The 72,089-nt window shown below is 36.7% G+C and overlaps 1 protein-coding gene and 1 pseudogene across 1 annotated transcript; one reads left to right on the plus strand and one right to left on the minus strand.

Moving 5' to 3' along the window:
- Nucleotides 1-11,767: 11,767 nt before the first annotated feature.
- Nucleotides 11,768-12,232, minus strand: LOC143671133 (ubiquitin-conjugating enzyme E2 L3 pseudogene; annotated as a pseudogene).
- Nucleotides 12,233-26,690: 14,458 nt separating this feature from the next.
- Nucleotides 26,691-59,684, plus strand: FUNDC1 (FUN14 domain containing 1). Its single transcript, XM_077144827.1, has 5 exons — nt 26,691-26,857; nt 27,530-27,686; nt 39,094-39,169; nt 57,351-57,479; nt 58,936-59,684. The coding sequence occupies exons 1-5, from the start codon at nt 26,830-26,832 to the stop codon at nt 59,011-59,013; spliced, it is 468 nt and encodes a 155-aa protein (XP_077000942.1). The 5' UTR covers nt 26,691-26,829; the 3' UTR covers nt 59,014-59,684.
- The last annotated feature ends 12,405 nt before the right edge of the window (nt 59,685-72,089 follow it).

Below are 72,089 nucleotides of genomic sequence, written 5' to 3' on the forward strand. Positions count from 1 at the left end.
CAGATTCAATGCAATACCAATCAAAATCCCAACAACTTACTTTCCAGAAACAGAAAAACCAATAAGCAAATTTATCTGGAAGGGCAGGGGGCCCTGAATAGCTAAAAGTATCTTGAGGAAAAAAAACGAAGCTGGAGGTCACACACTGCCTGACTCTAAGGCATATTACGAAGCTACAGTGGTCAAAACAGCATGTTACTGGCATAAAGATAGATATATTGACCAATGGAATCAAACAGAGTGTTCAGATATAGACCCTCACATCTATGGACATTTGACCTTTGGTAAGGCAGTCAAGCCTACTCACCTGGGACAGAACAGTCTCTTCAATAAATGGTGCCTAGAGAACTGGATATCCATATGCAAAAGAATGAAAGAGGACCCGTACCTCACACCCTATATGAAAGTTAACTCAAAATGGATCAAAGATCTAAACATTAGGTCTAAGATCATAAAACAGTTAGAGGAAAATGTAGGGAGATATCTTATGAATCTTACAATTGGAGGTGGTTTTATAGACTTTACACCCAAAGCAAGAGTACTGAAGAAAGAAAGAAAGAAATGGGAACTCCTCAAAATTAAATACTTTTGTGCATCAAAGAACTTCATCAAAAAAGTAAAAAGACAGCCTACACAATGGGAGACAATATTTGGAAATGACATATCAGATAAAGGTCTAGTATCCAGAATTTATAAAGAGATTGTTCAACTCAAAACAAAAAGACAGCCAATCCAATTACAAAATGGGAAAAAGACTTGAACAGACACTTCTCAGAAGAGGAAATACAAATGGCCAAAAGGCACATGAAGAGATGCTCAACATCCCTGGCCATTAGAGAAATGCAAATCAAAACCACAATGAGATATCATCTCACACCCACCAGAATGGCCATTATCAACAAAACAGTAAATGACAAGTGCTGGAGAGGATGTGGAGAGAGAGGCACACTTATTCACTGTTGGTGGGAATGTCAAATGGTGCAACCGCTGTGGAAGGCAGTTTGGTGGTTCCTCAAAAAGCTGAATATAGAATTGCCATATGACCTGGCAATACCATTGCTAGGTATCTACTCGGAGGACATAAGGGCAAAGACACAAACGGATATTTGCACACCAATGTTTATAGCAGCATTATTTACAAATCCAAAGAGATGGGAACAGCCAAAATGTCCATCAACAGACGAGTGGCTAAACAAACTGTGGTATATACATATGATAGAATATTATGCAGCTTTAAGACAGAATAAAGTTATGAAGTATGTAACAACATGGATGGACCTTGAGAACATTATGCTGAGTAAGACTAGCCAAAAACAAAAGGACAAATACTGTGTGGTCTCACTGATATGAACTGACATTAGTGAATAAACTTGGAATATTTTTTTGTTAAGAGAGATCATCAGGAGATAGAAATAGGGTAAGATAATGGGTAATTGGAGCTGAAGGGATACAGATTGTGCAACAGGACTGAATGTAAAAACTCAGAAATGAAAAGCACAATGCTACCTAACTGTAATACAATTATGTTAAGACACTGAATGAAGCTGTATGTGAGAATGATAGAGGGAGGAGGGCTGGGGCATAAATGAAATCAGAAAGAAAGATAGATGTTAAAGATTGAGATGGTATATTCTATGAGTGCCTAGAGTGTATAATAATAGTGACTAAATGTACAAATTTTAAAAATGTTTTTGCATGAAGAAGAACAAAGGAATGTCATTACTGCAGGGTGCTGAAAATAGATGGTAATTAATATTTTAAAATGTCACCTTATGTGTGAGACTAAAGCAAAAAATGTTTATTTGGTACAAAACTTATATTTTGAATAGTGCATTTCCTAATATAAATATGTAGATAGTTTGATTGAACACCATAAGTACTTGGAATCTCAGGTAGGACATGAGATTTTGTTGGTTTGTCTAGAGTGATGCCCCGATGAATCCCAGAGTGATTCGATTAGTGAGTGGAAAAGTATTTGCAAAGCTCCCTTCAGGGAATGGTGAGAATGGGGAGAAATTCAACTTCCACAAGTTGAATTCTTGATATTCTCACAAGCAGTGTGGACAACCAAAGCTATACGCTGAGTCCCCAATCTTGGGGTTTGTTCATATGAAACTTAACCCCACAAAGGATAGGTCAAGTCTACTTAAAATTTAGGCCTAAGAGTCACCCCCAAGAGAGCCTCTTTTGTTGCTCAGATTTGGCCTCTCTCTCCAGCCAACACAGCAAGCAATCTCACCACCCTCCTTCTCTCTACGTGGGACATGACTCCCAGGGGTGTTGGCCTTCCTGGCAACGTGGGACAGAAATCGTAGAATGAGCTAAAACTCAGCATCAAGGGATTGAGAAAATGTTCTCAACCAAAAGGGGGAAGAGTGAAATGAGACAAAGTGTCAATGGCTGAGAGATTCCAAACAGAGTTGAGAGGTTATCCTGGGGTTTATTCTTACACATTAAGTAGATATCACCTTGTTATTCAAGATGTAATGGAGAGGCTGGAGGGAACTGCCTGAATATGTAGAGCTGTGTTCCAGTAGCCATGTTTCTTGAGGATGATTGAATAATGACATAGCTTTCACAATGTGACTGTGTGATTGTGAAAACCTTGTTTCTGATGCTCCTTTTATCTACCTTGTCAACAAACGAGTAGAACATATGGAATAAAAATAAATAATAGGGGGAACAAATGCTAAAATAAATTTAGTTTGAAATGCTAGTGATCAATGAAAGTGAGGGGTAAGGGGTATGGTAGGCATAATCTGTTTTTTTTTCTGTTTTTGTTTTATTTTTTTTTCTGAATTTTTGCAAATGTTCTAAGAAATGATGAATATGCAACTAAGTAATGATATTGTAAATTACTCAATATATATGTAAATGTTTTATTTGGTTTGTTAAATTTTTTTTTAATTAATAAATAAATTTTTAAAAAGACATTGGTTTTTTGGAGTACATAATACTTTCAAAGTGGCACAACTATAGTTGCCATTGTGAAGGTATTACTGGAAAAAAGTAATATTAACAAAGAATCTATTCTGTAGCATTTTTTAATGCTTACCATTTTTCATCTCTAGGCCCATAAAAAAAGTAATTCTAAACCACACACCCCCATCTTTTGGAGCTAGCTATCTCCCTATAACTACTTTAGGTGGTTAAGCCTTGGGGCAGAGTGAAGTCTGGCTTGTTGAAAGTTTTAGTTGAGGGCCACGGAATTTTGAGAGTTCCTATACCCTTTAACTATTTCCATTTAGTAGATTTATTTTATTTTGCTTTTTGTTTATTTATTTTACTAAAAGCTGTGACCAGAACCATTGGAAAAGTCTTTTGCTTTTTCCAAAGGCAGAGAAATTCCAGGGGTGGTTTCTTTCTAATGTCCAGATTGGTTTACAATAATTATAAAAGTAAGGTTTTGAATCTTGCCATTCAGATTTATTTTTTCTTTTCATTTTAAATCATTTTGAGACCACATTATGTTATAGAAATAAACCCTTTTTTAAGACTCATAACTAAAATGCTTTCAATACAACCCAAAGATTCCCTTTTTAAAGAATTTTCATCATCAGTGTCCAATTAGGAACATTTGACCAATACAAATACAGGAACACACCAACTAACAAATTTAAACAGATACTTAACACTTACTATATTTAAGTAACACACCAATTAATAACTAGACTGAACACATCAACTAACAATTAAATAGGCATTAAACGCTTAACACACTTATTAACAATTAAAGAAGCATTAAACTCTTACTATACCTAGGTAGCACACTGGCTAGTACTTAAACAGGATTACCTAATTTCATTAAATACCAACTAATTGTTGGATTACTCATTTTTTAGGAGTGTGGTAAACAGACAAATTTAGGTCCTGGTTTCAAACCCTGTACACCATGGCACCCAGAAAACAGAAAGGTGTAGAGGTCAGAGTAAGGGGATTTTTCTGGAAGCATGACCCATGTCTCGGTCAAAGGGACTTAAACTACCATATTTAATCCCCAATCCACTGATTGGGGATTACCCTGATGACCCACTCACCCCATCAGATGTCCAGACAAGGAAGTGCAAACGTTTTCCCTCCTTGAAGCTTTTTAAGACCCCAAAAGTAAGTGCTGGCAGAACAGAGAAACCCTGGTTGCCAAGCCTCTTGACTAAATTCAGTCCACTGACCTCAAAAGACCCAGTTGCTCTGCTGGAGCTCCAAAGCCTTGGGCATCCATTCCATCAGAAGGTTGTCAAATTATTACTGGACAGAGGTGGTGGATTCTTTTGCCTGATGCACTCAATAACCAATTCCTAAAAACTGGGGTTTCAAAGAGACAAAAAGTTTATTACTAGGTGGGTAGCAAGAGATCAGATGGCTTATTGGCCCAAAATCTGTCTTCTTGAGTTTAGGGGGTTCAAGGTTTTTGTGGATTTCAGCAAGGGGAAGTGAGGTCATACAATTTCAAATAGCAAGTTCTAAGCAGAAAAGGAGACACTGTTATCATTTCAATAGGAAAACACAAGCAGAAAGGAGGAGAGGCAGAGTTACCATTTCAGTACTAAAGTTGTAAACCAAAAAGAAGGGAGATAGTTATCTTTTCAACAGCAGAGTCTAGCTGATACAATTTACAAATGTAAGGCACTGAAACCAGTTAATGGCTGGTTTCAAATTCTTCATTAGCATTAGGGCCTTTGCCCTACAAGTTACTTTAAGAAAATGACCAGATAAAGGGAATAACAGCTCTTACAATCTCAAAGGTACAAGATAAGGGCTTTTACAATCATTTCAGATATCAGAGCAGCTGAATTATAGTTTAAGGATTTCAAGTGTTTCCCTCTGTCTACTCCAATATACCAGAAAGAAAAAGGAATATCTATATAATGATTCAGTAATCAAAATCATCCCTTAAATTCTAATTTCTTGGTTACATTTTTCCATCCTGTACTTTTCTTTAACTACCTTATAAACCTTTTAGTTAAGTCTAATGTGGGGATAAATGTCTAAGGCCCAGAATCAAGTTTGCAATGTAATCCATAATAGTTTATCAAGCTTAAATGCATTTTTTGGAGAAAGTAAATAATATGATAAAACTGTATATACAATTTTGCATGTAATTTTTTCATTTAACCATTTTCCTGTGTTATTACAATCTTTTTAAGCATAATAGTAAATGATTTCCTTAACTAGTCACCTATTGTTGGACACTTTCATTTTTTCCTATTTTTATTTTTTATTTTTCATTTTGGAAAAAAACTTCAATGAATACCTTTGAATACAAAAGCTCTTTATGCAAATCTTTAGCACAGATCTTTTTTTTTAACATCTTAAATTTTTATCCTTTCTTTACAGATACCTGGAACACTTTTGCTTAAGAAAACTGTAGAACTAAATTGATTTATAGATTCAATGCAATACCAATTAAAATCTCAAAAACTTACTTTGTAGAAATAGAAAAACCAATAACCAAATTTATCTGGAAGGGCAGGGTGCCCCAAATAGTTAAAAATATATTGAGAAAGGAAAATTATGCCGGAGGGCTCACACTAACTGACTTTAAGGCATATTACAAAGCTACGGTAGTCAAAACAGCATGGTACTAATGAATGAAGCTGAATGTGAAAATGAAAGAGGGAGGAGGCCTGTGGACACAAATGAAATCAGGAAGAAAGATAGACGATAAAGACTGAGATGGTATAATCTAGGAATGCCTAGAGTATATAATGATAGTGACTAGATGTGCAAATTAAAAAATGTTTTTGCATGAAGAAGAACAAAGGAATGTCAATATTGCAGGGTATTGAAACTAGATGGTAATTCATATTTTAAAACTTGAACTTATGTGTGAGACTAATGCAAAAAACATTTATTTGATACAAAATTTATATTTTGACAAGCACATCTCCTAATATGACTTCTATGGACAGTTTAATTGAACACCATAAATACTTGGAACCTTGAGTAGAGCATGAGATTTTGTAGGTTTTTCCAAAGTGATGATCTGATAAGTCCCAGAGTGATTTGAATAGTGAATAAAAAAGTATTTGCAAAGTTCCCTTGAGGGAATGGTGAAAAAGGTGAAAACTCAATATCCTTATTTAGAGAATTCCTGATATCCTCGCAAGCAGTGAGGACAACAAAATCAGTAGGCTGGGCCTCAATCTTGGGGTTTGTTCATATGAAACTTATCCCTGCAAAGGATAGGCTAAGCCTACTTAAAATTAGGCCTTAGAGTCACCCTCAGAGACCCTCTTTTGTTGCTCAGATGTGACCTACCTCTCAGCCAACATGGCAAGCAAACTCACTGCCCTCCCCTTCTTTAGTGGGACATGACTCCCCGGGGTGTAGACCTACCTGGCAATGTGGGACAGAAATCCTAGAATGAGCTGAGACTCAGCATCAAGGGATTGAGAAAACCTTCTCAACTGAAAAGGGGAAGAGAGAAATGAGACAAAATAAAGTGTCAGTGGCTGAGAGATTTCAAACAGAGTCAAGAGGTTATTCTGGAGGTTATTTTTACACATTACATAGATATTCCTTTTTAGTTTAAGATGTATTAGAGAGGCTAGAGGGAAGTGACTGAAACTGTAGATCTGTGTTCCAGTAGCCAGGTTTCCTGAAGATGATTGTATAATGATATTGCTTTCGCAAAATGACTGTGTGATTGTGAAAACCTTGTTCTGATGCTTCTTTTATCTACAGTATGGAAAGAAGAGTAAAAAGTATGGATTAAAATAAATAAATAATGGGGGAACAAATGTTAAAATAAATTGGATAGAGGGAAATATTAGTGGTCAATGAGAGGGAGGGGTAAAGGGTACAGTATGTATGAGATTTTTCTTTTTATTTCTTTTTCTGGAGTGATGTAAATGTTCTGAGAAATGATCATGGTGATGAATATACAACTATGTGATGATATTGTGAGCCATTTGATTGCACACCAAGTATGGAATATTCATATGGTAAGAATGTTCGTGTTTGTACATTGATTGGTTTTACTACTAAAAATTAAAAAAAAAACAGCATGGTACTGGCATAAAGATAGATATACTGACCAAGGGAACTGAATAGAGTGTTCAGCTATAGACCCCCTCATCTATGGACAATTGGTCTTTGATAAGGCAGTCAAGCCAACTCACTGGGACAGAATAGTTTCTTCAATAAATGGTGCTTGGAGAACTGGATATCCATATGCAAAAGAATGAAAGAGGATCCATATCTCACACCTTATAAAAAAATTAACTCAAAATGGACCAAAGACCTAAACATTAGAGCTAAGACCATAAAACTTTTAGAAGAAAATGTAGGGAAATATCTTATAAAACTTGCAATAGGAGGTGGTTTCCTAGATCTTACACCCAAAGTACGAGCATTGAAGAAAGAAATAGATAAATGGGAACTCTTCAAAACTTACTACTTCTGTGCATCAAAGAACTTTGTCAAGAATTAAAAAGGCAGCCTACACAATGGGAGACAATATTTGGAAATGACATGTCAGATAAGGGTCTAGTTTCCAGAATATATAAATAGATTGTTCAACTCAACAACAAAAAGACAGACAACCCAATTATAAAATGGGCAAAGACTTGAACAGACACTTCTCAGAAGAGGAAATACAAGTGGCTGAAAGGCACATGAAAACATGCTCAACTTCCCTGGCTATCAGGGAAATGCAAATCAAAACCACAATGAAATATCATCTCACACCCACCAGAATGGCCATTATCAATAAAACAGAAATCAACAAGTGCTGGAGAGGATATGGAGAGGCACACTTATCTACTGTTGGTGGGAATGTCAAATGGTACAACTGTTGTGGAAGGCAGTTTGGCAGTTCCTCAGGAAGCTAAGTATAGAATTGCCATATGATCTGACCATTACTAGGTATCTACTCAGAAGACACAAGGGCAAAGAAACAAGTGGACATTTGTACACCAATGTTTATAGCAGCATTATTTACAATTGCCAAGAGATGGAAATAACCCAAATGTCCATCAACAGATATGTGGCTAAACAAGCTATGATATATATATATATATAATGGAATAATATGCAGCTGTAAGGTAGAATAAACTCATGAAGCATGTAACAATATTGATGGACTTTGAGGACTTATGCTGAATGAGATTAGCCAGAAACAAAACGACAAATACTGTATGGTCTCACTGATATGAACAAACATTAATGAATGAACTTGGAGAATTGCAGTTAAGAACAGAGGTCAACAGGAGATAGAAATAGGTATTGGGTAACTGGAACTGAAGGGATACAGATTGTACAATGGGACTGATTGTAAAAATTCAGAAATGGATAGCATAATACTACCTAACTGTAATACAATAATGTTAGTACACTGAATGAAGCTGAATGTGAGAATGATAGAGGGAGGAGGCCTGGGGGCACAAATAAAATCAGAAGGAAAGATAGACAATAAAGACTTAGATGGTATAACCTAGGAATGCCTAGAGTGTATAACGATAGTGACTAAATGTATAAATTTAAAAATGCTTTTGCATGAGGAAGAACAAAGCAATCTCTATAATGCAGGGTGTTGAAAATAGATGGTAATTAGTATTTTAAAACTTTAATTTACGTGTGAGACTAAAGCAAAAAATGTTTATTTGGTACAAAATTTATATTTTGACTAGAGCAGTTTCTAATATAACTTACGTGGACAGCTTAATTGAACAACATTAGTGCATGGGACCTTGAGTAGGGCATGAGATTTTGTTGGTTTGTCCAGAGTGATGCCTCAATAAATCCCAGAGTGATTTGAACAGTGAATAAAAAAGTATTGGCAAAGTCCCCTTGGGGGAATAGTGAGAAAGGGGGAAAATTCAACTTTCACAAGTGGGGAATTCTTGATATTCTCACAAGCAGTGGGGACACCCAAAGCAATAGATTGAGCCCCCAATCTTGGGGTTTGTTCATATGAAACTTAACCCCACAAAGGATAGTTTAAGCCTACTTAAAATTAAGCCTAAGAGTCACCCCCAAGAGAACCTCTTCTGTTGCTCAGATGTGGTCTCTTTCTCAGCCAACAGGACAAGCAAACTCACTGCCCTCCTCTTCTCTACATGCAACATGACTCCTAGGGGTGTGGAACTTCCCAGCAATGTGGGACAGAATTCCAAGAATGAGCTGGGACTTAACACCAAGGGATTGAGAAAACCTTCTCAACCAAAATGGGGAAGAGCAAAATGAGACAAAATAAAGTGTCAGAGGCTGAGAGATTCCAAACAGAGTCGAGAGGTTATCCTAGAGGTTATTCTTATGCATTAAATAGATATCACCTTGTTATTCAAGATGTAATGGAGATGCTGGAGGGTACTGCCTAAAAATGTGGAGCTGTATTCCAGGAGCCATGTTTCTTGAAGATGATTGTATAATGATATAGCTTTTGCAGTGTGACTGTGTGATTGTGAAAACCTTGTGTCTGATGCTCCTTTTATCTACCTTTTCGTCAGATGAGTAAAATACTACAGATTAAAAATAAATAATCGGGGGAACAAATGTTAAAATAACTTTAGTAGATTGAAATGCTAGTGATGAATGAAAGGGAGGGGTAAGGGGTATGGTATATATGAATTTTTTTCTGTTTTCTTTTTATTTTTTTTCTTAATTGATACAAATGTTCTAAGAAATGATCATGATGATGAACATACAACTATGTGATAAAAAAGAATGTTCATTTATATGTTGATTGGTTTTATTAATAAAATCTTTTTTAAAGTTTGTGTTTGTTGGTATGTTTAAAAAAATTAAAAGTTAAAAAAAATAAACAGAAGTTATTAAGAGATAGAAATAGGGTAAAGATTGGGTAATTGGAGCTGAAAGGACACAGATTGTGCAACAGGACTGATCGTAAAATTTCAGAAATGGATAGCACAATACTACCTGATTGTAGCATAATAATGTAATTACACTGAATGAAGCTGAATGTGAGAATGATAGAGGGAGGAGGGGTGGGGGCACATATGAAACCAGAAGGAAAGGTAGACAAAGTATGAGATGGTAGAATTTAGGAGTGCCTAGAGTGTACAATGATAGTGACTAAATGTACAAATCAAAAAATATTTTGCATGAGGAAGAACAAAGAAATGTCAATATTGCAAGGTGTTGAAAATAGATGGTCAATCATATTTTAAAACTTCAAATTCTGTGTGAGACTAAAGAAATAAATGTTTATTTGGTACAAAATTTATATTTTGACTCATGCATTTCCTAATATATCTTATATGGACAGTTTAATTGAACAACATAAGTACATGGAACCTTGAATAGGACATGAGATTTTTTAGGTTAGTCCAGGTTAGTGTGATGCCCTGATAAATCCCAGAGTGATTTGTACAGTGAATAAAGAAGTTTTACAAAGTCCCCTTGGGAGAATGGAGAGAAATGGGAAAATTTAACTACCCCATTTAGAGAATTCCTGATATTCTCTTAAGCAGTGGGGACAACCAAATCAATAGGCCAAGCCCTCAATCCTGGGGATTTCTCCTATAAAACTTATTCCTGTGAAGGACTGGCTCAGCCTAGTAAAAACGAGGCCTAAGAGTCAACCCCAGAGAACCTCTTCTGTTGCTCAGATGTGGCCTCTCTCTCTAAGCCAACTCAGCATGTGAACTCACTGCCTTCACCCCTACATGAGATATGACTCCCAGGTGTGTAAATCTCCCTGGCAACATGGGACAGAAAGCCTGGAGTAAGCCAGCACCTGGCATCAAGGGATCGAGAAAGTCTTCTTGACCAAAATGGGGAAGAGAGAAATAGGACAAAATAAAGTTTCACTGGCTGAGAGATTTCAAACAGAATCAAGAGGTTATTGATTCTGGAAGTTACTCTTATGCACTACATAGATATCCCATTTTAGTTTATGGTGTATTGGAGTGCCTAGAGGGAAGTACCTGAAACTGTTGAGCTGTGTTCCAGTAGCCTTGATTCTTGAAGACAATAATATAAAGATAAAATGTTTACAATGTGACTGATGTGATTGTGAGAACCTTGTGTCTGATGACCCTTATATCCAGGGTATGGATAGATGAGTAAAAAATATGGATAAGACTAAATAAACAAATAATAGGGGGGACAAAGGATAAAATAAATTGGGTAGATGGAAATACTAGTGGTCAATGAGAGGGAGGGGTGAGGGCTGTGGTATGTATGAGGTTTTTCTTTTTATTTCTTTTGTTGGAATGATGCAAATGTTCAAAAAAGGATCATGGTGATGAATATAAAACTATGTAATGATATTGTGAGCTAGTGATTGTACAGCATGTATAGAATGTTTTTTTTAAATTTTTATTAATAAAATCGATCAACATACAATGCAAACATTTTTAATGTATGAACATTCCATACTTGGTGTGCAATCAATGGCTCACAATATCATCACATAGTTGTATATTCATCACCAGGATCATTTCTCAGAACATTTACATCACTCCAGAAAAAGAAATAAAAAGAAAAAAGAAAAAACTCATGCATACCATACCTCTTTCCCCTTCCTCTCATTGACCGCTAATATTTCCCTCAACCCAATTTATGTTAACATTTGCTCCCCCTTGTATAGAATGTTTTTATGTCAAGAATATATGTTTGTATGTTAAGTTTTTACAATAAAAACAAGCAAACAAACAAAAAAAATGTAGAAGGTTAGAACTACCACAAGTGGACGCCAGGCAGTAGCACGCGTCAATTTTCAACAGAGCCCTGTTTTGTGAGGTATCTGAATTCACTGATTGGGGTCTCTGTTCACACTCGCTGGAATCATTTGTGGCAGATTTTAGTCCACAGGTCATTTTTCCCCGTATTTCTTTGTAAACTCTTCAGAATTCTTACAGAATTTTTCATGGTCTTTAGAGTATTCTTCAAGTAGGTCAGTTTGAAGTGGGTGCTCGGGCTGGGGGTCGTTCACCTGTGCGATGAGACACTGGATTACTTGGTCAGTTTTGGTGGCTGGCTTCCAGTTTTCAGCACTAATTACTGGGAGACAGACCTGCCCCTCTTCATCGATGTTCGGGTGGTAGATCTTTGTTTTAAATGTGCTCTTCAGCGGTTTGGATGGGTACTCTGTTGGAAAGTTGATTTAGATTCTGAAGGCCCCCTTACCATATGGAGGGTGGTCAGGAACACTGAACCTTTGCCAAGTCAATAAATTAGCTTCATCAGCCTGGATGTTACAGAACTTTTTCATTCCCCATTTGTGGATTTCTTCAAGGTCCTTCATCAGCCTCCTGCTGGCCGTCATCTTGGGTCTGGGGCTGCTTTAGCATAGATTTATTATTGTGGTAACATATAAACAAAGTAACATTTGTCATTCAACACAATTGCCAAGAAATAGAAAAGCAAACCAAGTATCTATCAACCAATGAATGGATTAAAAATATGGTATATACACACAACAGAATATTATTCAGTTGTAAAATGGAATGAAGTTCTGACACATGAATACATCATGCTGAGTGAAATAAGCCAGACACTAACAGACAAATATTGTCTGATCTCACTGATATGAAATAACTATGATAAGCAGGCTCATAGAGTCAAAATCTTAGGTTGCCAGGGTATGGGGTATATGGTAGGGAATAGGAAGTTAAGACTTAAAATGTACAGTTTCTATTGAGATGATGGACAATTTTTGGTAATGGATGGTAGTGATGGTGGTACAACATTGTGAACATAATTAATGGCACTGAATTATATATTTGGATATGATTAAAAAGAAATTTTAGGTTATATATGTTACTAGAATGAAAATTAAAAAAAAAATCCATGGAATTTCACAACACAGTGAACCCAAAGTTAAACCATGGACTATAGTTAATGGCACAATTATAAAAATGTGCTTTCATCAGTTTTAGCAAATGTATAACAGTAATGCAAGGTGTTGATAACAAGGTGGTATATGGGGATCCTGTATTTTATGCATGATTATTCTGTAAACCCATACCTTCTCTAATAAGAAAAATTGTAGTATACAATTCAGCAGTATTGATCACATTCAGGACATTGTGCTACCATCATCACTATCCACTATCAAACTTTTCTATCACCCCAAACAGAAACTCTGTACCCATTAAACCTTAACTTTCCATTTGAGGGCATTTTAAATCATGCAAATATGGGTCCCAATGTGCTGGGATTAAGGTGGAACAAAACCATTTAAAAGTTTTTGCCTCTTGTGATGCTGATCCATTCTGGGGAGCAGATTCATTTGCATAAGGCCCCAGGTATTTCTGGGAGCAAATAATGCTACTGATTACAAGACCCTCCTCTCATCTCTTTCCTCCTTCCCCTCTGTGCTCTTTTCCCTCCAAAAAACACTTCTGGAGATTCACTATGACTATATAGAGTGGTGGATTAGGGTGGCACTGACCAAGATCCAGTGGCTTAACCATTCAATAAGAGTCTTGCAATAAAATTATCAGGAAGGCAAAGAGAAGTAGAACTAATGGGTTAGCTTAAGCACTGGATAGGAAGGAAAAGAGGAAAAGGCCCTGAGTTCTAGAGTTGAGAAGCTTGGGGCAGAATGACAAAGCCCTTTCAATTTAGTTCAGCACAGGAACAGCGCTTCACCTATAAGTATCTAATTTCCATGGCTGTTCTACAGGCTGAAGTTCTTGCTTCTGCATTGGTGACTCTCACCGCACCCCCTCCCCCATCTCCTGTTCCTTATTGACAGCCAAGTTCTCAACATTTGGATCTAGATTCCAAGGCCAGACCAAAATGAAAGGGACTTACATCAGTTAAATTTCTGGTAAAGTCTTGGGGATCCTACTCTAGACACAGGAAGTGGGAAGAGGCTGAAGAGGCCTAGGAAGGTAGCTTGGATCTCTAGAGTTCTTGCTAATATTGGTAGTTTGGGCAAGGGAGGTAGGGAATAGCAAAATTGACTTAGAAATATTACACATTGAATAGGGAATTGGAAGGGAATTTTAGAAACTTAACCCTTATTTTAGTCAAGGGAAGCCTAAAGGGCTTAAATGACTTGCCTAAGTTAAATTTGGCACTTAAACCACCTTACTCTGGTGGATTAATAATTACATAGGTCAGTTCTTATGCCCTTTACATTTCTTTCTTGGCACAAATGTGTTTATCTGTTTTACCTTCTTGCTATAAGGTCCATGAGGACTAAAAGCTTGTCATCTTATTATTAGTTTATTACTCACAGTGACTGGCACTTTGCCTAGCCCTTTGTAAATGCTCAATAAATATTTGGTAAGTAAATATATGAGTGAATAATAAAATCTAACCTTTAATGACTACTCATTATCGGCTAGGCTCTAAGCTCCTTATATACTTGATTTTATTATCTTATTTTCAATTAACCTTTCCGATTTTTTAGAGAAAGAACCTGAAGCCCAGGAAAGCTAAAACATTTTCCAAAGACAGCTAGAAAATTCAGAGTTGAAATTTCAACTCAGGTCTGGCTGACCCCAAAGTTCACCTAAATATTTAATCAAAATGCTAAACTGCCTGCTTCAAATTCAACACAACTACCATAAGGAAGAGAGGGAGGTCTTTGGGAGAAGTAGAGAAAAACTGTGCAGATGTTACTTTTTGTTTTTTTTAATTCTTAATTGTGAAATACTTTCAAACTTGAAGGGCAGCTCCATAAATAATCCAAACACCATTCAGGGGATTTGAACATGCCCCTATACCCCCAGATACCTAGATCCATTGATTTTAACATTTTGCCACATTTGTCGTATCATTCTATCTATCATTCTATTCAATCCAACACTCTATCTGTCTGTGTATTTATTTATCTATCATTAATCCATTTTCTGAACACTTGAGTGTAGGTTCAGATGCTCCTTGAATCTGTAATCCTGCCATGTACATTTCCTAAAAACAAGGGTATTCACTTTTGTATCCACCTTAAGTGTAGTCATCGAGTTCAAGAAATTTAACATTCATATAAAGCCTACAGCCGATACTCCATTTTTTCCATATGCCCCAATTATGTCCTTTTGAATTCTCTGTCCAGGATCATGAATTGCCATTAATTGTCATGCTCTTTAGTTTCTTTTTCTTTCTTTTTATTGTTGGAAAATATATACAACAGAAACTTTCCCCTCTCAACATTCCCAAGAATACCATTCAGTGGGATTAATCACATTCTCTGCCTTGTGGTACCTTCAGCACCTCACATTATAAAAATTTTCCCACTGTCCCAAACAGAAACCCTACACACATTTTGCATTAACTCTCCATTCCCCCTGCTCCTTGCCATTGGCAACCTGGATGCTAAGTTCTGTTTCTATGAAATTGCATATTCTCTGATATTTTCTTTGTCACTACCACAGGGCTTAAATTTAACATTTTAAATCTGTAATACTCTCATTTGCTTAGATGCCAAATTAACTTCAATAGTATACACAAAATATGTTCCTATACTTCTCTGTTTCCCCACCTTTATGTAGTTCTTGTTACAAATTGCACATTTATACATTATGAGTCCCAAACTACTGATTTCTCATTACAGTTTTTAGATGTTCTTAAAATTAATTTATTTATTAATTAAAAAATTTAACAAACGAACTAAAACATTAACACGTGATCATTCCATTCTACATATATAATCAGTAATTCACAATATCATCACTTAGTTGCATATTCATCATTCTTAGAATATTTGCATCAATTCAGAAAAAGAAATAAAAAGACAACAGAAAAAGAAATAAAATGAAAACAGAAAAAAAAAAGATTATACATACCATACCCCTTACCCCTCCCTTTCATTGATCACTAGCATTTCAAACTAAAGCTATTTTAACATTTGTTCCTTCAATTACTTATTTTTATTCCATATGTTCTATTCATCTGTTGACAAGGTAGATAAAAGGAGTATCAGGCGCAAGGTTTTCACAATCACACAGTCACATTGTGAAAGCTATGTCATTATTCAATCATCATCAAGAAACATAGCTACTGGAACACAGCTCTACATTTTCAGGCAGTTCCCTCCAGCCTCTCCATTACATCTTGAATAACAAGGTGATATCTACTTAATGCGTAAGAATAACCTCCAGGATAACCTCTCGACTCTGTTTGGAATCTGTCAGCTATTGACACTTTGTCTCATTTCACTCTTCCCCCTTTTGGTGGAGAAGATTTTCTCAATCCCTTGATGCTGAGTCTCAGCTCATTCTAGGGTTTTTCTCAATTCCTTGATGCTGAGTCTCATCTCATTCTAGGATTTCTGATTTCTCATTACATTTTATACATTTTTTTTTTTTAGATCCTGAGAGAAGTAAAAAGTGGAGTTACCAACAAAAAAATACAATAGTACTGGCATTTATATTTACCTATGTCATTAGTCCTACTGGAGATGTTTATTTCTCCATGCAGCTTTGATCCATTTTCTAGTTTCCTTTCCTTTCAGCCTTAAGAACTCTCTTTAACATCTCTTGTAGGACTGGTCTAGTGGTGGCCAAACTCACTCAGCTTTTGTTTATCTAGGAATGACTTCATCTTTGCCTCATTTAAAAAAAATTTATTAATAAAACCAATCAACATACAACACGAACATTCTTAATGTACTTGTGCATTCAGTGGTTCACAATATCATCACATGGTTGTATATTCATCACCATCAGAACATTTACATCACTCCAGAAAAAGAAATAAAAAGAAAAACTCATACATACCATACCTTACCCCTCCGTCTCATTGACCACTAGTATTTTCCTCTACTTAATTTATTTTAACATTTGTTCCCCCATTATTTATTTATTTTTAATCCATATTTTTTACTCATCTGTCCATATCCTGGATATAAGAAGCATCAGACACAAGGTTCTTACAATCACATCAGTCACATTGTAAACATTTTATCTTTATACAATCGTTTTCAAGAATCTAGGCTACTGGAACACAGCTCAACAGTTTCAGGTACTTCCCTCTAGCCTCTCTAATACACCTTAAACTAAAAAGGGTTATCTATATAATGCATAAGAATAACCTCCAGGATAACCTCCTGACTCTATTTGAAATCTCCCAGCCACTTACACTTTATGTTGTCTCATTTCTCCCTTCCCCCTTTCAGTCAAGAAGTTTTTCTCAATCCCTTGATGCTGAGTCCCAGCTCATTCTAGGATTTCTGTTCCATATTGCCAGGGAGGTTTACACCGCTGGGAGTCGTAGAGAGGGGGAAGCAGTGAGTTTGCTTGCTGCGTTGGCCACATCTGAGCAACAAAACAGGTTCTCTGGGGGTGACTCTTAGGCCTAATTTTAAGTAGGCTTAGCCTATCCTTTGTGGGGATAAGTTTCATATGAACAAACCCCAAGAATGAAGGTTTGGTCTATTGGTTCTGTTGTCCTCACTGCTTGCGAGACTATCAGCGCTTCTCCAAATGGGGAAGTTGAATTTTCCTGCTTTCTCACCATTCTCTCCCTCATTTTTGAAAGACAGTTTTACCAGATATAGAATTTCTGGTTGGCAGTTTTGTGCTTTCAGTACTTTAAATTTGTCATCCCACTACTGAGGTAACTCCATGGTTTCCAAAGAAAAATTGGCATTTAATCTTATTGAGACTCCCTTTCACGTGCCATGTTGCTTCTTTCTTCTGGCTTTCAGAAACCTCTCTTTATCTTGGGCATTTAGCAATTTGATGATTACATGTCTCACATGGGTCAATCTGGGCTTATCCTGGTTGAAGTTCATTGAGCAACTTGAATGTGTATATTCATGTCTTTTGTTAAGTTTGGGAAGTCATCAGTCATTCTTTCTTTGAGTATTCACTCTGCCCCTTTCTTTTCCTTCTGGGACTCCTTCAAAGCATATATTGGCATGCCCAAGTGTCCTGCAGGTTCCTCAGGCTCAGTTTACTTTTCTTGTTTCTTCTTCCTGTAGCCAAGAAATCAGGATTTAAGGGATTATTTTGATTACTGAATCATTATACAGATATTCCTTTTTGCTTTCTGGTATATTGAGTAGACAGAGGGAAATTCCTGAAACCTCTAAATTGTAACCGAGTTGCCTTGATTTCTGATAATGATTGTATAGCCCTTATCTTCTGCCCTTGTAATTGTAAAAACCTTGTGATTAACCTTCATCTGTGCCCAGTTATCTAGTTTTTCAACTTTAGAGTCTTGTAATCACTAAAAACAGCCCCTAATGTTTATTAATGAAGGGTCTTGGGTCCACCCAGAACTAACCCACCCAAAGACGAATGTAATCTTAATAACTGGGACTGAATCTAACCAAAATGGCCCCACCTGACATGCGTGGTAGCTTAGACTTTAAGCTACAAGTCACCCATACCTCATTCTGCCATTTTCTTACATATGTTCTATAACAGCATGTAATCAATGTGTGCATGCTCAAAAATTAGATAACCTCTGATTACATCATCTGGGGCCACTGTGCTCATTATTCTAAACCCTGCCCATCTTTCTGTAATAAAACTATCAGAATTACTAGAGTTCAGAGAGACAGATTTTGGCCTACTAGGCCATATGCTCTCCTAGTACATACCTAGTACGCATAGACAGATTTTGGGCTGCTAGGCCATCTGCTCTCCTCCTATGTGCCTAGTAATAAAATCTTTCTCTCTTTGAAACACTAGTGTCTCGGGAATTGGTTATTGAACGCGTTGGACAAAATAATCCATGGTCTTTGCCCGATAACATTCCTGCTCCTTAGACTTGATGATTTCAATTGACTTATGTTCAAGTTCACTGAATCTTTCTTCTGCTACTGAATTTTCCCAGGGAATTTTTCATTTCTGTTACTGTGGTCTTCAGTTCTATTTGTTCCTTTTCATAATTTCTCTCTATTTTGATATTTTCTTTGTGTTCATCTATTGCTTTTTCAAATTTCCTTTAGTTCTTTGTCCATGTTTTCCTTTAGCTTTTTTTAACATATTTAGAACCATTTTTTAAAAGTCCATGTCTGCTATGTCCAGGTCTGGTCCTCCTCACTGATTTTTTTTTTTGCACACTCATATTCATAGCGGAATTATTCACAATTGCCAAAAGATGGAAGCAACCAAAGTGTCCATAAACAGATGAATGGATAACCCAAAATATGGAACATACATACAATGCAGCCATAAAAAAGAATGATGTTCTGATACATGTGACAAGATGGGTAAAGCTTGATGACATCTTGTTGAGTGAAATAAGCCAGACACCACAGGACAAATGTTGTTTGAGCCCACGCATATAAAATAATTAGAATAAGTAAACATATTAAACATATAGGGTTAAACCTAGAATATAGTATACCAGGGGTTGGGGTAGGTACAGGAAATGGGAAGTTAGGTTTAAAACGTACAGGGTGTCTATTTAGAGCAATGGAAATACTTTGGCAATGGATGGTGGTGATGGTAATGTGAATGTAATTAATGGCACTGAAATATTTATCTGAATGTGATTAATAGGAGAAATGTTAGGTGGTGGATATGGTAATAGAACAATTTTTTAAAAATCCATGGGACTAACTTGTGGTAGCTAGATTCAGGTGTCAACTTGGCTAGGTGAAGGTACCTAGTTCTATTGCTGTGGACATGAGCCAATGGCATGTGAACCTCATCTGTTGTTGATTACATCTGCAGTCAGCTAAGAGGCCTGCCTGCTGCAATGAATGATGTTTGATTTAAATGACTGGTGCTTACATGAGAGAGCTCAATGTAGCACAGCCCAAGCAGCTCAGCATACCCCATCTCAGCACTCGCAGCTCAGCTCAGGCCTTTGGCGATGCAGAAAGAAATCACCTCAGGGAAAGTTGCTGGAACCTAGAGGCCTGGAGAGAAGGCCAGCAGAGATCACCCTGTGCCTTCCCACCAAACTCAGTTGAAAGTTAGATGCCTTTCCTCTGAAGAACTAACAAAACAAACCCCCTTTTATTAAAAGCCAATCCATCTCTGGTGTGTTGCATTCCAGCAGCTAGCAAACTAGAACAGGACTTCACAACACAAACATTGAACCCTAAATTAAACCACAGATTATAGTTTATAGTACAATTATAAAAATATACTGTCATCTATTGTAGGTAACATTCCATACCAATGCAAAGTGTACATAATACATTGTTATGTGGTAATCCTGTACTTTATGCAAGATTGCTCTGTAAACCCACAACTTCTGTAATAAAGAAAATATATAAAAATAAAATCATGCATGCCCTCAAAAACCTGGAATATGACTTAGAATGAGAAGGCTTGTTCAGATTATGCTTCCATGCATTATATGGCAAAATTAAAATAAGCAATTGAAAATTACAGACATATAATAAAGATAGTCTATAATTTGGCTAAAAAAAGATTACAGTTACCATATGACTCAGCAATTCCACTTTTATCTATATGCCCAAGAGAAATGGAAACATATGCTCAAATAAAATCTTGTACACAAATGTTTTTAGGAGTATTATTCCTAAAAGCCAAAAACCTGAAGGAACCCAAATGTTTATAACTGAAGAAAAGAGAAATAAAATGCAGTATATCCTTAAAAAGGAATATTATTCAACAATAAAAATAAGTGACATACTGACAAATTTTTGCACACCATGTGTAAACATTTAAAACATTTTCCAAAGTGAAAGAACAAAGGACCATGTATTTTATGATTCCCTTCATGTGAAATGTCCAGAATAGGAAAACCTACAGAAACAAAGTAGATTTGTGGTTGCCTAGTGCTATAAGGGATGAAGGGATTGGATGGTGATGGCTAAACACTATGGGGTCTTCTTTTGGAGCAATTGAAAATACTCTATAATTGATAGTAGTGATGGATGCAAAAACTCAAGGCCATTGAATCACATACTTTAAATACGTTAATTGTATGGTATATGAACAAAAATCTCAAAATATCTCTTAAAATTAAAAATGTAAAGCAAAACGTCAAGGACAAAAGACAGAGGTTGGATTGGATTTAGCTCAAAGGCTTTAATTTTCTGGTCTGTGTCCTAGCATATGGCTTATTTTCCTATATATTCTACATCTGCTTGAAAAGAATGTTTCTTCACCAGTGTTGTGTATATATGATCACGGAAATTAAATTTGCTTAACTCTGCTGTTCAAATCTTCCATATCCTAGATAATTGGTTTTTGCTCTGCTTAATCTATCAATTTTTGAGTGAGATGTGCTAAAATCTCTCTATACTATTGAGATTGTTCATTTTTTCACGTAACTTCAATTTTGCTTTATATATTTCAAACTTTGTTATGAAATGTATACAAATTTAAATGTTTTTATCTTCCTGGTAAACTGGACTTTTTTAATAATTCTAAACTTTTGATGATGAAGTCTATTTTGTCTGCTATAAATATAAATCACAAGCTTTCTTTGTTTCCTATTTCCCTAGTATATATATTTCATCCTTTGACCTTCAATCTTTCTTCTTATGTTAGGTATTTTAATGTAGAAATTAATAATGTCCAAAGTTACTAGGCATCTTTATCTCCTTCCTCAAAAACTGAAGTACATTAGAACTCTTCATCTGTAATGATCATTTACCAATGTGTAAACTATGTCCAGTTTTTAAATTCTACCTTTTCATTGTTTCCTACAATAGTATTACATTTACATATATCAATGTTTACTTAGATTACCAAACGTGTTCACCAGTATCCCTGCTCACTATTACCCCTTGCATCCAAGATCATTTTCCTTCTGCATGGAATCCATCTTTAAGAATTTCCTATGGTGAAATTTGTTTAAAAGTGTCTTTATTATAACTTTCTTGAAAGATAGTTTTTCATTGATGATTTTTAATGTTTTAACTTTCTTCTTTCTCTGGGCCATTATTTACTGTTTGGATGTTCTGCAATGTTTTGTTGAAACTTGGACATGTTGATATTTTAATGTCTTATCACTGGAATTTAAACACTGAGGCATCTGTTCCTTAAGCTTGCATCGAGCTACTGTTATGACAGAGCTCTCTTTGAATACCAGGAGCTGACCAAAAAAAAAAGAAGAAGAAGAAGAAAGAGGAGGAGGATGAGAAAAAAGAAAACACCTTTCCTTGTCTTTGCAGATTGCTCTGTGCAGAAAAGCTCTGTTTCAGAATTTATGAATACAGTGAGTTTAGACAACAGCTCCAGGCTAAAGCCTAAGGGTCTCCCTAAACCTTTCTATGTATGCATCTTGTCTTAGGCATGTGCTTGTGGACCTAGGAATTTCCCATTTACACAGACAAAATTGTCCCTTTTTCCTAGGACACAGTTTCTTCATAGTCCTGGACACCACACTACATGTCTTAGAGACAGAAATCCCTTTCCCTAGGCAGCATGACTTGACTGCTCTCTCACAGCATTTCGTAGCAGCATTCCATGAGCTGCCTTCTACACACTGGACAAGTTCTGGAACCCTTAGGCACTATCAGACAGGTTGGGTGAGACATATATGTTCCCAGTATGTAAATGAGGGTTGCTCTGCTTCCACTGGAACTGGGACTAGGGATTTGCACTGGGGAGCACCAGCTGGCTCCACACCTCTGGTGAGGGGTGGGGAAGGGGTCAGTTGGGGTATCAGGAAATCCTCCTGCTTTTAAGTTGCCTTTTCTTGATTCCATACTCACCCTGTTACTGCAGCCCTCTAACTGTTTTTTCTGGACCTTTGAAAAGATGTTTCTGCCAGTTCTTGCTGGTTGTTCAAATCTTCTGTTGGGGAGGAAGCCCTGAAGCACCTCACTCAGCATCTTGATTGGGTGTGGGGCCAGAAATTTAAGATGTGTTTTAAAGCATGCCTGGGTGTTTCCCTGGCAGAGAAGGAAGCCACTGGTTTCGGTACAGGAAAGAGCATGTACCAAGTCACAGCGGTTAGAAAAAGCAATGTGCATTCAGAAAACTTAGGAATTGCAGTCAGCTTAGAAGAGGAGGAACCTTGGGGCAATCTGCAGCAGGAGACCAGAGAGGTAACTTGGGTCCAAAATGTGAAGGGACCTAAATGCCAAGGGCCAGCAAATTATAACCTATAAGCCAAGTTCATCCCATGGTCTGCTTCTGTAAAGTACATGAACACTGAACGGTTTGTACATTTTAAAAGGATTATTTTTTCTTTATGTTTTGTTTTGTTTTGTTTTTCTAAGACAAAGAAGAATATGCCACTAAGACCCATATGTGGCCCAGAATGCCTAAATTATTTACCATCTGCTATTGCACAGAAAAAAGTTTGCCAACCCCTGTGGTAGGCCATAAGAAGTTTAGACTTGATCTTTTAACTGATGGGCAGTTTGTTACATGTACTCAAGTAGATAAAGCAATGATCAGATTCAAGTTTTAGAAGGAAAAATCTGGTGGCAGATTAGATTGATTTTAGTTGGAGTGGAGTGGGGAGTGGCAAGAAAATGGATGAAGAAGTCAGTTGAGAGGCACTGCAATGGTCTAAAGGGTGATGTGATCTAAATACTTGAAGAGCATCAAGGAGAGATTGGAGAACACAACTTAGGTAGTGCAAGCACAGAAGAAATCACTGCTTTACTGTAAAAGAAAAGGGAAGGGAAAAATAAAAAGTGACTGTGACATTTTTTTTTTTCATTTGGGTTGCTTCAAAGATAGTGTGGAATTGTTTGGGATTTGCAGATCATCCAAATGCAGACATTCAGCAGGGAGTGACAGTTGAGATTGTCCAGGGAGCGTGATGTGTTCTGTAGTTTGTTATTTACTTTTGCATTTTGTTTTTCTCAATTCTGATTAAAGTGTTTTTAACAAATGAAGTCTCCAAGGACATTATGGAAAGGTGGAAATCAAAAACGAATAGGGGTCAATTGTTTCATTACAGCTTCATTATGGATTAAATGGGAAATGGTCTCAATTTCAAATAAATTACTCATAAGTTTTTGGAACACTAGATAGTGAAAAGTTGGGGACTACCCTAATTATGATGTATAATTGTAGATAAGAGGATATTGAGGCAGTTAGATAGGAAAGGAGAGTAGGGGAAGCGACCCTAAGACCTTATAGTAAGACGTTCTTTTTGGCCTGTGCATACCTAGCCCTCATTTAGGAGGGCACTGAAAAGAACCAATGAAAAGTACAGCTCATCCTGAGACTCAGCATCAAAGGACTGAGAAAAACCCTAGAATGAGCTGAGAATTAACATCAAGAGACTGAGAGAACCTCTTGACCAAAAGGGGGAAGAGTAAAATGAGACAAAGTGTCAATGGCTGAGAGATTCCCAACAGAGTTGAGAGGTTATCCTGGAGGTTATTCTTACGCATTAAGTAGACATCAATTGTTATCCAAGATGTAATGGAAAGGCTGGAGGGAACTGCCTGAAAATGTAGAGCTGTGTTCCAGTAGCCATGTTTCTTGATGATGATTGAACAATGATATAGCTTTCACAATGGGATTCTGTGAATGTGAAAACCTTATGTCTGATGCTCCTTTTAGCAACTATATCAACAGAAGAGTAGAACATATGGAATAAAAATAAATAATAGGAGGAACAAATGTTAAAATAAATTCAGTTTCAAATAGTGGTAAATGAAAGCGAGGGGTAAGGGGTATGGTATTTATAGTTTTTTTTTCTCTATTATCATTTTATTTCTTTTTCTGTTGTCTTTTTATTTCTTTTTCTAAATCGATGCAAATGTACTAAGAAATGATGAATATGCAACTATGTGATGATATTAAGAATTACTGATTATATATGTAGAATGGAATGATTTCAAAATGTTTTGTTTGTTAATTTTTTTTTAATTAATAAAAAAAGTTAAAAAAAAAAAAAGTACAGCTCATCAATCCCTTATTAGCACAATCAGAAAGGGAAGGGCTTCTCCAAGTCTTTATAATGCAGGAATCCCAAGCTCAGAGCCCTTCTCCTTTGGAGAACACCCACGTTCACTCCCCCCCACCCCACCCCGTTCACCCCCTGTGACCACGGACTTACACCATGTGTTAAACTTCTTGGCTTTACACACTGACTAGTCCTCGGATTCTTTGGCTGTATACACTGACTGGTCCTTGAATAATTTCCTGTGACTAAGTAAAAAACCCTCATGGTACCAGCTCCTGGTTGAGGTCTTTACCTCTCTGAGAACTCCTGGGGGCTCTCCAGCACCAATATCAGTTCTGACTGAAAAGAAAATTTACTTCCACTTCTTAAATTGGAAATGAAAAAAAAAAAAATCAACCCCTTGAGACCCATCATGTGGATCACAGCTCTTCAGAAAGTCTGTATATACAATTTACACATTAAACCACTTGTCATTCAGCCAACAAAATGACAGCTCTTTTGCTACTGGAAAAGAAAAAATAAAATCCACATTAGAACAATACATTATACAACTAACTTCCTTAAGGTGAGGCAAGGTGTATCATTGCAAGATAAAATGGTAAAGCATTAAAAACTTCCTTCTAGGCCTTAAGTTCTTTAGAGAAATGATTGATTTTTAAGCCATTTTTTGGGTCATTTTTTAATACATATAAATACATATAATACATATAAAGTCTATTCATTGGCATCTTAAGAATAGTGTTTTGTTTTCATTCTGTCCCTCATTTCTTCATAGCCAGTTGATTCTAAATGCCATTTCCTTGACAGAAAAGTGACTTCTTTCTGTAGTTGGCTGACATTGCTAGAAGTATTTAAACACGTTATTCGGATTTCATTGGCCAGTCAACCCTCCCTTTTGGTCTTTCACTTTATATTTTCCTTTTTTCTTGTTTTCTCCTTTCCTTTCAGTGGTTATTTCTGTTTGTCAGCACCTCAGTAGGAGAGGGTGGGCAATGGGGAGGAAGGACTGTATGAACTAAAAAATAAATAACTTTAATTTCAGTGAGATCTCAAGTCATTTCCCCTAAAGTCTTTTTGCTTCTGAAAAGTGGAGTCTTAGACAAAGTAACTGTCTTTTGCAGTTCTAAAAGAACACTAACATCTCCAGACAGTCTTAGAATTATATTTTGGGAGCTGCAAGCTGAGGAATTTGAGAGAACCAACTCTTCCATTTAAAGCTCCGGGATTTGAAAAGCCAAGTGTAATCATGCAAGTTAATATTTTAAGTAATTTGGTCTATACCAGAATACCTTGTTTTTCCATTAAAACTAACTCGGGAGCTGGTTGCTGTTTAGTTTAACTGTACAGCGAATGCGCTTGAACTTCATGTTTGGGCGCTGGTTTATCTCTGAACTTTGTTTATCTGCTTGGTGATCAAGAGTTCCTCATCCTACAGAATGCCATGGGACTTCGGGATGAAGAACTTGACCTCATTATTTTGTCAGGTTTAAATAATAGTAATGATGATGATGATTTTTAAAATGGTTCTCAGGCTGCCTCACTAGGGCTCCTAGCAAAGAATGTGTGGAGCAGACGCTGAAAAAAAGTTTCCAATTTCCTGCAGCAGCGCATTAGACAAATTTTCTGCCAGTTCGTGTGAGCCCTTGCTTCCTTAAAGCAGTGTGGTTTGAAACAAGGCTTCTCTTACCACTTTTTAAAAGCCTTTTTCCTCAGGGGCTTGAATTCTGATACAGCGTTCAAAATGCAAAGATGGTTTTCCCTTTTCACCACTATGTGACAGCCCCCAAATCTTGAGGAGACTTGAAACACAATTCAAGAGTAAAAAAAAAAAGATGTTCAATCCAGGGTGGGGGGTCGATTGGGCCTGGGGTGTGGAGGGCAACGGACTACAACTCCCACAAGCACTCGCAGGACTGCGCTTCGACCTACCTTTCTTCCCCACTCTACCCACACACCTACCCCTGAGTCTCGTCTTGCGCTTGCGCAGAAGTCCCCGCGCTGGCGAGGAGGGGGCGGGGACAAGACAACGTGCCTGAAGGAGGCGGAGAAGGAAAAAAAGAGACCATAGACTTCTTCCTCGGCCTAGAGCGGCCGTTACAGTACAGGGGAGAGGAGGGCAGGTGGGGACCACCCTCAGAACCGGCCGCCGGCGGAATAATGGCGACCCGGAACCCCCCTTCCCAAGGTGAGCAGCCCGGGTCCGAAGTAGTTTCTGGGACGCGGCTCACACCTCCCGACCTTGTTCTCAGGGCGGCTCTTTCATCCCCTCCCGCAGGATCCTTGGGGCTCTTTTTTTGAGGCCGCCCCTTTGAACACCCCCTCCTATGTGGACATCTCCCTCCGGTCGGCGGAAGGCAGGCGGAAAGCAACCCCCTCCTCCAACACTGCTCCACCCCTTGCCTTTCTTTCAACTCTGTCTGCAAACGTTTTATTTTAGTCTGACCCTAAAGTGATTTCTTCTCGCCCGACTGCTAACTTTGACCCTCCCTCAACCCATACACTCCCTGCCACCCCCCACCCCCCCATGATGAAAATGGAGTCTGCTCTGGCTCTAACTCTTCTGAAATTTAGGAGGTGACCCCTTACTCCTGTGTTAACTCTGACCTGGCCCGGTCCCTTGGCTCCAGACCGGCCCCTGGGGTTTCGGGAAGAAGATGGGAATGATATTACTAGGCCTTTTACTCTTGAGGCCCGAGGCTCAGGGTTTGAGTTTAACAAACTAAGCATTTTCCACCTGGGCGTTTTTAACTATAGGCCTAACGTAACAGTGAATGGTTAACAGGTTTTTTAAAAAAAATGCGTAGGACATTTCTGACATGATTTACTCAAAATATTTTTTCCATTTTGTATTTTGAAGAATATGAAAGTGATGACGACTCTTACGAAGTGTTGGATTTAACTGAGTATGCAAGAAGACATCACTGGTGGAATCGAGTGTTTGGCCACAGTTCCGGACCTATGGTAGAAAAATACTCAGTGGCCACTCAGATTGTAATGGGTGGAGTGACTGGCTGGTGAGAAGAACATCTTTTTCATTAATTTTCATTAGGAACTTAGCTTGACTGCTGCCTTTTTGTACATGGGCCAGACTCACTAAGCATACAGTGGGTTTACACTGTTAATCTTCGAAAAGCACTGTGTTGACCTTTTCTCTGTGAAGAAATAATCCTCTTTCTTCACAGGATAATGTGAAGAAATTTGATAATCCTCCTCCTGAAACCCACCACTGTTCCACTGTTCCTCCTCACTCTTCTTTTGATGATATATTTTCCCCTTTTTCAATTTCAGCAAACTTAGTGCATCTAATAAAGTGATAGTGGTTAGATAGGAAGAACTATATGAGAAGAGTTTATATGTAAATAATTTTTATCACCCAGTGCTACTACCTGGAAAAACGGAGAAACATGCGCAGTAGAATGGATCTCTAGAATTGTCAACCCTGTAGACAGCAGTGTGAAATCTTCAGTGAAAATCATTGATGATCCTAGATGCTACTGCTGTTTTTTGTGGACTTGTCCTGACTATGCCAGTGCTTTGAAGAACTATTGTAGAACGTTGGTTTTGTGTTGGCGTTAAAGGGCTGACTGCTTATTCTGTAATAATTTTGTGTAGTGCATTAAGGAGGAGCCACTATTCGGCATAAACCTAACCAGTTAACACTTCAGACTACATGACTACATAATTGCTACTATGGATCTAATTCTGATATTCTGTGAATAAAAGATTAGCCAAATAGCAGAGGTCAGAAACAAGGGTTTGACCCTTTACTTTGAAAATATTTATGACCAGAGAGAACTTTTGAAGTGAGGGTTCTTAACTTGTGAATAATCTTTCTTTCTTAGGTTCTAGGTTAAATTCATCTTACATTGACTTAATTTACATATTTACATTTGATAGATATAAAATTAAAATTTTTGATTTGTGTTTTACATGTGCCTTGGAACAATGGCTTATTGCTCCAGGCATTCTTGTAAATGTCATTTTATGGGTTGAAATATTCATTGTGAAGATTCTGTGATGGAGAGATGCAGTTTTTGTGTTCATATGTGTACTTATTAATGCTGCTGTGTGATAAAATCTGCAATTAGGATATTCCTGGTCAGGACCCTGATCATTCAGATGATTCTCCACAGGTTGGTTGTACCTTGATCCCCTTAATTTTCAGGGTCTGGCCTTCTGCTTATATAAGCTCACAATTTGGTCCCATAGGTGGTTGGTTAATGTGAGTCAGGGCCTGAAGCCCAATCTTAAAAAATACAAAAAGATAAAATTGAGAAATAGCATGATCAAACTTTATGTAAGCTTGATGAGAATCTCTGTAAGTGGCAGAAATTTGCTTGGAGAGCCTAGGAACAGCAGGGGGATTAGTGGGTCCATTTTAGTGGCTAATACCTTTAAGCAGTGGATACACGTTTGTGGAGCATGCTGCCCAGGGTATTCTTAAAACTTGGCATGTTTGCCCCCCCCCCCCCCCCCCCTTGTGGCCTTCCTTGCTGACTCCTTTGCTTAGGGGTTTGTTCTCTGTAGTAATGCATGTATTTGGGTTTTAGCCAGGTGTTTGCCCAGGAGCTCTTACATTTTACAGGTGATTTGTTGCAATGACTATAGATTCTGTCTAGTACATTTTTGCAATTTTCTTAGGGTATAAAGCTGATGCAATATCGTGGCATACATTAAGGAGGAACAGTTAATAGATGTTAGCCAGTTAACAGTTCAGGCTAATTCAGGACATGAATGGAAGACTGAGGACATATTTAGCTGTAGGGAACTATAGATTTTTTTAGCATAATAAGCTAAATATATATATATATATATATATATCTTTGTGAGTGGTTGCTAGGAGAGACTGAAAGTGGAAAAACCAGTTAGAGGGCCCTTAGCGTAGTCCAGAAGCAGGTAATGGAAGTCTGAACCATTAGCAGGGTAATGATTTTCTGGAGAATGGGAAAGGAGAAGACATTGTCAAATAATGTCCTGAAGCTTGAATGTATAGAATGTGGCAATCAATTGGACCAAGGAGAGAATGAGGAAGGCAGTCTGAGATGAATATGAGGTGTCCAGGCTGGAGAGCAGAGCTATCACTTATAAGTTGGGACCTTAGGCAACAGTTGATTTCATTGAAAAGGTGATGTTTGCTTTGGGATATTTTGAATATGTGGTTCTGTCTTAAAGATGCCCAGCATATAATTGGAAATGTAAGAGGTAGAAATCTGGGATTCTTTTGCACAGAAGGGATCTGGAATTCTGAAGGGAATATGTGACCTTACTGAAGAGAAAGTCAACCACAAAAGTAATATGGGAGCTGATACTCTTAGGATAGATGAGACAAAACAGGTTTACTATAAGGAGAGAGAGATATAGGTAAGGAAAATGAGAAATATGTACTGCAGTAGTCATAAAACTAGACCTTAAAGGAAAGCTTTAGATAAGTAGAGCTAGGCAGAACCCCCTAGAAACAGGGCAATATATAGCACGAGCAAACGTGATGACTCATTTGGAAATTAGGTTGGAACAGAAGGTTTGGGTAGAGTACAGGTTGGCTAGGTATATGGAGCATCTTGTATTAAAAAAACAAAATGAAACACTTTTATTATGGGAAATTTCAACTTAAACAAAAGTAGAGGGAAGGGTATAGCGAACTCTTTAGTACCTCATCATCCAGTTTCAGTAGCCAATCTTCTTTCCTCCAAGTTGCACCTCTTCTTTTTACCATCCCTTATTTTGAAGCAAATATCAGACATTTTCAATTGTGCTTTTTTTTTTTTTCACCGTCCTTTGCTGTTTATTATGCACACATACAGTGGGATTTTTACCAAGGAAAAATAAAAGTCTTTATGGGTAAAATACTAGTAAAGAAGAATGTTGGATGGAACCCATTTAAAAGCAGAATTTCTTTACTCTGGGAAACCAACTTCCTAGAGAGTCTACAATATCAACTCAGGGACACTCCAAAAGCTTTCCTGGAAAGGAGAAACAGACTTCTTTTTACTTTTGCTGTTGGGCTGGAGAAACTATCTCCTTTGTTTCTTATTTATTCTAAATCAAAATATATCCCCCTCCACAGAGAAGTTCTGAAATGTTAACTCCCAATGAATCAGACACAGAGCCAAATCCCCAACGGGCACTCTACAAATATGAATTTCTTAAAGTGGCTGTCAGGCGGTAAGATGGATAAGAGATACTTGATCCCTAGTCATAAGAAAAGCATATAGTGTATTGGGCCAAGTCAAATACATTTTGTGCTTTTTGGCAAGTCAGTCAATAGCTAAAAAAGGCCCCCATTACAGATTCTGATAAAGTTTTCAAGGACAAAACCGAGAGAATATGTATACAGAACTTTGATGAGCCTTTACAAATGCCTATGTAGTAACACACTGCTCACACACATGATTCCTGAGAAGGGCTTCTTTGTTTCTAGCTCTAATTTAAAAAAAAAAAATTTTTTTTTTATTAACTTTTGAATTTAAAAAAAAAATACTACAACAAAGAAAATCAAACATTCTTAACATATGATCATTCCATTCTATATATAATCAGTGATTCACAGTATCATCACGTAGTTGCATATTCATCATCATGATCATTTCTTAGAACATTTGCATCAATTCAGAAAAAATAAATAAAAAGACAACAAAAAAATTCATGCGTACCATACCCCTTACCTCTCCATTTCATTGATCACTAGCATTTCAATCTAAGTTTATTTAACATTTGTTCCCCCATTATTTATTTTTATTCGATATGTTTTACTCCTCTGTTGATAAGGTAGATAAAAGGAGTATCAGACACAAGGTTTTCAAAATGACACAGTCACATTGTGAAAGCTATATCATTTTACAATCATCTTCAAGAAACATGGCTACTGGAACATAGCTCTACATTTTCAGGCAGTTCCCTCCAGCCTCTCCATTGCATCTTGGATGACAAGGTGATATCTGCTTAATGTGTAGGAATAACCTCCAGGATAACCTCTCTACTCTGTTTGGAATCTCTCAGCTGTTGACACTTTGTCTCATTTCACTCTTCCCCCTTTTGGTCAAGAAGGTTTTCTCAATCCCTTGATGCTGAGTCTCGGCTCATTCTAGGATTTCTGTCCCACGTTGCCAGGAAGGTCCACACCCCTGGGAATCATGTCCCACGTAGACAGGGGGAGGGTGGTGAGATTGCTTGTTGTGTTGGCTGTAGAGAGAGGCCACATCTGAGTAACAAAAGAGGCTCTCTTGGGGGTGACTTTTAGGCCTAAATTTTAAGTAGACTTGACCTATCCTTTGTGGGGTTAAGTTTCATATGAACAAACCCCAAGACTGGGGGCTCAGCCTGTAGCTTTGGCTGTCCACACTGCTTGTGAGAATATCAAGAATTCAACTTGGGGAAGTTGAATTTCTCCCCATTCTCACCATTGCCCGAAGGAGACTTTGAAAATACCTTTTTATTCACTGTTCAAATCACTCTGGCATTTATCGGGACATCACTCTGGACAAACCAACAAAATCTCATGCCCTACTCAAGGTTCCATGTACTTATGGTGTTCAATTAACTGTCTACATAAGTTATATTAGGAAATATACTAGTCAAAATATAAATTTTGTACCAAATAAGCATTTTTTGCTTTAGTCTCACCCGAAAGTTAAAATTTAAAAATATTAATTACTATCAGTTTTCAACACCCTGCAGAAATGACATTCCTATGTTCTTCCTCATGCAAAAATATTTTTTAAATTTGTACATTTAGTCACTGTCATTATACACTCTAGGTATTCCTAGATTATACCATCTCAGTCTTTATTGTCTATCTTTCTTTCTGCTTTCATTTGTGCCCCCAGCCCTCCTCCCTCTATCGTTCTCGCATTGAGCTTCATTTAGTGTTTTAACATAGTTGTACTAGAGTTAGGTAGTATTGTGCTATCCTCTTTTGAGTTTTTCCAATCAGTCTGTTGCATAATCTGTATCCCTTCAGCTCCAATTATCCAACATCTTACCCTATTTCTATCTCCTGATGGTCTCTGTTACCAATGAAATTCTCGAAGTTTGTTCACTAATGTCATTTCATATCAGTGAGACCATACAGTATTTGTCCTTTTATTTCTGGCTAATCTCACTCAGCATAATGTCCTTAAGGTCCATCCATGTTGTTACATACTTCATAACTTTATTCTGTCTTACGGCTACATAATATTCCATGGTATGTATATACCACAGTTTGCTTAGCCACTCATCTGTTGATGGACATTTTGGCTGTTTCCATCTCTTCACAATTGTAAATAATGCTGCTATAAACATTGGTGTGCAGATGTCCACTTGTGTCCTTGACCTCTTGTCCTCCGAGTAGATACCTGACAATGGTATTGCCAGGTCATATGGCAGGTCTATATTTAGCTTCCTGAGGAACCGCCAAACTGCCTTCCACAGTGGTTGTACCATTTGACATTCCCACCAACAATGAATAAGTATGACTCTTTCTCCACATCCTCTCCAGCACTTGTTGTTTTCTGTTTTATTGATAATGGCCATTCTGGTGGGTGTGACGTAATATCTCATTGTGGTTTTGATTTGCATTTCCCTAATAGCCAGGGAAGTTGAGCATCTTTTCATGTGCCTTTTGGCCATTTGTATTTCCTCTTCTGAGAAGTGTCTGTCAAGTCTTTGCCCATTTTGTAATTGGGTTGTCTGTCTTTTTGTTGTTGAGTTGAACAATCTTTTTATATATTCTGCATACTAGACCTTTATCTGATAGATCGTTTCCAAATATTGTCTCCCATTGTGTAGGCTGTCTTTTTACTTTCTTGACAAAGTTCTTTGATGCGCAAAGGTGTTTAATTTTAAGGAGTTCCTATTTATTTCTTTCTTTCTTCAGTGCTCATGCTTTGGGTGTAACGTCTAGAAAACTGCCTCCTAGCTTAAGATTTATAAACTATCTCCCTACATTTTCTTCTGACAGTTTTTATGGTCTTAGATGTAATGTTTAGGTCGTTGATCCATTTTGAGTTAATTTTTATAGAATGTGAGACGTGGATCCTCTTTCATTCTTTTGCATATGGATATCCAGTTCTCTAGGCACCATTTTTTGAAGAGACTGTTCTGTCCTAGGTGAGTAGGCTTGACTGCCTTATCAAAGATCATTTGTCCATAGATGAGAGGTTCTATATCTGAGCACTCTATTCCGTTATATTGATCAGTATATCTGTCTTTATGCCAGTAGATATATGCTGTTTTGACCACTGTACATGCTGTTTTGACCACTATAGCTTCATAATATGCCTTAAAGTCAGGTAGCGTGAAGCCTCCAATTTCATTTTTCTTTCTCAGGATATTTTTAGCTATTTGGGGCACCCTGCCCCTCCAGCAAATTTGGTTACTGGTTTTTCTATTTCTGAAAAGTAAGTTTTTGAAATTTAGTTGGTATTGCATTGAATCTGTAAATCAGTTTAGGTAGAATTGACATCTTAATTATATTTAGTCTTCCAGTCCATGAACATGATATGCCTTTCCATTTATTTAGGTCTTCTGTGATTTCTTTTGACAGTTTCTTGTAGTTTTCGTTGTATAGGTCTTTCGTCTCTTTAGTTGAATTTATTCCTAAATATTTTATTATTTTGGTTGCAATTGTAAATGGAATTTTTTTCTTGATTTCCACCTCAGATTTTTCATTACTAGTGTATGGAAACACTACAGATATTTGAGTGTTGATCTTGTAACCTCCCACTTTGCTGTACCCATTTATTAGCTCTAGAGTTTTGCTGTGGATTTTTCAGGGTTTTCGAAATATAATACAATATCATCTGCAAACAGTGAGAGTTTTTCTTCTTCCTTTCCAATTTTGATGCCTTGTACTTCTTTTTCTTGTCTAATTGCTCTGGCTATAACTTCCAACAAAATGTTGAATAAAAGTGGTGATAGTGGGCATCCTTGTCTTGTTCCTGATCTTATGGAGAAAGTTTTCAATTTTTCCCCATTGAGGATGATGTTAGCTGTGGGCTTTTCATATATTCCATTTATTATGTTGATGAAGTTCCCTTCTATTCCTGTCCTTTGAAGTCTTTACAACAAGAAAGGATGTTGAATTTTGTCAGGTGCCTTTTCTGCATCAATCGAGATGATCTTGTGGTTTTTCTGCTTTGATTTGTTGATGTGGTATATTACATTAATTGATTTTCTTATGTTGAACCATCCTTGCATACCTGGGATGAATCCTACCTGGTCATAGTGTGTAATTTTTTTAATGTGCTGCTGGATTCAATTTGCAAGAATTTTGTTGAGGATTTTTGCATCTATATTCATTAGAGAGATTAGTCTGTAGTTTTCTTTTCTTGTAATATCTTTGTCTGGCTTTGGTATGAGGGTGATGTTGGCTTCATCGAATGAGTTAGGTAGCTTTCCCTCCTCTTCAGTTTGTTTGAAGAGTTTGAGCAGGATTGGTACTAATTCTTTCTGGGATGTTTGGTAGAATTGACATGTGATGCCATCTGGTCCTGGACTTTTCTTTTTGGGGAGCTTCTTAATGACTGATTCAGTTTCTTTACTTGTGATTCGTTTGTTGAAGTTGTCTCTTTCTTCTTGAGTCAATGTTGGTTGTTCATGCCTTTCTAGGAAGTTGTCCATTTCATCATCATTGTTAAATTTATTAGCATCAAGTTGTTCATAGTATCCTCTCATTACTTCCTTTATTTCTATGGGGTCAGTGGTTACGTCTCCTTTTCCATTTCTGATCTTATTTATTTGCATCCTCTATCTTCTTCTTTTTGTCAACCTCACTAAGGGTCCATCAGTCTTATATAATGATTTCCTCATAGAACCAGCTTCTGGTTTTGTTGGTTTTCTCAGTTGTTTTCATGGTCTGAATTTCATTCATTTCTTCTCTAATCTTCATTATTTCTTTCCTTTTGCTTGCTTTGAAATTAGTTTGCTGTTATTTCTCTAGTTCTTCCGACTGGACAGTTAATTCCTCAATTTTTACTCTTTCTTCTTTTTTGAACTAGGCAGTTAGGACAATAAATTTCCCTTTTAGCACTGCCTTTGCTGCATCCCATCCATAAGTTTTGATATGTTGTGTTTTCATTTTCATTTGCCTCGAGATATTTACTTATTTTTCTTGTAATTTCTTCCTTGACCCACTGGTTGTTTTAGAGTGTTTTGTTGAGCCTCTACTTATTTGCGAATTTTCTGTCACTCTGCCTATTATTGATTTCCAACTTCATTCCTTTATGATCTGAGAAAGTGTTTTCTATGATTTCATTCTTTTTAAATTTATTGAGACTTGCTCTGTGACCTAGCATATGATCTATCCTTGAGAATGATCCATGAGAAAAAGATCCTGAGAAAAAGGTGTATCCTGCTGTTGTGGGCTGTAATGTTCTATATATGTCTGTTAAGTCTAGCTCATTTATTGTATTATTCAAATTCTCTGTTTCTTTATTGATCCTCTGTCTAAATGTTCTGTCCATTGATGAGAGTGGGGAATTGAGGTCTCCAGCTATTATGGTAGATGTGTCTATTTCTCTTTTCAGTGTTTTCAGTGTTTGCCTCATGTGTTTTGGAGCATTCTGACTCGGTGCATAAATATTTATGATTGTTATGTCTTCTTGTTGAAGTGTTCCTTTTATTAATACATAGTTTACTTTGTCTCTTTTAACTGTTTTACATTTGAAGTCTAATTTGTTAGATATTAGTATAGGTACTCCTGCTCTTTTCTGATTGTTATTTGCATGAAATATCTTTCCCCAAGCTTTCACTTTCCACCTATGTGTTTCCTTGAGTCTAAGATGCGTTACCTGTAGACAGCATATAGATGAGTCCTGTTTTTCAGTCCATTCTGCCAGTCGATGTACTTTGATTGGGGAGTTTAATCCATTAACATTTAGTGTTATTATTTCACGGGCAGTACTTTCTTCTACCATTTTCTCTTTGGGATTTTATATGTCACATCTCATTTTTCTTCTTTTTACCTTTATTGATAGTCTTCATTTCTATACTCTTCTCCACATCTGTCTCTCCTGTCTTTTCTTATGTCTCTAGTGCTCCCTTTAGTATTACTTGCAGAGCCGGTTTCTTGGTCACAAGTTCTCTCTGGAAATTTTTGACTGCAAATATTTTAATTTCCCCCTCTTTTGTAATGGACAGTTTTGCTGAATATCGAATTGTTGGTTGGCAGTTTTTCTCTTTTAGTATCTTAAATATGTCATCCCACTATCTTCTTCCCTCCATGGTTTCTGCTGAGAAATTTACACATAGTCTTATTGAGCTTCCCTTGCATGTGATGGATTGTTTTTCTGTTGCTGCTTTCACGAGTCTCTCTTTCTTTTGACCTCTGACATTCTGATTACTAAGTGTCTTGGGGTATGTCTATTTGGATCTATTCTCTTTGGGGTATGCTGCACTGCTTGGATCTCTAATTTTATGTCTTTCATAAGAGTTGGGAAGTTTTCACTGATAATTTCCTCTGTTAGTTTTTCTCCTCCTTTTCCCTTCTCTTCTCCTTCTGGGACACCCACCACACATATATTCATGCGCTTCATGTTGTCATTCAATTCCCTGAGTCCCTGCACATATTTTTCCATTATTTTCCCTATATTTTCTTTTACTTGTTGAATTTCAGATGTTCTGTCCTTTAGTTCACTAATCCTGTCTTCTTTCTCTGGAAATCTGACATTGTAGGTTTCCATTGTTTTTTTCATCTCTTCTCCTGTACCTTTCCTTCCCATGACTTCTGTGATTTGTTTTTCACACTTTCGATTTCTTCTTTTTGTACATTCCTTGCCTTCTTTATATCTTCCCTCAGTTCATTGATTTGATTTTTGATGAGGTTTTCCATGTCTGTGGGAACATTCTTAATTAATTGTTTTAAGTCCTGTATCTGATTTGAATTGTTGATATGTTTCTTTGACTGGGCCATTTCTTCAGTTTTCCTAGTGTGATTTGTTATTTTTTGCTGGTGTCTAGGCATTTAATTACCTTAATTAGTTTATTCTGGAGATTGTTTTCACTTTTTTTTTTCCCCTAGGATTTTCTTGCTGGATGACTTTGTTGTCTATCTGTTCTTTGACATTTAGTTCGGCTTATTCTAGTCCTCTAGCTTAGGTTTTGTTTCATAGATTAGAATTTTTCATTTCTTGTTTTTTTGTTTCTTGCTCTGCTTGTATGCTGCCTTTCCCTTACCCCTTAGGAGGGTCTACTTAGGTATTATAGACCCAGTCAGATTTTTCCAGGTCAAATTGGTCTCCTCTCAGGAGGAAAGAGTCACCTGCATCAGTTCTCCCTGAGGATGAGACCCAGCAGATTAAAACGTTTTCCTATGAAGTCTCTGCACTTTGTGTTTTTCCTATTCTGCCCAATTTGTGGTGCTTTTCTGCCTGCAGGTCCAACCAGCATAAGGTGATGCGGTACCTTTTACAGTGGACTGTCCCTGCTGGGGGTGTGGTGAAGACAGAGAAGAGGTTGTAGGTTGGCTTTAATCGCTTCCCTTTTCCAGAACCTGGGGTCTGAATTCTTTGAGGAAGGGATTCCACCTGAGCTGGGCCCCACCCCTCTCCTGGGGAAGGCACAGGCTCCAGACAAGCTCTTAAGAAGCCTGTTTCTGCCTATGCCTGGGGCTTTGGAACCTGAGAAGCCTTGTAGCTGTATCCCAAGAGTAATCAATCCATAGAAACACAGCCACAAAGGAGAAAAATAAAAATACTTTTCAGAGCAGGACCCTGTTCCTTAGGTTTGCCAATCAAGAGCTTAGGTTGGAACATTACTCAGTCTATCTCTAGGTCCTGTGTGCCCCCTCCTTTCCTGCAGGGCTGAGACCTTTTCAGATCCAAAAAAATGTGTTTTTTCTTTTTTCTTTTTCCCTTAGCCCTGTCCCCTCTGCGCCGGGGCAATAACCAGCGACCTCTGCTTTTACTCAAGGTTCAGCTGAGCTGGGGGCTTATTTTTAGTAGTCAGAATTTGTTAATTCTGCAATTGGTGTTTGGTTGTGCTCAGCCCCTGCTGCAGTCAAGTCTCTTTCCTTTTCCTTATGGGAAGCAACCTGTGTGGCAGGGGCACTTGCTGCTTTGGCTTGGGGTACTCACGGTTCATGGGTGGCTCGCATTTGGTCCAGTTGGTCCAGACTGGGGTACGCTATGTCCAGTCACTGATGTGTCCCCAGCAGTTGTTCTGTGCTGTTTCTGGCTATTTATTAGTTGCTCTGGAGGATGAACTAAATACCACACCTTGCTAAGCCACCATCTTGGCTTCACCTCTAGCTCTAATCCAATTGTGCATTTTTTAACTAGCTTATATAACTGAAAGACACATTGAGAGTTTCTGAGTAGGTGAGGGACATGATGAAAAGAAATGGTAAGATTTTAAGATTTGTTTTAGCTGTGAACAGTAGAAGAGAATGAAGGGTTTAGTACATGATTTATTTTTTCTCATCTTTTGCCATTTCTTTCATTAAAGGTGTGCGGGATTTTTGTTCCAGAAAGTTGGAAAACTTGCAGCAACTGCAGTAGGTGGTGGCTTTCTTCTTCTTCAGGTATGTCAGAGATTTAATTACTTGCTTCTGCTTACATAGGTAGCTGTTGGGAATTTAGCCATTTTATTCCTGTGCATTTTACTAGAAGATGGAAGTTTTCATTTAGACATCAATTCATGTAAAAACTACAATGAATTTTGAAAGATAGCATCTGTCATGAAAGATAACCATTTAAATACTTCTAAGTTCTTTAATCTGAATATAGATTTCAGCTGTTAAAACTACAACTATTAAAATTTGTAAGTGCCTCATTATTTTATTACCACAATTTCTCTTAAAGCATGCCCCTAGCAAAATAAACATTTCACCGATATAATAATGTAATTTATTCATCCTGACCATTGTAAGCATATATTTAAAATTTGCATGCACACAGAGCATATAAAATTCAAAAGGTATTTTTCCTTCCTTTATTTCCTAGCCATGCAGATTTCTTCCCCAGAGGAAACTGTTGTTAGCAATTTCTAACCATTTTTTTTTTTTAAACAAGGGAGCCATAATAATATAGAAACTAGAAAATTGGGTTTAAAAAAATCATCCATAATACTATTTCTGAGGCAGGTGGATTTTAAATTTTAGTTTTGTTCAGTTCCTCTAAATATAAGGTCTAAAAATGCTTTGCCTGTAAGAGGATGTTTATCAGGATGTTATCTGGCATTCATGTGTGTTTGGCATATATTTTTCCAAAAGTATCAGTTTCTGAGGATCAAATATAGTAAGTCCAAAAATTGAAAATATCTGGGAATGAACGTTAGCAACAGTTTTAAAGATGTGGAGAACTGTAGGTTGGGCCAGATTTAAAATATGATTGATGATCATAGCAACCAAAATCTGACTTTACCTAATTCCATTTATTGTATAATAATCAATGTAGTCACCTTAAGTACAAAGGGACTGGATTCATATTTGTTCAGCACGAAATTTGAGTTGTTTACTAAAAAGCATTTTTAAAATATATTTTTTTCTGTTGCTGACATAATTGGGACTAATTGCCTATTATGGTAGGAGGTAAAAAGGAGTATGATTAACATCTAAACGTTGTCCTTTTGATGAATACACCAGCATTTGTACAGAAGAGAATTTTATTTAAGCTGATTTGGGCTTGGGATTATATGGACTCAAGAACATATTTAATTCTGTTGCTATTTTGAAAACTCAATTGTCATTTCTGTTTAGCACAAAAGGGTACTGGACTAAAGTGGAGTTTCCTAAAATGTTCAAAGACTAGAGAATTGTACATTTTAATCCACTCTGCTTCCCAGTTTTTCAGAATTCATTATGCACCATTCAAATCCACGTTTTGAATAAATAATTAATAGGGGGGACAAAGGGTAAAATGGGTAGATGAAATACTAGTGGTCAATGAGAGGGAGGGGTAAGGGTTATGGTATGTATGAGTTTTTTCTTTTTATTTCTTTTTCTGGAGTGATAAAAATGTTCTAAAAAATGATCATGGTGATGAATACACAACTATGTGATGATATTGTGAGCCATTGATTGTACACCATGTATGGAGTGTATGTGTGTGAAGCTCTGTCAATAGAAATATTAAAAAAACAAAACAAAACAAATCCACATATTTTGCCCTAGACACCTCCTACTTCTTTGTGCCTACCTAGCCCACATATTCTTTGAGTTCATTCAGGCAGAAGAACACAGGCACCACTTTTTTTCCACAAACATGACTTGACTTGAAAACTCGGAAGGAAGTAGAACTATGAAATAGAATATCAAATGGCTTTTAGGCTAGTAGCTAATATTCTTTAGGCCCACTTCAATGTTTTTGTTACCTTTATTTAATTACATTTTAAGTACATATTAATTTTTTTAAATTTAGTCAGTTCCATTTTATTAGACATTTTAGGTTATGCCATTTTTGTTACAATAAACATGATCCTTTAATTATCAATATTGTACGAATTTTTGCACACTTTCTTATCTATTTCAAAAGGCAGCTTCCATTTCTGACCTTTTAGCCCACTGTTTCCAGAGCAATACTTTTAATGAAAGCAAATAAAAATGGTGAATGAAATTTTAAAATCATTTTAAAATCATCTTTTTAACTGCATCACTGAACTTGCAGGTTAAGGACAGACTCTTCAGTAGCCAAATATAAAGTGTAAGTGAGAACTTAGAAGAGTAAAGGAACACTGAGGGATAGACTATATGTGTGTGAAGATTTGTCAGTAAATTTAAAAACAAAAAATAACACTGAAACCTACCTTGGCCCTGAGGATCTGGCAAACCCTAATGCTTTTGGACATCTAATGGCTGCTTAACATGCAGGGTGTCTGAGTAGAGACAATAAAAGGACAAATATGGTTTGATTTCACTGATAGGAACTAATTATAATAAGCAAACTCATAGAGTTATAATCTAGATTTGTAGAATTTCTTTATATGGTCAATAGTCTATTATATATTAAAATATTACTGTTAACTATAGTCCATAGTTTGCATTAGGTGTATTTTTCCCATATACCACCCTATTATTATTAGTATTAATATTTTGCATAAATCAGTAGTCACTTTTTATTATGGGATGGTATTCCATTACAAGAATAAAGTACATACTAATTCATTCTGACTCTTAAAATTTTCCAGTAACTCAATATTAGGTGTTTTTCAGTAAATGTTATTATACTTCTGTCTTAAAATAGACAGTAGTACATAAATCTTGTAAATTTGTTTTTTGTTTTTTTTTTTGAGTTACACATGCACATAATTCAAAGGGTCAGATACTTGTACAAGATTTATTGTAGAGTAATCCCTCACCACCTTCATTTTCCCCTCCCTTAGCAACCATTTAAACTTTATTTAATTCTTATTTGTATCCTGTTCCTAGAATAAAGTAATTGGACACTTCTTGATTTTTCAGATTTAGGTATTACTATTGGCTTTCCATTTTGGAATGTAAAAATTTAGCTATCATTGAACTGTTCTGCTCTCCTTGCATAACTCCCTCCCCCCCAATATATGTATGCATGCTTTCTGCCCCGCTGAGTCATCCTAGTGTTGTTATTTCATAATTGGTTAGGTCATTACCTGACTGGTCTTAAATGTATAGACTTATGTCTTTTAATCACATTTGGGAAGGTTTTGGCCATTATTTCTTCAAATATTTTTTTCTGCCCTGTTCTTTCTCTCCTTCTGATTATGATTCAAATCACATGTATATTGTCTTTTTAATAATGTTCTCTAGGTCTTATTCATTTGGTTTTCAGTTTTTTTTCCAGGTTGTGTAATTTCTGTCCCTCTAGTTTCAAGTTCACTGGCTCTTTTCTCTGTCGTTTACCTTTTACCATTAAACTTATCCTGTAAATTTATTTCAGATGTGGTATTTTCCAGTTCTAGGATTTGCATTTGGTTCTTTTTATATTTTCCATTTTCCTAGTGAGATTTCCTATCTTTTCATTGATTACAAGGACATTTTCCTTTACCATATTAAGCATAGTTGTAATAGCTGCTTAAGTTGAATGTCTGAGTTGTCTCAGGGATGGCATCTATTGCTTTTCTTTTCTCTTGAAAACAGGTCACATTTTTCTTGTTTATTCTATATCTAGTAACTTTGGATTCTAGCCTTGACGTTGGAAGTATTATGTTGTAGAGATTCGTATTCCTCTGAAGAATGTTGATATTTTAATTATAGCAGGTAGTTATCTTGGCTAAACTCAGTTTGCAAACTAATGTTTTACCTGTTGTGAGTATCAGCTCAAGTCTCAGTTCATTTCTTTTTTGCCATAGATGCAAAATGCTCAGTTCTGCCCCATTATATGTGGTTCAGGGGTGATCCAGAGACTTGGGTGGAGTTTACATAGAGAATTTGGGGCTTCCTTTCTCTGAATCTCTGTTTTCTGGAGTTATAGTTCTGCTTCTTCAGGCCAGAAATATGGTGGGTTTTCTATGGGAAGTTTAGCCATCCTGTGACTGCATCTTGCCCTTAGGATACAACTATGAAAATGGACAACACATCTTATATTGGTCTCTTCCTACAAGCTTCAACTCCCCCTCAAAATCTGCTTGCTTTTTAAATGAAATAACAAAGAAAGATAGACAATAAAGATTGAGATGGTATAATCTAGGAATGCCTAGAGTGTATAATGATAGTGACTAAATGTACAAATTTAAAAAATGTTTTTGCATGAGGAAGAACAGGAGAATGTCATTACTGCAGTGTGCTGAAAATAGATGGTAATTAATATTTTAAAATTTCACCTTATGTGTGAGACTAAATCAAAACATGTTTATTTGGTACGGATTTATATTTTGACTAGTACATCTCCTAATATAACTTATGTAGATAGTTGGTTGAACATCTTAAGTACATGGAACTTTGGGTAGGACATGAGATTTTGTTGGTTTGTCCAGGTGATGCCCTGATGAATCCCAGAGTGATTTGATCAGTGAGTGGAAAAGTATTTGTAAAGTCTTCTTCGGGGAATGGTGAGAATGGGGGAAATCTCAACTTCCCCAAGTTGAATTATTGATATTTTCTCAAGCAGTGTTGACAGCCAAAGCTATAGGCTGAGCCCCCAGTCTTGGGGTTTGTTCACATGAAATTTAACCCCACAGGGGATAGGTCAAACCTACTTAAAATTAGCAGGTGGACAATCAAGCATGTGATTGGTGGGTGTCTGTTTGAATTTGGTGCCCCTGTTAAACTAGACAGGGGACTCTGAACACCAAGGAGTGGGGGCTTAGAGGGACTTAGGGTACTTTATCTCATAGGAGCGGCTAGAGGGTAAACTGGAACGATTAGGTTGATGTAATGGCAAACCATCAAAATAGTACTTTGAACTTGAGAATAATAATTGGTAGTGTACTCTGACATACTGGAAGTGGAATTCTGTTACCTAATATTTAGATCAGGGGTCAGCAGACTTTTTCTTAAAAGACAGATAGTAAATATTTTAGGCTTTCAAAACGTATGATATCTGTCAAAACTACTCAGCCTTTACCATTGTACCATGAAAGCAGCCATAGACAATATGTAAATAAATAAATAGACATTGCTGTGTTCCAGTAAAATTTTTTTTTTTTTTTTTTTTTTTTTTTTTTTTTTTATAGCTCAGATGCAGCTTCATTCAGTGTTTTAACATGATTACTTTACAATTAGGTATTATTGTGCTGTCCATTTTTGAGTTTTTGTATCTAGTCCTGTTGCACAGTCTGTATCCCTTCAGCTTCAATTACCCATTGTCTTACCCTGTTTCTAACTCCTGCTGAACTCTGTTACCAATGACATATTTCAAGTTTATTCTCGAATGTCCGTTCACATCAGTGGGACCATACAGTATTTGTCCTTTAGTTTTTGGCTGGATTCACTCAGCATAATATTCTCTAGGTCCATCCATGTTATTACATGGTTCATAAGTTTATCTTGTCTTAAAGCTGAATCCATTCTGCCATTCTATGTCTTTTGATTGGGAAATTCAGTCCATTAACTTTTAGTGTTATTACTGTTTGGATAATATTTTCCTCTACCATTTTGGCTTTTGTATTATATATATCATATCTGATTTTCCTTCTTTCTACACTTTACTCCATACCTCTCTCTTCTGTCTTTTCGTATCTGACTCTAGTGCTCCCTTTAGTATTTCTTGCAGAGCTGGTCTCTTGGTCACAAATTCTCTCAGTGACTTTTTGTCTATAAATGTTTTAATTTCTCCTTCATTTTTGAAGGACAATTTTGCTGGATATAGGAGTCTTGGTTGGCAGTTTTTCTCCTTTAGTGATTTAAATATATCATCCCACTGTCTTCTAGCTTCCATGGTTTCTGCTGAGAAATCTACACATAGTCTTATTGGGTTTCCCTTGTATGTGACAGATTGTTTTTCTCTTGCTGCTTTCAAGATCCTCTCTTTCTCTTTGACCTCTGACATTCTAACTAGTAAATGTCTTGGAGAACGCCTATTTGGGTCTATTCTCTTTGGGGTGCGCTGCACTTCTTGGATCTGTATATTTAGGTCTTTCATAAGAGTTGGGAAATTTTCAGTGATAATTTCTTCCATTAGTTTTTCTCCTCCTTTTCCCTTCTCTTCTCCTTCTGGGACACCCACAACACGTATATTTGTGCGCTTCATATTGTCATTCAGTTCCCTGATTCCCTGCTCAAGTTTTTCCATTCTTTTCCCTATAGTTTCTGTTTCTTTTTGGAATTCAGTTGTTCCATCCTCCAGTTCACTAATTGTAGCTTCTGTCTCTTTAGATCTACCATTGTAGGTATCCATTGTTTTTTCCATTTTTTCTTCTTTGTCCTTCACTCCCACAAGTTCTGTGATTTGTTTTTTCAGATTTTCTATTTCTTCTTTTTGTTCAGCCCATATCTTCTTCATGTCCTCCCTCAATTTATTGATTTGGTTTTTGAAGAGTTTTTCCATTTCTGTTCATATATTCAGCATTAGTTGTCTCAGCTCCTGTATCTCATTTGAACTATTGGTTTGTTCCTTTGATTGGGCCATATCTTCAATTTTCCGAGCGCCATCCATTATTTTCTGCTGGTGTCTGGGCATTTGATCAGATCTCCCTGGGTGTGGGACCCAGCTGGTTGAAAGGTTTTTCTGTGGAATCTCTGGGCTCTGTTTTTCTTTTCCTGCCCAGTAGGTGGCGCTCGTGGCGGTCGTTTGTCTGCGGGGCAGTCGCCCGGGAAACCGCGCGTGGAGGCGGGGGCCGCTGGCCGTGGCTTGGGAGAGTGCCGGTCCAAATTGCCCAGCTGGCCCGAGACGCCAAGCGTGATGGGAGGGCCCCACTATCCAATGTTCCCAGTCAGACCGGGGAGCCACGTGCGTGGAGGGGACCCCAGACGCCAGCCACCCCAGCCGGGAAAACGTGCACCCCTCGGGTATCTCACAGCAGTGGATTCTCCCTACCCGTTCAGCCGTTCCAGAATGGGGTACGCTGTCTTTTTTGGTCTCTGTCGTGACTCCGGGAGCTGTTTTGTATTGTTTCTGTTTCTTTAGTTGCTTTTCTGGAGGAGGAAATAAGACCCGCGCGTCTTACTAAGCCGCCATCTTCTCCGGAAGTCAGTAAAATGTTTTTAATGTAAACAGGCAATAGGACTGCAGGCTGTAGTTTGCTGACCCCTGGCTTAGGTTACTATGACTGTGTTATTTAACACAGCCATGTAGTATACTGTGATTATTCTGTATTTACCCTGTCACAACTCTTTGTTTTCATGAAGTTAATAATTATCTTATGTTACAGTTGACTTCATATTTTATGTATGTAGCAATAATTCAATTCTTAAATTTCTACCAGTTGTCTCTCTTCTCAGTGTGCTCATATGTATTAAATAGGTTTCATTTTAATCTTGACATACTTCAGCCCAGAGTCCTCTGTTCTGCTTGATTTCTAGGGTTGGTAGGCATTTTCTTTATTTCTGTCTTGTGTTGTTTCCTGTATCATTATGTCTTCTTGAAGTATTCTCTCGTTTGGGTGAAACGTATTTTCATGTAACGTCCTAGGAAAGTGAGCATAGAAGGTGTAGTTTTAGGACTATGTCTGAAGATTTCTTCGCTTTACCCTCACATTTGATTGATAGTTTAGCTGGGTCTAGATATTGCTCCAGTGTCTTCTCACTTCCAGTGTTGCTGTTAAAAAGTCTTAATTCTAATTTCTGAACCTTTCTATGTAATATATTTTTAACCCCTCCATTAAATGCTTATGGAATTTTCTATTTGCCCCCAGCATTTTGATTGCTCACAGAGATGTGCCTTGCCGTGGGCCTATTTTCATCCATTGTGTTGGAAACTCAGTGGGCTCGTTCAAATTGGAGACATGTGGCTTTTTGTTTGGGGGAATTCTTTTTGTATTTATTTAGTCATTGATTTTCCCCTCTTGTTTTTTCTCATTTTTCTTTCTGTTGTTCCTGTTATGGATATCTTAGACTGGTCTGTTATTTTTCTTATCTATTCTTTCCTGTTTCCCATTTCTGTCTTTTTAGTCTACTTCTTGGGAGATTTCTTCAACTTTATCTTCTAACCCTCATATGAAGTTTTTCATTTTTGCTGTATTTTAGATTTCTACAAACCTTTTTTTTTTAATCTTCTTGCATTGTTACTTATAGCATCTTATTCCTTGTTTTCCCTCATGGATGCAGTATCTTTTTTTTAATGTGTGACTTGGCCCTCACTCCCCTACCCCCAATCCATAGCTTCAGCCAGTGCCATGGATAGAAGACAAAATCCCCTCAATAAGACCTTTAGAAATATATCATTTACTGGAGCACTAGCATCTTTGAAAACTCTTTAAATTGCCTGTCTATAGAGTGGGGATGCTCATGAAAGAGCTATAGGTGAAATGTGTTCTCTAATTTGAATTGAGGATAGAAGGTTCTCACAGAGTGACAGAAGCTGAAGGTTGTCCTTAATCACCAGATGCTAATTTGAAGTGATTTCTTTAGTGGAATGCAGGCCAGGTGGTGATCCAAATGGTCTTTCTTGCATAGAGTTTTTAGCACGTACACAAAATGTTCATCTGTGCTGTTTATTTTTTCCATTTTATAAACAACACTGCAATGAGCAGCTATTACATACATCTTTGCACACTCATCTGAGACAAAGTAAATTTAGTTATTTAAGCCTTTTGATTGTCAAGTAGCCTTCTGGAAAGATTGCATCAATAACGTTCCCACCAGCCCAAATGAAAGTATCCACCACTTGTTTTACCCTTTCCATACTGTATTCTTTGGAAGGAAGTCACCATGCGTAGCCCATACTTAAGGAGTGGGATAATGGTTCCGCCTCGTTGAGGGTGGAATGTCTACATAAGTTATTTGGAATTCTGTGAGGGGGATTTGTGTCTTCACCATTTACTAATTTATTGAATAACTTATTTATATCAGTTTGGACTCATGGCTATTTATTTTACACTTTGGGTTATACTGTCATATTTTATTTCCTTGCTAAAATTTTTCCAGCTTTGGCCATTGGGAGCTCTTTCAGTTGTGGATTATCTTTTTAAATCTCTCTGAGTACATAATGATCTAATTTTATTTATTTATTTTTAAAATTCTTCCTACCAAGTCTCTTAACCTCTTTGCCAAGTGTCTTTACCTCAAGAAAAAAAAGTCTTAATTTAATTTTATTTATTTTGCCTTTGTTTTCCCCTACTTGTTTGTTTTGGTTTCTCTTTTACATGGTAAAGACTTTCCTCCATGTCTAATGATCCTTGTTGTCTGCTCATGTTTAAGAATAAGGCACTATTCTTACCCTTCAGTTTCACCAGATTTGCCTCCAAGATAAGATAGCAGTGAACTTCTCAAGGAAATTTGTTCAAGGATAGTGAGCCACCTCAGTTATCAGACGTAGATGACCCTCTCACAAGTAGACATGATAGGGCCTTTTAGCATCAAATTCTTTGAAATAATCTAGCTCTGCCATCTTGTTGCTGAAAGTTATTATTTGAACTTTTTTGGTTAAATGCGGATGCAGACTTTATTCACAGTCTTTGTTCACTCATTTATTAATTTGCTTGGTACCACTCTGGACTCTGGAGATATAGAGATTCATAATCCACTGGGAGATACAGGTATTGACAAACATCTATAATGGTATGGTCAATCCTGGGGAGGGAAGGTGTACATGGTGCTGAGAGAGTGGAGACGCATCACACTGCCTGCTTGGAGGCATCAGGGAAGAGGAAGCAAGAGAGGCATTAATGTATTCAGCATCTTGAGTTTTTTATTTTCCCTGTAACTCTTTGAAATTTTACCCAAAAGCATATATGGTTCTTTAAGCTATACAAAACCTTTATCTGAGATAACCCCAGATTTAGTTTTCAGTGACAAATGGCTATGTAAAAATATTTTTATGTACAGTGTATAGAATGCTGTTTGTGAGAATTTTTTTTTATTCCTTTTTTAAAAATTTTCTTTTATTATGATCATTCCGTTCTACATGTATAATCAATGATTCATAATATCATCACATACTTGCATATTCATCATCATGATTTCTTAGAAAATTTGCATAAATTCAGGAAAAGAAATAAAAAGACAGAAAAAATTCATACATACCATACCCCTTACCCCTCTCTTTCATTGGTCACTAGCATTTCATTCTAAATTTATTTTAACATTTGTTCCCCTTATTATTTATTTTTATTCCATTTATTTTACTTGTCTGTTGACGAGGGAGATAAAAGGAGCATCAGACACAAGGTTTACACAATACCACAGTCACATTGCAAAAGCTATATCATTAAACAATCATCTTCAAGAAACATGGCTACTGGGACACAGCTCTACATTTTCAGGCAGTTCCCTCCAGCGTCTCCATTACATCTTTTAAAAATTTTTTTTAAAATACCAAAAAAACACCAAACAAACACAAACATTCTAACTTTTGATCATTCCATTCTACATATATAATCAGTAATATACAGTATCATCACATAGTTGCATATTCATCATCCTGATCATTTCTTGGAACATTTGCATCTATTCAGAAAAAGAAATAAAACAGAAAAAAGTTCATACATACTGTGCTGGTTTAAAAGGAAGTATGCCCCCTAGAAAAGCCATGTTTTAATCAAAATATTTCATAAAGGTAGAATAATCTCTATTCAATACTGTATGTTTGAAACTGTAATCAGATCATCTCCCTGGATGATGGGATTTAGTCAAGAGTGGTTGTTAAACTGGATTAGGGGACGACATGTCTCCACCCATTTGGGTGGATCTTGATTGGTTTATTGGAGTCCTATAAAAGAGGAAATATTTTGGAGAATGAAAGAGATTCAGAGAGAGCAGAGAATGCTGCATCACCACAAAGCAGAGTCTACCAGCCAGTGACCTTTGGAGATGAAGAAGGAAAACCCTTCCCGGGGAGCTTCATGAAACCGGAAGCCAGGAGAGAATGCTAGCAGATGACGCTGTATTCACCATGTGCCCTTCCAGCTGAGAGAGAAGCCCTGACTGTGTTCGCCATGTGCTTTCTCACTTGAGAGAGAAACCCTGAACTTCATTGGCCTTCTTGAACCAAGGTATCTTTCCCCGGATGCCTTAAATTGGATGTTTCTATAGACTTGTTTTGATTGGGACATTTTCGGCGTTAGAACTATAAACTAGCAACTCATTAAATTCCCCTTTTTAAAAGCCATTCCATTTCTGGTATATTGCATTCTGGCAGCTAGCAAACTAGAACAGATACCATAACCCCCACCCCTCCCCCTCACTGATCACCTGCATTTCAGTCTAAATTTATTTTAACATTTGTTCCCCCTATTATTTATCTTTATTCCATATGTTTTACTCATCTGTTGATAAGGTAGATAAAAGGAGCATCAGACACAAGGTTTTCACAATCACACAGTCACATTGTGAAAGCTATATCATTATACAAACGTCTTCAAGAAACATGGTTACTGGAACACAGCTCCACATTTTCAAGCAGTTACCACCAACCTCTCCATTACATCTTGAATAACAAGGTGATATCTCTTTAATGCATAAGAATAACTTCCAGGATAACCTCTCGACTCTGTTTGGAATCTCTCAGCCATTGACACTTTGTTTCATTTCAGTCTTCCCCCTTTTGGTCGAGAAGGTCCTCTCAATCCCTTGATGCTGGGTCTCAGCTCATTCTAGAGTTTTTCTCAATTTCTTGATGCCAAATCCCAGCTCATTCTGGGATTTCTGTCCCACGCTGCCAGGAAGATCCACACCCCTGGGAGTCATGTCCCACATAGACAAGGGGAGGGTGGTGAGTTTGCTTGCTGTGTTGGCTGGAGAGAGAGGCCACATCTGAGCAACAAAAGAGGTTCTCTTGAGGGTGACCCTTAGGCCTAATTTTAAGTAGGCTTGACCTATCCCCTGTGGGGTTAAGTTTCGTGTGAACAAACCCCAAGACTGGAGGCTCAGCCTATAGCTTTGGTTGTCCACACTGCTTGTGAGAATATCAGTAATTCAACTTGGGGAAGTTGAGATTTCCCCCGTTCTCACCATTCCCCGAAGGAGACTTTACAAATACTTTTCCACTCACTGATCAAATCACTCTGGGATTCATCAGGGCATCACCTGGACAAACCAACAAAATCTCATGTCCTACCCAAAGTTCCATGTACTTAAGATGTTCAACCAACTATCTACATAAGTTATATTAGGAGTTGTATTAGTCAAAATATAAATCTATACCAAATAAACATGTTTTGCTTTAATCTCACACGTAAGTTAAAATTTTTAAATATTAATTACTATCAATTTTCAACACCCTGCAGTAATGACATTCTTCTGTTCTTCCTCATGCAAAAACATTTTTTAAATTTGTACATTTAGTCACTATCATTATACACTCTAGGCATTCCTAGATTATACCATCTCGATCTTTATCGTCTATCTTTCTTTCTGATTTCATTTGTGCCCCCAGTCCTCCTCCCTTTATCATTCTCACATTCAGCTTCATTCAATGCTTTAACATAATTGTATTATAGTTAGGTATGTTGTGCTGTGCATTTCTGAGATTTTGCAATCAGTCCTGTTGCACAATCTGTATCCCTTCAGCTCCAGTTATCCAATATCTTACCCTATTTCTATCTCCTGATGGCTCCTATTACCAGTGAAATTCTCCAGGTTTATTCACTGATGTCAGTTCATATCAGTGAGAGCATGCAGTATTTGTCCTTTTGTTTCTGGCTAGTCTCACTCAGCATAATGTCCTTAAAGTCCATCCATGTTGTTACATACTTCATAACTTTATTCTGTCTTACGGCTGCATAATATTCCATGGTATGTATATACCACAATTTGTTTAGCCACTCATCTGTTGATGGACATTTTGGCTGTTTCCATCTCTTTGCAGGTGTAAATAATGCTGCTATAACCATTGGTGTGCAGATGTCCGTTTTTGTCCTTGTCCTCATGTTCTTTGAATAGAAAGAGCATATAGATGGGTCCTGTTTTTTAATCCATTCTGCCAGTCTATGTCTTTTGATTGCGGAGTTTAATCCATTAACATTTAGTGTTATTACTGTATGGGTAATACTTTCTTCCACCATTTTTCCTTTTGAATTTTATATGTCATATCTAATTTTCCTTCTTTTTACCTTTACTCATAGTCTTCTTTTCTATACTCTTCTCCACACCTCTCTCTCCTGTCTTTTCGTGTCTATCTCTAGTGCTCCCTTTAGTATTTCTTGCAGAGCCGGTCTCTTGGTCACAAATTCTCTCAGTGATTTTTTGTCTGAAAATGTTTTAATTTCTCCCTCATTTTTGAAGGACAATTTTGTTGCACGCAAAATTCTTGGTTGGTAGTTTTTCTGTTTTAGTAATTTAAATATGTCATCCCACTGTCTTCTTGCCTCCATGGTTTCTGCTGAGAAATCTATGCATTGTCTTATTGGACTTCCCTTGTATGTGATGGATTGCTTTTCTCTTGCTGCTTTCAAGATTCTCTCTTTCTCTTTGCCATCTGACATTCTGATTAGTAAGTGTCTTGGAGTATGTCTCTTTGGATCTGTTCTGTTTGGGGTACGCTGCACTTCTTGGATCTCTAATTTTAAGTCTTTCATAAGAGTTGGGAAATTTTCAGTAATAATCCCCCCCATTAGTTTTTCACCTCCTTTTCCCTTCTCTTCTCCTTCTGGGACACCCACAACACGTATATTCGTGTGCTTCATGTTGTCATTCACTTCCCTGAGTACCTGCTCATATTTTTCTGTTCTTTTCCCTATATTTTCATTTTCTTGTCGAAATTCAGATGTTCCATCCTCCAGTTCACTAATCCTATCTTCTTCCTCTTGAAATCTGACATTGTAGGTTTCCATTGTTTTTTTAATCTCTTCTGCTGTGCCTTTCCTTCCCATGACTTCTGTGATTTGTTTTTCACACTTTCAATTTCTTTTTGTTCATTCCTTGTGTTCTTTATATCCTCCCTCAATTCTTTGATTTGATTTTTGATGAGGTTTTCCATGTCTGTTCGAATGTTCTGAATTAATTGTTTCAACTCCTGTATCTCATTTGAATTGTTGGTTTGTTCCTTTGACCAGGCCATATCTTCAATTTTCCTAGTGTGAATCGTTATTTTTTGCTGGTGTCTAGGCATTTGATTACCTTAATTAGGTTATTTAGGAGATTATTTTTGCTTCTTTTACCTAGGATTTTCTTGCTGGATGACTTGGGTGTTTATCTGCTGTTTGGCGTTCAGTTCAGCTTATTCTTGATCAGTAGCTTAGTTATGTTTAACAGAGCAGAATTTTTCAGTTCTTGTTTCTCACCCTGCCTATATGCTGCCTTTTCCCCTCTACCCTTAGGAGGGTCTGCTTAGGTATTATAGACCCCAGCCAGATTTTCCCAGACAAAACTGACCTCCAGGAGGAAAGAGTCACCTGCATCAGTTTTCCCTGTGGTTGAGACCCAGCAGGTTGAAAGACTTTCCTATGAAATCTCTGGACTCTGTGATTTTCCTGTCCTGCCCAGTATGTGGCACTTGTCTGCCTGCGGGATGCACCAGCCTAAGGTGATGCGGTACCTTTAACTTCAGCAGACTCTCCCTGCTGGGGGCATGGTGGAGACAGAGGAGAGGTTGTAGGTTGGCTTTAATTGCTTCAAATTTCCAAACTCTGGGGTCTGAATTCCTTGAGAAAGGTTATCCACCTGAGCTGGGCCCCACCCCTCTCCTGGGGAAGGCACAGGCTCCAGACAAGGTCTCCAGGAAGCTTGTTTCCTCCTATGCCTGGGGCACTTGCAGCCTGAGAACACCTGCTGCTGTATCCAAAGGCAGTCCAGCCTTTGTAGAAACATAACCACAAAAAAAAAAAAAAAAAAAAAGGAAAAGAAAAATCCTTCTCAGAGCAGGACCCCTGTTCCTCAGGTTTACCAATCAACAGTGTAAGTTGATATGTTGCTTTGGGTACCTTCAGATACTATGTGCCCTCTCCTTTTCTTCAGAGCCCAGATGCTTTTAGGTATTATGTGCTATCCAATCCAAAAATACCTCTATTTCTTTTTTTCTTGTTTCTTTTTCCGTCAGCCTTGTCCCCTCGGTGCTGGGGCTAAAATCAGCACCCTCTGCTTTGACCAGGTTCAACTGAGCTGGGGTCCTATTTTTAGTAGTCAGAATTTGTGAATTAATTCCACAATTGAAGCTTAGTTACGCTCAGCCCTGGTGGTGGTAAACTCCCTTTCCTTTCCCCTCTGGCAAGCAGCCTGTGCAGGAGGGGCGCCTGCTGCCTCGGCTTGGGGAACTCACAGTTTTGTGGGGGACTCGCAGCCTGTCCAACTGGTCCAGACTAGGGTACGCTGTGTGTCCATTCACTGACGTGGCCCCAGGAGTTTTTCTGTACTATTCCTGGGTATTTAGTATCTGTTTTGGAGAACGAACTAAGTCTCACACCTCGCTAAGCCGCCATCTTGGCCACTACCATGTGTCAGAATTTTTTAAATCCGTCTCATTAAGTGATTCCCTTTATTCATTTGCTGGAAATGGTGGGGAGATAAGTGGTCACTCTGGTAACATAGTTAAGGTTTTTTGTTTACTTCATCACCAGTATAACTCATGGCATGAGGATTAAGTTTTTAAAAAACTTGGTAATTTGAAGTGTTAAGTCTTGAAAATTAGAATTAGGATTGGAGATTGCTCATGATTGGTGACATAGATAATATTTTTGGTTTCTTCTAAACAAAAAAATAAGCCTTATTCATACATAAACTCTTTGTACATCTAGCACGCTTTGAATTGAGGAAGATGAGATTTAGCAAAAGCAAAAGCTTTCACTTGATTTGTTCATCTCTCTGTTTTGCTGAGGCTGGTGTTTGAAGTGATTGTAGATAAATATAGTAAGAAATACAGCTAAATAAATTCTTCTATGGTGTCATTCACCGGGAAAACTGAAACTATGATTCACAGTTAAACTAGTTATATAAAATCAGATATTTTTATTATTTGAAGTATTTTCCATGTGGTTGAAAATTGAAGTGATACATTAAAAGACTACAAAGAAAGCATAAGCTTCATACAAGTGATTATAGTAGTATATGTGGTTTAATTGTTTACTACTCATGATTCTTTATTTTTTAATTTTCATTTTATTGTTTGGGGGTGCTAACTTGCTGTACTTGCTTGCTTATACACATGCTATTGTTCCCATTCATATTTTGCAGTGTTTCAGTACCACATGAGAGTTTTCCTTAAGGTTAGTAGGTATTTAGCTATAGTTTTATTAAAAGGATTTATGCCATGAAACTTGTGAAAGAGCATACGTTTGCCACATCATTTCTTTTAGATTCCACTTTTAAAAGCAAATATCAGAAAGTGTTCTTGGTGTAAGTAGAGTCAGAGTTAGTGAAGACCCTTTATCAAGCTTCTTTAGTTTTCTTTAGTCACCTAATAACTGATTACTTCCGATCCCTTATAATTAAACATGTGCTTAATTGAAAGGCACTTTAAAAATTAGCTTTAATTAACTGTTAAAGAAGCCAAAAAAGAGATCAAGCTTCAATTAGAGATAAGAACAAAGCTGATTTGGTTGGGACTAAGGTAAAGGAGATATAATCTTATTTTAGAACTTCACGCACTGTATGGGACCAATGGAAGAGAAGTTTATTTTATCTAAAAGCTAAATTTTTATCATCTTATAGTTAAAAACTAAATAGTTAGCACACATTCTAACTTATCTGGCCAGTTCAGTTAAACAACCTAAACATATGGAGCTTAGAATTGGGAATGAGATCTTGTAGTCCTTTATAGCTTAATGGAATACTTAGATATGTTCTAGGGATTTGGGTCAGATAATTAAAAAGTATTTGCACATTTCTTTGAAGGACTGGAGAAAAAATACGAAACTATTAAACTTTCCCACCTGGGGAATCCCTGATACTTTCTCAGACATTAGGGACTCCCAAGTTATAGGCCAAGCCCTTGAGTTTGAAGCTTGCTCCTATGAAACTTATAACTGAAATGGAGGAGCTAAACCTACCTATAGGCTTAAGCCTAAAAGTTACCTCCAGGGAACCTCTTTTATTGCTCAGATATGGCCTCTTTCTCTTTAAGCCAAATTCTGTAAGTGAAATCATTACCTTCCCCACTACTTCACGTCCAGGGTATAAGTGTCCCTGACGGTATGGGACATGACTCCCAGGGCTGAGTCTCACCCTGGCACCATGGGATCAACCATGCATACCTGACCAAAAGGGGGGAAAAGAAATGTAATAAAATAAGGTATCAATGGCCAAGAGATTTCACATGGAGTCAAGAGGCTATTCTGGAGGTTACTCTTAATACAAGGTTCAGCTAGATATTACAATTGCCATGGTATTCCAAGCCCCAACCAACAGTATTCCTGTAAACCCTGAAGAATACCCAGGTCTCTATCTGAGTCTTTGTAGAAGTCTCACTTGCTAAGTTTATTTTTCAGAAATGTGTAACGTATAACCTCCAGATGTTCCAGTAAGCCCTGAAACCCAGAGTTACCATTCTCTCCAAGAACATCAACTAGTTTCATCCCCCTACCCCATAATGTCAGTATCCCTTTATGACATAAAGAAGTTAGAATGGATTGGGAAAAGGATCAAAGGAGAAGGAGCAGCTGTAAGAGAGAAGATAGGATTTAGCAAATGAGTATGTTTGCTGAATCATTATGTTGATTTATTTTTAGTCTCCAGCATCTTAGAGCAGCTAAAAGGAAATACTTGATGTGGATGAACTGTAACTCATACCATATTTTAAAATTTTTTCTAAAAATACTTGTTAAAATGTACTTTGAAATTTATCTTTTTTGTATATATATTTCATAATAAAAAATGTTAAAAAAATTAGCTGTATTCTTTAGATAGCCTTTGTATCTTCTTAGCTAATTCCCTATTCTAAAAAGTATGACAGACTTATAGTACAGTTATAGTGCAACTTTTGGAATATTTTCCCATCATATACTGCATTTAGCGTGGTGTTTGTCACATCTAAGTAATTAAATGTTTATGTTTCCCTACCAGACTCAAAGCTCTGTGAGGGTGTGTTCTTGTGTCTCATTTGTTCTGTCTAGAGAACAAGGGGCTGGTGGCTGGTTTAGTGTTTGGCCCAGAATAGGCACTCAGTATCTGTTCAATGAATTAATTAGCAAATAAAACTGACTTCTTACCTATAAGCTTCATAGATTTCTTGAAATCTAATTTAATAAATTCCTGGGTAATAGATTGGATAGCGACCTACCTAGTTGGTTTCAAATTTATCATTTTTATTACATTTTTTCAGATTGCCAGTCACAGTGGCTATGTGCAAATCGACTGGAAGAGAGTTGAAAAAGATGTAAACAAAGCAAAAAGACAAATTAAGAAACGAGCAAATAAAGCAGCACCTGAAATCAACAATATAATTGAAGAAGTAAGGCAGTGTACATTTTGTGTTTCTTTTTCTTTTTTCTTTTTTTTTCCCGGGGGTCTCAGCAAAAAATGTGGCTAAGGATTGTCTTTTCAAAAATTGTGGCTTGGGTCATATATCTACAGTATTAAGTAAAGTTTGGGGTCAAGCCACCATTTAGATCAGTCTTTTTTTTTCCCCCCTTTTTTGGAGGTAAGCATAGAATCCCCTGTTCAAGTCACCATCCCCTGAACCCCCTTTTAAAAACTGTTAACATTATTCTTTCAGAATTTTTGTGCTTTTACCAAATATTTATGTGTGCATAAAAAAAAAAAAATTTATGTGTGCATAAAAAGTGTAGTAAAAGGAAAACTCCCCATTTGTTTTCTTGAGATGCAATACTTTTAAAATGTTTTATTTTATTAATTGTTATTTTAGTTTTATTAACTTTTTAAGTATATTTTATCTATTTTCTTCTTGTACTGTTTAGAATTTAATATCTTCTCCCTTGCCTTTGTTTTATCCTCTTATGTCCCTCCATTTTTTTTTTTAGTTTGAGAAGTTTCAAACCAATTGAAAAGTTGAAAGATACCCAGATACCCTTTACCTAGTCACCAAATGACATTTGCCACATTTGCTCTGTGTGTGTGTGTGTCTGTGTGTGTGTCTGTGTGTGATTTACACTTTTATATTTTCTTGAACCATTTAAGACATCACAACTCTTCATCCTAAATACTTCAGCACATATCTCCTAAGGATAGGGATGTTCTTCTCCCTGACTACCTATACCAGTATTACCCAAGAAATTTGATACGAGCCAGTAATATTTTCTAATCTGAAGTCCATATGCAAATTTTTCCACAAAGTATCTTTCATAGCTTTTTTTTTCAAGTTAGAATTATATATTGTATTTTGGTTGTCATGTCTCTGAAGTCTTACAATTCCCTCATTTAAAAAAAATTTCCTTATCTTTCACATACTAACATTTTTGAAGCACCTATGCCAATTGTTTTGTAAAATATCCTATTGTCTGGCTTTGTCTGATTGCTTCCTCATGATTTTATTTGATTGAACATTTTATCAAGGTGATGTTAAGTACAATTTTTTTTTATCTTAAACTTTTTTTTTTTTTTAACTGGCCAATCATAAATATCATTGTTCCTGCTGTAGGAATATATTTAATCTGTTAATAACTTGTTGAATGGACATTTATGTCTGCCCTATAGGTAGATTTACTTTTTACCTGTGAGATCGTTGCTGACTGTATACCAATTAACTCAGTAGTCATGGAGCTTAGTGGGACTGGCTATGGGCTCAAGGCTCCTCCAGTTTGGTGTCTTGCGTAGTGTTTGGCACCTGCAGTAGTAGGTGCTCAGGAATTTTTATTGAGTGTTTATTGAATTGGTGAAAATAGCTGAAAACGTTACTTAGTTCTGGATTCAATAATTAAGAGTATTTTTGTTTAAACTTTATATTTCAGGCAACAGAATTTATCAAACAGAACATTGTGATATCCAGTGGATTTGTGGGAGGCTTTTTGCTAGGCCTTGCATCTTAAGGATCAACATTCTATTATAGTGGATTCAACTGTGATGAGAACAGAACTGGCAACAAGGTGGTCTCTCAACAGTGCATGCCACCAGATTCTCCAAGGCAAGGAAAAACAACTAGCTGGACCATACTGAACTCACAATTTAGCATTTTGCCTTTCAAAGCTTGACAAACTAGTATCTGCTGTAAATTAACCTGTATGGTATGTGTATAATAGTATTACTGAACAGAACATGGTTTACTGTCATCATTTCTTGAAAATATGCATTTGTTTAGAAATTAGCCTATAAAAATATCATTGTATGTAGATACAGAGAGTGAAAAAAATTTGTTTGTTAGACATATTCCCCAATAAAATATTGCCTTTTTATTTCAATAAGATGTTCTTCATTGTGCTTTTATATAGTATAGTGCTAGTTATTAATAATTTATATTATAGTGTCAAAATTAGAGCTAACTTTTTTTGGTATGAAATGTTTGCAATAAATTGAATGTGGAACGATTTAGAGATAAAAGAAGTATTAAAGTTACTAAAGAGGCTCTATTGATGTAATTTAATACTAATTTTTACTTTTTTTGTTTCATCTTCAATATACTTATTTTTGTCTGCAGTTCTTACTTTGCTTAAATAATAACTTCAATAAACAGATCTAAAGAAGGCCCTTCCAAGCAAATACTACATGTCCACAGCTCTTTTTTCGATGTCTGTAGTTTAAAAATATCTTCTGGCATGTTTCCATTTGTTTGTTTTGCCTATTTATCCTGACAATATGGGCAAGAATAATTTTAGGGTGTGTGTATGCATGTAGTTGGGTCATTAATTCATTCTGTTAACCTTGAATGAATTTCTTTTCTTATTTCTAAAAATCCTCATTATTATTCTGGTCCCTTCACAAAGATGTAAAAAGACTTGGTAGTACGGTATGAATTTACTATTTGCAGAAAAGTGATTTTCTGTGTAATCATGAAATTGGCTCACTGAGAATTGCTTCCTTGATCTAATCTGATATGTAAGTACAAAGGCTTTCATGCTTTTGGTATCATTATGTCGGCGGAACCTTACGCTAGTTTACTTTTCTCTCAGGACCACCACCACACCCCCTCTGAGGCTCCCCTTTTGCCCCAAAATTGTTAGTTTTGTTCATAGGGTTCTAGGTTGGAATTGGGTAAAGCAGCAGAGCAATTTGTGTTGAAGTCTATGGATTAGAAAGACTAGATATTCAGACAACCTTGTTTTGATAGGAAGTCCCCATATTATATTTGGTTAATTATAAACATATGGCAGTTCATACTTCAAAATTGGTTGCAATCTGAGTGCTTGTTATCATGAGACTCCTTAACATTGAATATGGGACTGATCGTAAGTTTTCTTTCTTTATTCGTTTGTGCCTCAGATATGCTAAATACAACTCAGACTTTCTTAATAAGAAGTGCTTTTGCTTATAAGTACTTGTTTTTTCTTCTTTTGGCTTTTTTCTTTGTCTGCCCTGCCAAGCTTTTCATTTCTGTGGAATTAAAAGGGAAAAACATTCTTGAGTATGATCATTAGGTGGAACCTGTGCTTCTGTACTCCATATCTGTAATGCTCTTACATCTGATCCAGTGATGTAGGCTGCTGTGGGAAGCCCTAGAGGTTGGCACACTTTGTTCACTTCAGAAATATTTATAGGGTGTTTGTTCTGTGCATGATAAACTAGGAAAGTGGTGGAGGAGGGGACAAAATGTCTCTACCCTCAAAGAGCTTTCAACTGAGTAGAGACTAAGATGGTCTTAGATGAAAAGTTATGTAATAATATAGGAGAGCCTGGCAAATGAGAAGTCAGGATACTTTCAGAATCCAAATATGTGAATGAAAACTGACAAAGATGTAGAACCTCATTTTTACATATGCATTTCCAAGTAACTGCAGAGTACCTGAAAATACTTGTTTGCTAATGCAAAGTATCAGTGCTTTCCATCTTGGCCCATCTTTGTTAGCACCCCCTTGCTCGCCCCTCTTGTCTGTGCTCTTTTTCCCACTGGGTTATTTGCTGCTCAAGGCACTCGGATGTGTTCATGAATCTCTAATTTATGAAGTACATAGTATAGTGCTTTGCTCACAATAGATATTCAGTCAGTGTTTTGAATGAATGAGCAGATATGTGAAAAGCATGTTGCTATGCTAGATTTAGTGTCAACCTATAGGAAACTGTACTTCTCTGTATATGTGCTGGTTTGAAACTGTTATGTACCCCTGAAAAGCCATATTCTTTTTCCTAATCTGGCCTTGTAGAGGCAGACCCATTGTTTAGGGTGGACCTTTTGATTAGATGGTTTCCATGGAGATGTATCCCTGCCCATTCAAGATGGGTCTTAATCTGCTTACTGGACTCCTTTAAGAGGGATCCATTTTGGAAAAAACTCAGAGCTGGCACAGAGACGGGGAAGATGTTTGAAACCAGAAACAAGGACCAGCAAACACCAGCCCCAGCCTTCCAAGTTGAAAAGGATATTCTAGTTATTCTAGTTGTCATTGGCCTTTTTCTGGGGGTGGGGTGGGGGGTGCATGGTCAGGGAATCAAACCCAAGTCTCCCGCATGGAAGACAAGCATTCTGCCACTGAACCACCTGTGCACCTCATTGGCCTTTCTTGAGTCAAGGTGTCTTTCTATGGGTGTCCTTGTTTGGACATTTCTATGGCCTTAGAACTGTCAACTTGTAACCTAATATGTTCCCTTTATAAAAGCCAACCCATTTCTATTATATTGCATTTCTGGCAGCATTAACAAACTAAAACAGCATAGCAATTTAGTGAATCAGGCTCAATCAGCAATGACTTGGTGTTGCCTATAACCTTGCCTTTGTCTAAAATGAGGATTTTTATGTTTTAGGTCATAAAGCTTTTGCAAGATTTATTGAAACTTAAATATATGGAATATACGTGTTTTGTGATCTAGGCTTTGGAAGTATATAGGGATATTTGAGTGATTTTTATTTTTTATTATAGATCCGGTAGGCCCCTTGAAAAAGATTGTGTTTAAAATGTTTTCATATTTCAAATACAGTACAAATGAAATATATTCATTGCAGAACAATAAATCAGCAAAGAGAATTGATAGACTTTATTAAGATAAGATACTTAGAGACATATTATCTGTGCCTTTAGTTTTCATACATGTATGAACACGTGTATTTTACATAAAGATTGAATCGTAGTTTATGTACTATTTTATAAATAGCTATTATCAGTAATGACTTTTTTTATAATAGGAGGCACATTTATAGTAACAGATATAACAGAAATACCTATCCCGTTCCCTTTTATGAGATAGCCATTATTAAAAGTTCTTTTTATATACATCTTAACATATTTACATTATTTTTATTGTTAAAGTTTGGATACAATATATTGAATGTCCACTCTGAAAAGACGAAGAATTTGTTGCACACCATGCTTCCCTTTCCTTTGTTTTGATTATGTAGTTTTAGTTCTTTTAGTGGTTGCCGGTACTACTTTAAATATTATACTTAAATTTTTCTTAATTTAGCAACTTTGGGTAATATCTTCTAAATCTTGGTAATGAAAGATAAAAAAAAATAGAGCATACTCTTCCTTGCCACCCTTTAACCTTCTGATATTTGTTAAATTATTATTATTGTATATTCAAATGAAGGAATTCTACACAATTATTAAGAGAAATCTAGAGCTATCTGAGTTGATCTATAATATGCTAAGTGATAAAATCAGGTAACAGTGATCCTAATTCTTTTGGGAAAAAACCCACAAATTAGCATAATTATGTGCACAAAAATGTTCATGGTGGTTATTTCTGAGAGGTTGATATATGGGATTTTTACTTTGTACTTTTCAATATTTTTATGTTGTCCAACTTTTTTAACAGTATGTGTTAATTTATAGTTAAAAATGTTACTGTTTTAGAAAAAGAATGTATAATCAATAGATTATTGCTATTTTAAGGGGTCTTTTTTTAAACTTTTTTGCTTCATTCTTTTTTTTTTTTTGCATGGGCAGGCAACAGGAATCGAACCCAGGTCTCTGGCATGGCAGGTGAGAACTCTGCCTGCTGAGCCACCATGGCCCGCCCTCTGCTTCGTTCTTAAAGTTGTTTTTATTAAAATAATGTACATAGTTCAAGAAGTCTACCTCTTTCCATCTTAGTTGCTTTTTTCCCTAGAGAAGTTTCAACTACATTAGTTGTTTCTCTTGGTATTTACTACAACCATGTTTCTTAGGAATATTATTATAAATGACTTGGATTTCCTATTGCAGTAGATGTGGATTTCCTTTTTGCATCTTTGTAGCAAAAATTTTTTAGATTCCTATAATGTTTTATACATTATTATGACAAATACTGTTTACTGTTGAATGAGAGCACAACTTTCTAGGTCCCTTAATGTGAGTTCAGCTGAAGTTTAGTCTCAGCCTGATCCCACAAGTATGGAGATGAAGGGCACTGTGGTAGACTGAATAATGGCCCTCCCGAAGATGTCCATGTGCTACTCCCCAGAACCTGTGAATATGTTAGGTTACATGGCAAAGGGAAATTAAGGCTACAGATAGGATTAGGTTGACCTAATCAACTGACCTTAAAACAGGAAGATTATCCTGGGTTTTCTAGGTGGCCCAATGTAATCATAAGGGTACTCAAATGTGAAAGAGGGAGAAAGAAGATTGAGAGAAAGATGCAACTGTGGAAAAATTGTCAGAGAAATGCTATATTGCTAGGTTTGAAGGTGGAGGAAGGGGACTTTGAGGCAAGGAATGCTGGTGGCATTTTGAAACAGGAAAAGGCAAAAAGCAGATTTTCCCCAAGGCCTCCAGAAAGTAATACGGCCCTGCTGGCATCTTGATTTTAGCCCAGTAAGAACAGTGTTGAATTTCTGACTAATAGACCTGTAAGATAATAAATTTTTGTTTTGAGCTGTTATGGTTGTAGTCATTTGTTACAGCAGTGACAGAAAACTAATACAGGCACTACGAGTTGTACCTCCAGAAGCAAAGTGGCTGGCTTTGTTTTTTTTTTAATCGCCATATCAGTTTCGGCCACAGTCTGCCGACTGTGGGTTGATGTGGTAACCTCCCAACCAGGACTCCCTGGCTGCTGAGAGCCCTTCTCAGAATGGTCCAACTGTGAGCCATCAACAGCTAATATAACAGCTGGGCAGAGGGTGTACTGGCCCAGTAAAAGGAATCTGAGTGGGACACAACAGTATTCACTACAGTGGGTGTCTCATTTTCCTGCTGTTAAAACTACCATACAATGGGTCGGCTTAAACAACAGGAATTTATTGCCTAATGGTTTTGAGGCTAGAAGTCCAAAATGGAGGCATTAGCAAGGCAATGTATACTCCCCAAAGACTGGTGCTCTGGGTCTGGCTCCTAGTAATCCTTGTATTCTTGGCTTTTCTGTCACATGGCAATGCATGCAGTGATGTCTTATTTCTCTTCCAGATTCTATTGACTTCCAGCTTCCTCTGGCTTTTGCTCTCAACGTCTGAATTTCATTCTGCTTATAAAGGACTCCAGTAATGCAGATTAAAACAGCCTGATTCAGTTGAGCCGCACCTTAACTGAAGTAACATCAAGAGATCCTATTTTCAATAGGTTGACACCCACTAGAATGTGGGCCATAACCAAAAACATGTCTAAACTGGAGTACACCATTCACTGCGCCACAGTGGGTAAATCTAAGTCGACGTGTAAAACGATAGGTCTAATAGGGCAGTAAAACAGATTCAGAACTAAAATATTGGAGTTGAAGTCTAAAATCCTTGTATTGCCCAAAACATTGGTTAACTTACACTTGGAGCTGAATATTCATACATGTTAAAATTTTAAGGGCAATCCATAAATGCATTACTATTGTGAAAAAATGTGTTTCAAATATACATATAATCCACTCTAAATGAAGGCAGAAAAATAGGAAGAAAGAAGCATAGAGAAAGGGTAAATAGAAAGAATAAAATAAAGAGGGTAAAAATAATTCCAAGTATATCAGTAATCACTTAAAAACAAAAATTAATGGATAGAATTTACAATTTGATTTTATATAAACATCAGTCTGAGTAGAATCAAGGAGTAGAATTAGATCCAAAGGAAATGAAATATTTCTAAATCTTTAATGTTTGATGCTTTAAATCTTCATGTTTGATTCAGAATCCTGCAAGCCTCAAAATGTAAAATATCCTTTTAATTTCTTCTAATCCCCCTGCCCCCATTTGCAATCGGTGACAGACTCAGCATCTACTGTTTCTAGGTCTTATATTGTCTTCTTTCTTGAATTACCTACATTTTTTGGTTGACTATTTTCTTGAGTAATTCTTACACGCTGTGGAAGGTGAACTTTCTGAATTCTTGTGTGTCTTAAAATAGCTTTTGTTCTTGTGCAATTCAAGATTGATGATATTTTTCCCTTAGAACTTTGAAGGCATCTCTCCATTGTATTTCTAGTATCTGATGTTGTATCAGGTCGGTCTGATTTTGAACCTTTCTGAGTAACCTTTCCTTTTGTGTGTTTTTTTTCTTTGCAGGCATTGTGGATTTTTTTTTCCTTTTACCTTGGAGTTTTGCAATTTCATTAACTTGACTCTAAATGTAAGTTTTTAAGACTAAATTAGGGTACTTTTAAAATGCATGTTAGTGTCCTTTCACTGAACCTTCTGTCATTACATAAACGATAAACCTTACTAACATTTGAAAACGAAGGCCAACTCCCTAGATTGTGGGGTTGAGGCCCAAGTACTCAATAAATAGGAGAGAGAGGGATTCAGAATCATGGAAATGAACCATATCCTACAATATTTGGGAGTGTTCTTTTTTCATTATACTCAGCATTCTTTAGGTTCTTTCATTCTAAAAAGATTCCTATTTGCTGCAGGCAGATGGTATGTTTTTATTAATAGACTTTTTTTTTGTGTGTGAAGAATAACATATACAAAAAAGCATTAATTTCAAAGCACACCACAACAATTAGTTATAGAACAGATTTCAGAGTTTTGGTATGGATTACAGTTCCACAATTTTAGGTTTTTCCTTCTAGCTGCTCCAAGACACTGGAGACTAAAAGAAATATCAATATAATATACCTTCTCTGTATAACTCCATGATCATCTTTGATTGTCTCTCACTCTTTAAGGGTATTTGGGCTATGCCCATTCTAACTTTTCCAAGTTGGAGGGGGCTGTCGATTATGTAGATAGGAGGATGGAACTAGTTGATGTTCTGGAGAGGCTGACCCCTCTGCATTTCAGGACTTAACTGGTCCAGGGACCCATCTGGAGGTTGTAGGTTTTTGAAAAGTTACCCTAGTACATGGAACCTTTGTAGAATCTTGTATAATTCCCTAAGTGTTCTTTAGGATTGGCAGAAATGGTATTGGTTGGGGGTTGGCAACTTATGATAGGCAGCAATGATAGACTTCATTTTTTAGAACAGTTTTAGATTTACAGAAAAGTTGAGCAATTGGGACAGAGTTCCCATATGAACTACCACCCCCCATCCCGCCCCCCTCAGTTTCCCCTGTCATTAACCTCTTATATGGTACGTTTATTACAACTAATGTTGTACTAAATTGTTGTACCGGTACTGATACATTTTATTAACTAAAGTCCATGCTTTATTTAGATTTCCTTAGTTTTTACCTCATCCTTTTTTGTCCCAGGATCCCATCCAGGATACCACATTACATTTTAGTTGTGATACCTTTGGCTATGACAGTTTCTCACACATCCTTGTTTTTGATGGCCTTGACAGTTTTGAGGAGTTTTGGTCAGGTATAGTATAGAATGCCCTTCTATTAAAAGTTTTTGATATTTTTTCATGACTGGAGTTTTTAATAACTGCAGTAATGGATTTTTGAGAGGAAGATCACCGAGATAAAGTGCCATTCTTATTACATTGTATCAAGGGTACATACTTGTCAACATAATTTATCTGTATTGATGTTGACCTTGATCACATGGCTAAGGTACTGTTTGTCAGGTTTCTTCATTATCACGTTACTTTTTCTGTACTCTATGGGAGAAAGTCACCATGCAGAGCCTACACTTAAAGATTAGGAGTTATGTTCTATCTTGAGAGCAGAATATCTACAGAAATTTTTGAGATTCTTCACAGGAGAGTTTTCTCTTCTCCCTAATTTATTTATTCAGTCATTTAAATCAGTATAGACTCATGGATATTTGTTTTATACTTGGGGTTATATAATATGTTTTAATACCTGATAGGGCTAATCTCCATTATTATTTATCTTTTTCAGATGTTTCTTGCTTTTCTTGCTTGTTTGTTCTTCCTGAAGTACTTCATAACCAACTTTAGGAAACAGAAAACTGATGATGTTTTTACTGAGATTGTATTAAATATATATACTAATATAAGGAGAATTAATTGACATCTTTATATTAGGCCAGGCTATCCAACAATATAGTATATGTTTTCATTTGTTTCAAGTTGATTTTTAAAGAGTTTTATCATTTTCCTCATATAACCTATTTTGTTAAGTTTATGCCTAGCACCATTATTTATTCTTTTCAAAAAGTGTTATTTCTATCATTTGAATAGGTTCTTGGGTGTTATGGGAGGGGGTGTTATGTGTGTGTTCAGTCTTAATGATTGGATTAGAAGTCCTGATCCATTTTTTAAAAAGTCATTGTAGTAAAATAGATAAAACGTAGAATTTCTCATTTTTACCATTTTTAAAATACAATTCAATGTTATAATATTCACAATGTTGTGCAACCATTGCCACTATCTGTTTTTAAAATTTTTCATCACCCCAAACAGAAGCTCACCACCCATTAAGCAATAATTCCTCATCCCATCCTCACCTACCCCTAACCCCTGGTAACCTCTAATTTTTCTGTCTCTATGAATTTGCCTATTCTAGATATTTCATATAAGTGGGATCATACAAGAGTTATCCTTTTGTGCCTGGCCAGTTCTACATAGCATGATGTCTTCAAGGTTCATCCGTGTTGTAGATGTATAAGAACTTCATAACTTTTTAAGGCTGAATAATATTCTGTTTTATGCATATTCCACATTCTGTGCATTTTGTTTATCCATTCATCTCTTTATGGACACTTGAGTTGTTTCCACCTTTTGAGTATTGTGAATAATGCTGCTATGAATATTGGTGTACAAATATCTGAGTCCTTGCCTTCAGTTCTTTTGGTTATACCAAACTGGCATTTCCAAGTCATATGGTAGTTCTGTACTTTCTGAGGAACCACTGCACTGCACCACTTAACATTCCCATTAGCAATGCACAAAGGTTCAAGTTTTTCCACATCCTCACCAACATTTTCCATTTTAAAAATAATAGCCATCCTAGTGGATGTGAAGTGGTATTTCATGGTAGTTTTTATTTGCATTTCCGTAATAACTAATGATGTTGAGCATCTTTTCACGTGCTTAGGGACCATTTTTATATCTTCGAAGTGGTATCTATTTAAGTTTTTAATTGCCCAGTTTTTAATTGAGTTGCTTATTTTTGTTTTTTAGTTGTAGGAGTTCTTTATATATTCTGAATGTTAAACCCTTATCAGATATGTGGTTTGAAAATAGTTTTTCCCATACTGTATTTTGCCTTTTCACTTTGTTGACTGTGTTCTTTGCACCAAAGTTTTAAATTTTGATGGACTAATTTATCTAATTTTTATTTTGTTGCTGTTGCTTTTGGTATCACATCTAAGAATCCATTGTTAAATCCAGGGTCATGAAGATTTATTTCTATGTGTTCTTCTAAGAGTTTTATAGTTTTAGTTCTTATATTTAGGTTGTAGATCTATTTTGAGTTAATTTTTGTATATGGTGTAAGGTGTGGATTCAATTTCATTCTTTTGCATGTGAAAATCTAGTTTTCCAAGCACCATTTGTTGAAGAGACTGTTCTTTCTTCACCCCATGGTCTTAGTGCCTATTTTAGTTTGCTAATGCTACCAAAAGGTGATATACCAGAAATGGATTGGCTTTTACAAAGGGAATTTATTAAGTTATAATTCTAAAACCATGAAAATGTCCAAATTAAGGCATCAACAAGAGGATACCTTCACTTAAGGAAGGCTAATCTTATCTGGGGTTTCTCTGTCACTTGGGAAAGCACATGGCGATGTCCTGCTGGCCCTTCTCTCTTGGGTTGGTTTCAAATGGCTCTCAGCTCCTGTGTGTACTTCTGGCTTATCCTGGGGTGTTTTCTTTCCCTAAGCATCTGTAGGTCCTCTCTTAGCTTCTCTGGGGCAAACTCTGGATTTCATCTCTTAGCTTAGCATCTCCAAACGTCTGTGCTTTCTCCAAAAGATCTCCCTCTTATAAGACTCCAGTAAGTGGATTAAGACCCACCCTGAATGGAAACAACCTAATCAAAAGGCCCCACCCCACAGTAGGTCTGTCCCCACGAGACTGGATTAGAAGACCATGGCTTTTCTGGGGTACATAATAGTTTCAAACCAGCCCAGTGCCCTTGTTGAAAATGGATTGGCTATCAATGTGTAGGACTCTCAATTTCTAAACTTCGAATTCTAGCTATTGGTCTATATGTCTACCCTTATGCTATACCACACTGTTTTGATTACCATAGCTTTGTAGAAAGTTTTGGAATTGGGAGGTGTGTCTTCTCTCTTTGTTCTTTTTTAAGATTTTTTGGCTATTTGGGGTCCCATGCAATTCCATGTGAAATGCTTTTCCATTTCTTAAAAGAAAGCTATTGGGATTTTGATCTTTGATTATGTTGAATCTGTGTATCATTTTGGGAAGTATTGACATCATAACACTATTGTCTTCCAATCCTTGAACCTGGTATGTCTTTCCATTTATTTAGGTTGTCTTTAATTTCTTTCAGCAATGTTTTTTAGTTTTGAGTATACAATTCTTCTGCATCCTTGATTAAATTTATTCCTAGGTATTTTATTATTTTAGATGCTATTGTAAATGAATTTGTTTTCCTGATTTCCTTTTTGGAGGAATCATTGCTTGCGGATCCATTCTTATAGTAAAATATATTTAGTGTTGTTTTATTTTGTTGAATGGTAGTTTCACCTGAATTCTTACCTGAAGTTTTCTCTTTTTAAATAATACCATTTAACATTGTTTAGTCTCAATAAATATTGAGTAATTGGGTCAGTGTTTAAGTGTAATTAGAGAAGTACTGCAACCTGAAACAAGTGAAAAGTTAAGGACAAGGAACCATTAGGCATAGTCCAAGAAAAAGGACTTTCTGAGATTAGATATTTTCAAATATTTATAATAGATCACTCAGAACCAAAACAGAATACCCTTTCTGTTTCCTTTGATTTGTAAGTCCAAGGAATCTTATGTTTCTTGTAAGTGGAAACTTAAATGAAGTTTAGCAAACAACTAAATGCAATTTTAAAAATATCTCCTATCAGCCCATTCCTAAATATCATGGGGTTTTTTGGAGGGAGCAAGTATACTAAGGTTAGAGGAACTAATAAGCAATAGAAAACGTCATGGGGTAGCAGTAGGATTCATACAAATCATTTTTTTAAATTTATTTATTTACATGGGCAGGCTCCGGGAATTGAACCCAGGTTTCCAGCACAGCGGGTGAGGGTTCTGCCACTGAGCCACTGGTGTACCACCTGATACAAATCATTTTTAGTTTCGTTTGTCCTTCAATGTTGTTAATAGTGATTTTTAATTGTTCTTAGTGGTTATTGATATTTATTTACTTTTGTTTCTGGTGAAGTTAGTGGTGGTATTGGTGTGCTGTTTGTGGCTTAGTATACTCCCATAATGTCACTTTTATTTATTTATTTTATTTATTAAGCATACCAACATACACACACAAATATTCTTGCCATATGATCATTCCATTCTACATATATAATCAGTAATTCACAGTATCATCACATAGTTGTATATTCATCATGATCATTTCTTAGAACATTTGCATCAATTCAGAAAATAAAAAGAAAACAGAAAAAAATTTATACATACCATACCCCTTACCACTCTCTTTCATTGATCACTAGCATTTTGATCTACTAAATTTATTTTAACATTTGTTTCCCCTATTATTTATTTATTTTTAATCCATATGTTTTACTTGTCTATCGATAAGGTAGATAAAAGGAGCATCAGACACAAAGTTTTCACAATCACAGTCATATTGCGAAAGCTATATCATTATACAATTATCTTCAAGAACCATGGCTACTGGAACACAGCTCTACATTTTCAGGTAGTTCCCTCCAGCCTCTCCAGTACACATTAACTAAAATGGTGATACCTATATAGTGCATAAGAATAACCTCCAGTATAACCTCTCGACTCTGTTTAGAATCTCTCAGCCATTGACACTTTATTTTGTTTCATTTCTCTCTTCCCCCTTTTGATCGAGAAGGTTTTTTCAATCCCTTGATGCTGAGTCTCAGCTCATTCTAGGATTTCTGTCCCATGTTGCCAGGAAGGTCCACACCCCTGGGAGTCATGTTCCACGTAGAGAGGGAGAGGGCAGTGAGTTTGCTTGTTGTGTTGGTTGAGAGAGAGAGGCCACATCTGAGCAACAGAAAAGTTTCGCTTGGGGGTGACTCTTAGGCCTAATTTTAAGTAGGCTTTAGCCCATCCTTTGTGTGGTTGTTTCATATGAACAAACCCCAAGATCGGGGGCTCAGCCTATTGCTTTGGTTGTCCCCACTGCTTGTGAGAATATCAAGAATTCAACTTGGGGAAGTTGAATTTCCCCCCTTTCTCACCATTCCCCAAAGGGGTCTTTGCAAATACTTTTTTATTCACTGTTCAAATCACTCTGGGATTTATCAGGGCATCACTCTGGACAACCTACAAAATCTCATGCCCTACTCAAGGTTCCATGTACTATGGTGTTCAGTTAAGCTGTCCACATAAGTTATATTAGGAACTGCACTAGTCAAAATATAAATTTTGTACCAAATAAACATTTTTTGCTTTAGTCTCACACATAAGTTAAAGTTTTAAAATATTAATTACCATCTATTTTCAACACCCTGCAGTATTGACATTCCTTTGTTCTTCCTCATGCAAAAACAGTTTTAAATTTGTACATTTAGTCACTATCATTATACACTCTAGGCATTCCTAGATTAT

The sequence above is a fragment of the Tamandua tetradactyla genome, chromosome X, assembly GCF_023851605.1.
Source record: "Tamandua tetradactyla isolate mTamTet1 chromosome X, mTamTet1.pri, whole genome shotgun sequence".
Taxonomy (NCBI): domain Eukaryota; kingdom Metazoa; phylum Chordata; class Mammalia; order Pilosa; family Myrmecophagidae; genus Tamandua; species Tamandua tetradactyla.

What these genes read in the sequence shown, in the direction of transcription:
- FUNDC1 (XM_077144827.1), top strand. Translation starts at nt 26,830, where the DNA reads ATGGCGACCCGGAACCCCCCTTCCCAAG. An exon ending in CCGGAACCCCCCTTCCCAAG is followed by an intron (nt 26,858 to 27,529) that starts GTGAGCAGCCCG and finishes TGTATTTTGAAG; the next exon opens with AATATGAAAGTGATGACGAC. An exon ending in GTGGCTTTCTTCTTCTTCAG is followed by an intron (nt 39,170 to 57,350) that starts GTATGTCAGAGA and finishes ACATTTTTTCAG; the next exon opens with ATTGCCAGTCACAGTGGCTA.